The sequence below is a fragment of the Papaver somniferum genome, chromosome 1, assembly GCF_003573695.1.
Source record: "Papaver somniferum cultivar HN1 chromosome 1, ASM357369v1, whole genome shotgun sequence".
Taxonomy (NCBI): Eukaryota; Viridiplantae; Streptophyta; class Magnoliopsida; order Ranunculales; family Papaveraceae; genus Papaver; species Papaver somniferum.
This window is the reverse complement of record NC_039358.1, coordinates 18,096,655-18,168,743: the sequence shown is the minus strand read 5'-3', so window position 1 is coordinate 18,168,743 and position 72,089 is coordinate 18,096,655. Positions and strand designations below refer to the sequence as shown.

Below are 72,089 nucleotides of genomic sequence, written 5' to 3'. Positions count from 1 at the left end.
GAGTGGGTAACTTCACCTCAGCAATATTACACTCAATGGTTGGGTTCAGAACTTCTTCAAATCGGTCACTCCATCGAGAGGTTTATTGCTGAAGACTTAGCTAAGCATGATCAACACTATGCTGGATACTCTCTTCCGCGCGAGTGTCCTTATGGGCCACAATCGTGGAATTCCATCAAACAGGGAATTCCGAATCAACGGAAGATATTCAAGGCACGATCGACCAAGCCTAACAAGTTTCATGAAGGGGACCTGGTTCTCAAAGAAGTTCAGCACGGTCTTCATTCTACAAGGAACTCTAATTGGGAAGGACCATTCATGGTCGCCGAGTCCGTGGCCGGAGGATACTACAAATTGACCAACACATATGGCAGAACCCTACCAGTAATTCACGAAAATTGGCTCAAGGCGTTTATATGAAATTATTGGACATTTAAGGTATTGGGCGTTTGAAGCACTCATGGCGTTGGGATTTAACATTTAGGATTTTCTTTCATTTGTATTTCAATTCCTCCAAAACATTTGCAATACTTGCAATTAGTATTTGAATTCAGCAATTTATCAAAATTCAGTTCATATTTCGTAAAAGAAAATCTCTATCAAATCTACAAGAAAATCCTTAACCATCAGTCAATCCAAAACCATCTAAATATCAAAACCCAAGTATAAACCTCACATCTCTCAGAAGTTCAGAAGTTCAAGAGATCGGCAAGAAAAGGCTTTCGCTCATCAGCATCCTTCAAGATTTGCAAAGCCTCCCTCTCCTTTTTCAACTCCTCGGTCAGCTTGGCAATCTTTTCCTCCTTCTCCTTCACAGCATCATTGGGAAAGGGTATGTTCTTCTCACATGAATCCTTGATAACGTTTATTTGCTTACGAAGCCATTTCACGTTGAGCCCAAGTATTTCTGAATTCTCCAAGTTAAACTCCCAATCAAAGAGTATATTTGGAGTCATGGTATTCCTGGGTCTCGTATGCATATCACTCACGACACGTAAGATAATGCCTACTTGCATGGTTAAATCATAAGCACGCCCAGGGTTCCTGTCAACGGTCATGTGGCCAAACTTCTTCCATATCGTCTCGTACAAGCGTGCATATCCAATGGGAACGCTGAATCCACCGACCAGTTCATGATACGGGAGTGAAGTGTTAAAGGGAGGATCGAAAGCAACCCCTACGGTTGGATATTCATACACTATTATACGGTTCTCAATCACTGGAGAGGCTTCCACGACCAAAGCAACAGTTCCTTCGGTATTCTCCGCTGCTATCTCGGTTTTTTCTATCACTGCGGAAACAACCATCTGGTTTTCCATAACATCAGCAGCGACCTTCTCATGGCCTCGAAGTGCAGGGATGACTTTCTCTTCATCAATAACTTCGGAAGGGTTAGAGTTGTCATCATTGGCTCCAGTATCCTCAACTTCGGTATTTATCACCTAATACGAAGATTACATGAGGTTAGAGTCACGAAACCAAAGGATATTATGAAACACAGTATACTAGCAAGGAAATATCATCAAAGTTCATCATACTACATTCAAGGCACGAGCGAATAACATGAAAGTCATGAAAACACATTTTACGATGAGTCCGTCTGAAGAAACTGAACTCTGCCCTGTACTAAGAGACGAACTGGGAGCAATCTACAAGGAATATGAAAAATGGGTCATATGCCATTCTCTTCGTATGGATGTCCTTTATGACATGTCAAAATTTAATTACAATACGATGAACGAGCGAGTATATGTGGCCAAAATATCAAGTGACGCGCAATATGAAAAAGTTCTGGAAGTCTCCTGGAAGTTTACTATTTCGCCTTTTTCAGGCTCTGAACGTGCTCAAAACTTAAAAATCTTCATTGTTAAAGCTTGAAAATTTTCCGGGCTTGAATTTGCACATGCAGATCATCAAAATCTGACTCCGGACAAAGATTCTACAGCGTTTTTACTAAAAGCTGGGTTCTGAATTTTCTGACGACGAAGTTCGACTAAGTTTTCATATATTCACATGGGTTCTCATTAATTCATTCACAAGTCAGCACTTTTATACTTCTATGAAGAATATACAAGATGAATACTTACTTGAGGATTCTCCAAAGTGTCCAAGGGTTTGGAATTGTCCATATCAACGACAAGAGGAACATCACTTCCATCCGGATCCGAATCTTGGGAATTACCTCCATTCCCATTCCCAGAGGATGATTGAGTTCCAGAATTCTCCATTTCTATGACGACATCCCCCTGTACACGTCCTTTACAATCAATATTTTCATCTATGAAGCACCACATTTGAACATGTGAAGAAATACTTACAGTTTCTTCGTCACTCAAATCAGCGATTGCTTGTTCAGTAGCAGAAAATTGAAGACCTTCAAGACTCGATGGAGTAAAATTCTGCAACAAAATTAACAACATTGGCTTCATGATTCTAATGTTAATAGCAATGAAAGTCACGGTGAGAAATATTGGGAACTCACCAAAGCACCAACTGGAGACTTTACGGTATTGGGTAACAGCTTATAACCTTTATGCTTGCTTTCTCCGCCATGAATAACCGCCTCAGTCTCTGAGAAATATACACCGATCGAGGTCGTATATTACGACCATCCTGTGGTGAAATCCAGTAATGTAATCAGAATGCATTTCTTATAATTTCGTGAAGATTATATGAAGAAACTTACCTGAGAGCATCCTGGAGACGACTTTCGTTTATCACCAGAAAGATACTTCAATCTTGGTCGACTGTAAACCATCTCAGCCGAAGGAAGATCCTTGAATGGAGGTCTGGGAAATCTTACAAAGCCAACGCAAACGCCCAAGTTGCTGATCCCAGAATTCTACATAACCTGGGGTTACATAGGCAAATCTATCAGAACCAGAAAACCAGTAGCTACTCCCATCCACGTGAGTATGATCCAAATGAGTCCTGAGTTGCTCAACTGATGGCTTCCTTCTCTGTATGGTTGGAACACAATGATCCATACCCATTTGTCGAGCTGCTCTATCAATGTTATACTCCTCCACTGAAAGCTCTCCAAACGTAGCTGATAGCAAATGACCAGGGGTGCAACTCAACATGAAAGATCTTTCGCCATCACTCAGATGCGCACCAGACGTCAAAATCGTGTTTTCTCTCCAGTATTGAAAGTCATCGGCTGAGAAACATAATCAGGGACTGACACCCACGGGCGAAAATTGAACTCAGATTTTTCATCTAACACATCAATGAAGCATATTTTAGAACGAAGCTGCTTTGTGGACCAACGCATAATCCTAGCATTATATTTCTCATGGAAAGTATGGCGCGCATCAGTATTCGGTCCTTGCAGAACATTACGTGGAGTAGGTGCATAATTCTTAAAATGCTCCCACATCAAAGCTTGAAGAAACATCGTGTTGGCATAACACTCAATCTTCATAGAGCCGTTCGACACACTGGAGTCTATAATCAAGGAGTCCAGGTTGTAATACAAGGAGCCTAAGAATAAACTACCTATCGGAATTTGCTCACCTTGAGCCATCTTAATAGCAAAGGGGATCACAAAAGGCTTCAACAAGTTTCCACTGTCTTCAAAAACGTCTCTGGACAACCATAAACATAAGAAAGCAGCAATGGGTAACATACCGTCGATGGGTTTATCAGAAACCTCGTCTCTGGGCCACCAGTGTGTCAACCAACAAGCATAGCATCCTTTACTACCAGTCTTATTCACTTTCTCCATTGCAGCTGTCAAGACATGAGAAACGGGGGTCTCCTCATCTGAAAGATCCCCAGGAAGATTGCCCGTGATTGGGAGATGCATCAGAGCCGCCACGTCTTCCAAGGTAATGGTAAACTCTCCCCATCTACATATGAAAGAAAAAATATTTTCCTTCGTATCGTCATTATTTGTCTTTAAAACGAAGGTTTATTTCAAAAAATATTGTGAAAGCTCACATCTCATACATATGATAAAGTTTTGTATTTACATGAAAGCTCATAAGAAAATTTTATCACTGGACACAAGTTCATCGTACATATTTTCCTTCGTGTCATCGTTATTTGTCTTTAAAACGAAGGATTATACCGATTTCATGAAAATTCACTTCTTTTATGATAGAACCTTGGTACACAGGAAATCTCATAAACTAAGTTTTACCACTGAACCTAGGTTCATATGATAAAAAAAAATCTCTCCTAAATCAGGGATTATAGTTAGTTTACAAAACTAAGATCGAACGAACATACGTTTTCAAAAACGAGGGTTTTTCATAAAACTCGCACTAATATACACACATGTATATAACTTCATCATGATCAAAACATGAAAAACTCATGAAGGTCACAACATCAGCAAACAAAAAAAAAATAAAAAAATATTGCACCTGGTCGATTTGGTCGGACGACGGTCGGACGGCGCCGGCGATCGGTGGCGGCTGGCGGCTCCGGCGGAAAAACCCTCCTTCCCTGGCGTGAAGGTGATGAAGGTTCTGGTCGTGTGTGAGGAAAATAAAATAAAAAAAGAGATTAATCCCTTTTATATCAGTTTTATTTCCAAAACCTAATTTTCTAAGGATTTCCTTATTGGGCCCGACCCGCGAATCCTAACCGACCACGGACTCGTCGTCCAAACCAACAGTTCAACACCAATTTATGCTCATCAAACGACGCTCCAATCATGACATTGAAGCCTTCATCAAGTCGTGGTTTTCTCATGCTCCCTAAATCCGGTAACGTCTCAACTTACAACTAAGTTCAATTACTGGTATTATTATTTATGGCCGGAAAATCACCATTTAATGCTGACTGAGGAACAAAGCTTTCCTCAGTAAGCAGGGGACTTAATGTAGATGGTGGATTTTCGACAAAGGCTAAAATCGTAAACTCATAATTATACGAAGCTCTGATTCAGCAATCAGACGTGAGTATCGAGACACGGGTCTCTCATCGAATTCTCAACGGAGAGTACTTTCTCTCAGAGTACATGTAGATATGTAGTCTCACGACTGGACAACGACATATCTCATGAATACTGAATACTTTCAGTGATTATTTCTATATAGTATCACAAGATGGACGGCTCCTCGACAGCTTGCTCTGCTAGTATAGAGCGATAACGTCTTCAAGAGCAAACAACGAGTTTACCCTGACTATATAAAGGATATGACTTACCGACAAGCTCATATCGGGATAATTAATGCTCCTAGATAGCTTGCTCTGCTAGTATAGAGCCTAAAAGTTAATTATTTATAATTAAGATTAATTCTGTCGTGACATTCACTACTGAATTCCCAGAATAATCTATTATTGCTCTTATTCCATGGTCGAATCCACGACTGGTCCCATGGAATGGAAATAACAATTTCTCCTATTCCATGGTCGAATCCACGACTGGTCTCATGGAATGGTAATAAACAATTATTCTGATTCTATGATCGAATCCACGGCTTGATCTCATAGAATATCAATAACTATATTATCTCATTACTCCGATTTCATGATTGAATCCACAACTGGTCTCATAAATGGTAATAGATACATCTTAATTACTCTGATTCTATGGTCGAATCTACGATCCCATGGAATGGTAATGCTCACTTTATTATTCTGAATTCGTAGTTGAATCCTCAGCTGATCTTATGAATTAATAATAAACATCTTATTACTCAGTTTTGTGAATTATTCTCCACCGAATTCCATAATTAGTAATAAATAATCAACAACTAGGCGTATGAGATACCTCTAAGTAAGCCCCGATTCAAATGGTGAAGGTGTATTCAACGACGATACACTAACAGTCACCGCACGAACGAGTATTTCAAAAATACAACAAAACGATGAACCTATGCAAAATAGAGAAGAAAATAATAAATAATTAAAAATATTGACCAGGGTGCTGGGAGCACGGACACACGACCGACCGACCGTGTCGTGGTCAATCCCACGCCAGTTTTATATTTTTAATGCATTTTTATTATTTTCCATGATTTGATGAAAATTCTCTCATTTTATCAAATCTCCTTCGTCTCGAGGAAACTCCTCGGTTTCATGGTAATTCCATAAATCCATAAAAATAATATAAAATTAAGGAAAGGAGTGTGGGGCATGACCGTTGGCCAACCGTCCATGCCTTGGTCCCAACCGGCCCCACACCCCACGATTCCTTATTATTTTATTATTATTATTATTATTATTATTATTATTTCTCTAATTTCATGAAAAAACTCCTTGATTTCATGGTAATTTTGCACAAATCATCAAATAATAATAAATAAAAAAATTATGAAAACTTGTGGGACCAGGCCTTGGCCGGCCGACATGCCTTCCACGGTCCCACACGCCCTTGTTTTTATTATTTTAATATTTTTTGCTTCCTTGAACTCATGAAAACTCCTTCGATTCATGGAAACTCCCTAAATTCATCAAATTTCTCAAAATTCATGAACTTTTCATAAAATCATCAAAATATTATAAAATTAAGGAAAAGGCACCACGGGACCGTGGTCACGACCGGCCGACCATGCCTTGACCACGGCGGTCCCACGCCTCCTTTTTCCTTATTTTATAATTATTTTTCATCATCTCATGGTGTTTTCCTCAGTTTCGTCGAAATCCTAATTTTGGCATATTTTCTCGAATGGATGCTCAATTGCATGCCAGAAAATATCAAAATTCTCAGGACTGAGACGCGGACGCCTTGGGGACACGAGAACGCTATCTTGACCGACCAAGATTGGCTCTTTGGCTCACGGAATCCGATCCCATCAATTTTCACAGTTTTGACCTAATTTGCACAATTGCTCGTATTAGGTCCAAAACTCTTCCAAACACTTTGGATTTTCATGAAGTGATCGTAAGGCGATCACATGACAACCCACGGACGGTTTCATGACTCCATGGTCGGTCCCTCGCCTCGTCATAATTAATTAGGTTTTCTCACCTAAGGCTCAGACGAGCATTTTCCAATAAATGATTAAACCAGCATTTAATCATTTTTTCATCAACAAATCGTCAACTCTTCAGGAGTTCTTTTTGTTTGCTCACATGAGCATATGGACACTACATGGTTGATCCACGGTCCCATGTAGTCGCTCCCTTCCTCATCCCATGGTTAAACTTGTGACGAACCATGAATTGATCATCAATTGATCAAATTAAGGTTTCTGAATTCAAAGATCATCATTCCAGATTCCAACCTTTAATAATTTTACGACGGCCTCATGGTCATTAATTTTATTAATTATGCTCGGTTCAACGACCAGTGTTCTAATTAATATTTTCGGTACACTGCCAATAATCCATCAGATGAGCAACACATGCTCAGACGATCAAATATTCAACAATTCATCACATGAGCAACACTTGCTCAGATGATAAATATTTTCTCAAACCAAGGAATATTGGTTCAACAATCAATATTCAACGATTCATCGAATGAGCAATACTTGCTCACATCATCGTAAGAACTATACCTCTGTCTCATGACATGTTCAATTCATGAGTTTCAGAACATCATGTTCAACTCAGCAACTACATGGACTCATCGTCCCATCAAACCACGAAGTCATCAATTGACTAACATACCACGAGACGTCAATCGTGTCAGTTTGGGGGGATATCACTCTGGTCTTGCGGTCTACGGCACGTGCGTTCAAACACACGATGGAATGTGACCAAGTCGTGCAATCAGTTGAAGGAATTCACGAGGTAGTGTGTGGAAAATCGACCAAGTCTCCACACATTGAGAAACTGGTTTCAAACACGATCTCCACTTCCCCACTCCTTGATTTCATCAACTGTCACACTTCATGGGGTCATGGTGTCTAAAATTCCAGCAATATAAATAAGTCTCTGAATCATGATTGAATCATCAGCATCATCAGTATCATCAATCTCACGTCAAACTGACAACACGAGATCATCAACTCATCAATTGAGCAACTACTCTCAATTGAGCAATTTCAATCACTCAGAGCTTATCGTATTCAGAATTCACACACCCACAATCTTTGATTACCATTGATTCCACACATTTCTCAGCTTCTCTTCTACAGATCAACCCATCCTCTCTTGTGACCGAATTTACTCTGGAACGGTCATTGTCTTGATTTAGGCCGAAGTACTACAGATTGATCTCTCGAATCTAAAGCACCCCCTTTGCAGCGGTGCATCTGTGTGAGGTTTAACATTTCGCTCGGTTCGAGGAGTCTCTTCCGTACGGTCGTCTCCTCAATTCCTTAAAAACCAGCAAATCGTTTTTTCCCATCTACATGTCGGTATGAAAGTATTGATAAAATATAGAATGAACTTTTGACTTACAAAAGTTAAAGCCTTTTATGTCATTATTTAATGGAAGAAAGGATAAAAGTTTTGTTTATAAGGATTATGTCTATTGTATGTCATTGTGAAAATAGTGATGGAAAATAGAATGAATCCTTGTGTATTCCGCAGTATTGGTCGATCTTCAATCCACATTTTTGTGCACATACTGTGTTGCTTCGTAAGTTCTCTTATGTCGAGCATGGCCAATTGAATTGATCACCTTCTTGTGGTTAATTTAGTTGTGTATTCCAATTGAACTAACCATGGGTTCTCTTGTGGTTATTTCAATTGAAATTTTTGGATACACATTCATGTTTTCATGTTATTTGGTTATGTCCAAAGAAATACTTCTTTTCTTGTAAAAGCAAGGTCGCCTTTGTTGTTCTTTCGGGAATGGCATTTTATGGGGGAGAGTTCTTTTTGAACTTGTGCTTAATTGCTAAATCTTTGTGGAGAGTGCGGCTGTGGAATATTATAGGGGTTATCTTATATCTTTATTAACTCCTTGATGAATGCATTTAGCTTCGGCTTTATGATTCCATCTAAATTAGTTGGTATGCCATTCTCTTTTGGTCATGAAGTATCTCTATGAAAATTTCATGAGGATCCCACTAGTTTGTGTACCTTTGCCAATTTATATTGACAAAAAGAGGGAGCATTAATGTGTAGTTTCAAACTACAAATACATATGGTTTACGGATCATTATGTAAGGCGGAGTGGTTTTCATGTTGAGATGAAGTATTTACTAAGGGGGAGTGATACATATCACCATAGTATTGTTGTCAAAGTTGTGATACAATTTAACTTTGATGTTGTGTAATAATACTATGGCACTGTATAACAATGATTGAGAGCATTTGTTTACTCATTACTATCGCTACGGATCCTCCACAACTATGATGTTGAGTTGAACACGTTTATGATCATGGAGTACTTGGAAATGACGAAGTTTTCGAGTCGTGTTGAAGATGCCAAGGAGATCAAGTATTTGGATGAGAAGCTACAAATTTTTATTTAATTTGTAATCCATATGTATTGATATATTTGTCACTAAAATTGACAAAGAGGGACATTGTTAGAGCACTGCTCGGTCGAACTCGCATGCGTTGCTATCTCAAGCATATTTGTCAATGTTAGTGATTTCTAGCCTATTTATAGATGTCTCAGACTAGGGCATACTTTGTGAAGTTGAGCTTAGACTTCATGACGTTTATCACTTGAAGACGAAGAACTACTAAGGAGAGCTTGTGGAACTTCATCGACAAAAGGTATGTGGAGACTTAAACTCATCTATCACTTAGAAAGTCTATTTCTACTCTATCTCCTATATTGAGATATAAGTCGTGTTAAGATATAGTTTTCTCTATACATATTTGAGATTTCGAGATGAGTATATCTCGCTTACATATTTCTCGAAATATGTGTTGGTAAGCTTTCGCTTCGACCAAGTTCATCTTATATCATGAGAAAATTTCCGAGTAACATGTTACATGGTTTGTGTGATACAATCATTTGGTGTAAGACTTGGAATGTTTCGATAATGATTATTTCAATATCTTGAAAATTGCTTTGATGCTAATAGTGTGTGAAAACGGCTATTGTCATTATAGAAGAATGTTTCAATGATTGAAATAAAGAGTTTAGAATCTTGTAACCATCTTTGGATATAAGCATAGTGTGTTCGCACATTAGTGTATAAGTCCAAAACCGGGAGCCTAAAGTATGCATACTTGTGTGTATACAAAAAGGTTGTAGGAGACTGGGTAACTATGCGTACACGTATGTATACTGGCGTAAGTTCACGTCCGTGAATTTCTGTTGATTTTAAAAACCAAAACCAAACTCATTCGGTTACCTAAAGTACGCGTACCCGTACGCATACGGGCCGAAAGTTCACGTCCGTGAATTTCTGCCGAGTTTGAAAACTAAAATAAACTCAAATCCGGTTACTTAAGTACGCATACCCGTACGCATACTTAAGTAGGTTACTTTCTAAAAGCAGTTGTACATGAACCTAAAACATTTATCAATAAGGAATGCAATCTTTGCAAACCGTGGCTATAATGTTCATGTATACACATTCAAGTGAATCAAGCCGATTTTGCTTCAATTGTGTTCTTGTATAAATCCATGAGAATATAGCAATTGAACAACTCTTTAACTAGTTTCATTTCAGTCATGTGAACTAGTTATATGGTTAAGATGAATAAGGTTGATATGAGAGTAATGATATGGTTAACCTCGGTTAACTATTTGTGAACCAATATGGTGTACACGTTTGGGTACGGTTACATAAACCTAAATGAGGGTACATTTCATTTGTGTGTAACAAGCTAAGTTCGATCTAACAGTTGAAAGATATTAGCTTGGTTGAATCAGGTTTTTCATCTAACGGTGAATATTGAATGCTTTGTTACCAAGGTAACTTGGATTACAAACCCTGATATGTAAACTATAAAGGAGAACTTTAGCAACTGGGAAACCTAATCCCCACACCTATTGTGTGCTACTAGTTGAATAACTAGAGTCGATTCTCCTTTAACCTTAGGTTTCTTCTCGAGACCCTGTAGGTTAACGACTTGAAGACTTCATTGGGATTGTGAAGCCAGACCCAACTATTCTCTTTGTAGTTGCGTGATCTGATCTTGCTGTTTCTATCGTGATTAAGTGCAATTGTAAAATTGGCTTGAAATTTATATCTCTGATAGGCAAGATAGAAAAGTAATCACAAACACCTTCGTCTCATCGTTTGTGATTCCACAATAACTTGTTTCGCTAGTCGATTAAGTTTATTGTGAGGTGATTGATAATTCTAGGTTTTTCTTCGGGAATATAAGTCTGGTTTATCAATTGGTTCCTGTTCACCTTGATTTATCAAAAGACGGAACAAAAACTCTTGGGTATTTATGTGTGAGACATATTTATTCAATCCTATAGACTTTTCTGTGTGAGACAGATTTGTTTAGCAAGTCTTTGACTTTGGGTCGTAGCTACTATTGGTTGTGGGTGAGATCATCTAAGGGAATCAAGTGCGTAGTATCCTGCTGGGATCAGAGACGTAAGGAGCGGAACTGTACCTTGAATCGGTGTGAGATTGATTAGGGTTCAACTACAGTCCAGTCCGAAGTTAATTGTTAGTAGGCTAGTGTTTGTAGCGGCTTAATACAATATGATGTTCAATGTGGATTAGGTCCCGGGGTTTTTCTGCATTTGCGGTTTGCTCGTTAACAAAATTCTGGTGTCTCTGTTATTTCTTTTCCGCCTTGTATTTTGTTATATAATTTAAACATCACAGGTTGTGCGTTAAGATCAATTAATTAGAATATCCAACCTTTGGTTGTTGATTTACATTGATTGAAGCTTGAAAATTGGTCTTTGGTACCGTTCAAGTAATTCCTCTTATATTCAATCGGTCTCGCAGATTTCTATTTGCTGCTTGCGGATTGAATTAGGAGTTAGAGATATTAAACTCTTTGATATACTTTATTCTAGATTGAGTCTGACTGTTTAGTTGATTCTCTAGAAAGTGTATTGGAGTAAGTCCTCTCAGATTTCCAAACGAATTGTTTGGTGTGGTTGTTAGACCCCCACATTTTCAATTGGTATCAGAGCAGGCAAACACATGAAAGACCTTACAAGTCTGTGTTTGTAGCGCTCTGTGTTCTGAGGAACTAAGAAGTATCTCACAAGATAACGCATATTGATATGTCTTCCAAAGATTTTGATTACAAAAAACTTGGATTTGCCTCAAAGGATAGCTCCTTAGTAGATTCTTCCGAATCCCGAGGGAAAAACAAGTTATGTTATTTAATGTCAGAATCTGAAATGGAACTCACTAGATCATTAAAAAACTGTGCTGATCTCAAGCTTCTAAAATTAAGATTCTTGAAGAAAATAATGATCAGCTTATGGATGAATTTGAGAAATCTCTTGAAAGGGAATGTGAACTCTACATCTTCATTGAATATCTCTCTAACGACATCGAACAACTGGTTCAAGAAACTACTCTACAGCGTGAAAAGATTAGTACTCTTGAAGATACTGTTAGAGAAGACTCAATTAGAGAAAAGCGTTTGGTCAAGGCTCATTCATCAGAAATAAACAACTATCGTGTTGAAAAAGAAAAACTGGTTGCATCTCGTCAACTTGCCCGAGAACAGTGTAGCACCTTGAAAAAGGAAAACTCTGTATTGATTATTAAGTCATCCTCCACACCTTCTCCTGACACTCACAAGGTTTTACCTAGCGTAAAGAAAAATTCCTCCAAGGAATTACCTATGGTGAAGCACTTGCAAAAGTTGCATGTGCAGGGAGAAGTTTCTGGTCAAGGAAATCATGTCTCTAATACACGATGATGTTCCTTCTGTGGTAAAAAGAAACACTATGCTCTTCATTGTTTTTCCAGAAAAAAACAAATTTATGTTTTGCATAAATTACTTCTTTCTACTGTCAATGGAGTAGATCGTCGGAGGACATCTACAGAGAGGTTCTTACCTACAGAAAACCAGAACTCTTATAAAAATGATTTCCTTTCGGGAAATCGTCACAGGATACATGTTCATCTCAATGGTATAAATTCTTGTTCCACTAATAGACACATTCCCTGTGTGTATAAAAATAAGTCTGGTAAATCAAAGACTATCAAATGGATTTCTCTAAATCCTGATCCTCTTGAACCAATATCAAGAGGTCCTAGATTTTGTCCTCAGAGAGATCCTTCTGACGGATATGTTAAATAGGTTGTGTCCTACTCGTTTGGGATGAAAGTCAACCGAAGAAAGGCAAGGAACACAAAGGTCAAACATTCTAATGTTGTTTACAACTCTTTCCTCAATGATTGTAGTGAGATTATTTCTCACTCTACCACCTGATTCCAGGTATTTTCATCCTTATATCTAGCTTGGGAGCTGCAAGGATGATTGATACATGTGTATCTTTCTCTCTCTGGGAACTAGTGATCCTCAAGCCGGATTGAGGATAGATTTCTACTTTATGAAGGAATACTGTTTTTTAGGTAGTATTCTTAGATAAGGAAATATTCTTAGACAAGGTAATACTCCTAGATAAGGAAATATACCTAGAAAATGAATATTTCCTAGATGAGGTAATATTCCTAGATAAGGAAATATACCTAGACAAGGAATTCTTTCTAGAAAAGGAATTATTCCTAGATAAGGAAATATTCCTAAGACAAAATATTATTCCTAGATAAGGAAATACCTAGAAAAGGAATCATTCCTAGATAAGGAATTAGATTCCTAGAAGGTTTGGGAAACCGTTAAACCTATAAATAGAGATGTTTAGCTCATAGCTAAGACATCTAGAGTGTGGTTTGTGATACAGACTCACCTAGATCAAAGAAAGGAGGTTTGTGAGACAAATCCCTAGAGATAAGTTTGTGAGGAAATTAATTATTGTAAAAGCAAGCTTAGCAAAACAGTTTAAGGTTATTCACTGTTTAGAGAAGATTGTGAGCGTAACAAAGAGAGAATTGTAATCGTTTTCGTGTTCATAATCTAGAGAAGATATTTTCTTCGAAATTACTACTTGTGTTCTGTTTTCTAAGTTTCTCGTCTATTATTGTTTTGAATTCCGCTTTTATAGTAATAGTTACCAAGGTACAGAGATCATACGTATCAAGTTGGTATCAGAGCAAGGTTCGTTTCTTTTAGGGAATATGGTCTTTAATAGATCTCTCTACAAACAGCTTGGTGAGTTACTCGAGAAGCAAGAAAATGTTTAAAGAACAAGAGAACCAAAGATGGGAAAGTCAGTTGATAATACTAAGCAAAGTGAACCATTAACTACGAAAGAGAATGTGGATGCGCTACAAACAAGCATGAAGTCTTATACACCTAAGCCGAAGACGAAGAAAAAGACTATGTTTTCATCTGGTGTTTTTGAAGAAAAGAATGAGGAAGAAGAAGAAGAACCACTCGAACAAGATTGCGTTATGGAGTGAAGATTGACTAAGACAAGAAGAGGAGTTATGTGTGTTTTTAAAATTAGACGTCAAGGTCAAGTTTCCAGCAAGGAGAGATGGTTCAGCAGGGTGAAAGGAACTCTCGGGTTCCCTAACTTCCAAATATAACTTTCACAGGAATTCAAGTTCTTGAGTGGAGGCGCATGATACATGTGTATCTTTCTCTCTATGGGAACTAGTGATCCTCAAGCCGGATTGAGGATAGATTTCTACTTTGGGAAGTAATAGTGATTTTTAGGCAGTATTCTTAGATAAGGAAATATTCTTAGACAAGGTAATACTCCTAGATAAGGAAATATACCTAGAAAAGGAATATTTCCTAGATAAGGTAATATTCCTAGATAAGGAAATATACCTAGACAAGGAATTCTTTCTAGAAAATGAATTACTCCTAGATAAGGAAATATTCCTAAGACAAGATATTATTCCTAGATAAGGAAATATCTAGAAAAGGAATTATTCCTAGATAAGGAATTAGATTCCTAGAAGGTTTGGGAAACCGTTAAACCTATAAATAGAGATGTTTAGCTCATAGCTAAGACATCTAGAGTGTGGTTTGTGATATAGACTCACCTAGATCAAATAAAGGAGGCTTGTGAGACACATCCCTAGAGATAAGTTTGTGAGGCAATTAATTATTGTAAAAGCAAGCTTAGCAAAACAGTTTAAGGTTATTTACTATTTAGAGAAGATTGTGAGCGTAACAAAGAGAGAATTGTAATCGTTTTCTTGTTCATAATCTAGAGAAGATATTTTCTTCGAAATTACTAGTTGTGTTATGTTTTATAAGTTTCTCGTCTATTATTATTCTGAATTCCGCCTTTATAGTAATAACTACCAAGGTACAGAGATCATAGGTACCAATGATAATCGAGGAATGCTCAAGTATGGTTGTACAATATTTTTTATTTTTGTGTTCTTTCTGCTGACCGGTCCACTAATATTAGTGTCCTCCTCTAGTGAGTTCATAGGGTTTCTATAACAGGAGTTTCCTTCTCCTGCTTACAAACACATATGTATATATATTCTATATATTGTGTTTTCTCCATCCCTAACAAAAATTATATGGAGAACTCTGCAAAATCTCAAGAGATTGTGCATCTTGACATGGAGGAAGACACTCAAGAACGCAATTCGTTTCAAGAGCTGGTTCTGAAGAAGATGCTTGCAAGTAAGGAGCACAACTCCTGGATTGATGATCCTGTCAAGGATTTAACTTGTTTTCAGAACGATTCAAAGGGCGAGTTTGCAAATCTTCAACTGAAAATAAACCAACTCTTAGATGGTCAGGCCAAAATCCTTGCAAATCCAAGTATTCCGATATGAAATCAGAAGAAGGTCATCATGGACTGTGTCAAAGCTAGACAACTTGCTCGGGTTGTTGATCGTAAAGTTTGTGTGCTTACTCACGAACATGGAGTTTCTACGGTCATAAGAGTGAAGGAAATCAGTGACACCTTCTATGATGGATTCATTGAAAGGTATGAGGCTCAATGTCTAGTAAAAATTTTTTTATGTATTTAGAAGAATAACTAGGGTTTGAAATATCCATTATTGTGAGTACACATAGCTTTATCTAACGATTTTCATCTTCAATGTTTTTAGATTTATTTATTTATTTAAATTCTAAGTTATTTGGAAGATGATTTTTGCAATTTTAATCTTTATGATTTTATATATTGCAAAGTGTTATGGGATATGTTGTTTACGTCCGTGAACCTTTGACTATCCCATACTTGTTCAAAAGTTATCTCTATTATGTCGGTATGAAAGTATTGATGGAAGATAGAATGAACTTTTGACTTTATAAAAGTTAAATCCTTTTATGTCATTGTTTTGATGGAAGAAAGGATAAAACTTTTGTTTACAAGGATTAAGTCTATTGTATGACATTGTGCAAATAGTGATGGAAAATAGAATGAATCCTTGTCTATTCCGTAGTATTGGTCGATCTCTGATCCACATTTTTGTGCATGTACTGTGTTGCTCCATAAGTTTTCTTATGTTTGAGCATGACCAATTGAATTGATCATTCTCTTGTGGTCAGTTTAGTTGTTGCTCCGTAAGTTATTTTATGACGAGCATGTCCAATTGAATTGATCACTTATGTGGTTAATTAAGTTGTGAAATTCCGATTGAATTAATCATGGGGTTTTCTTGTGGTTAATTTAGTTGTGCACTTCGATTGGATTAATGATGAATTCTTTTGTGGATAATTTAGTTGAATACTTTGGATTCAAATTCATGTTTTCATGTGATTTAGTTATGTCCAAAGAAATCCTTCTTTTCTTGTGAAAGTAAGGTCGCCTTTGTTGTTCTTTCGGGAATAACATTTTATGGGGGAGAGTTTTTTTTAAACTTGTGCTTAATTGCCAAATCTTTGTGGGGAGTGCGGATGTGGAATATATTAGGGGTTATCTGGTATCTTTATAAACTCCTTGATGAATGCATTTAGCTTCGGATTTATGATGCCATCTAAATAAGTTGATATGGTATTCTCTTTTGGTCATGAAAAATATCTATGAAAATTTCATGAGGATCCCACTAGTTTTTTCGTACCTTTGTCAATTTATATTGACAAAAAAGGGGAGATATAATGTGTAGTGTGATACTACAAATACATATGGTTTACGGATCATTATGTAAGGGGGAGTGGTTTTCATGTCGATATGAAGTATTGACTTAGGGGGAGTGATACATATCACCATAGTATTGTTGTCAAAGTTGTGTAGTGTGATACTACAAATACATATGGTTTATGGATCATTATGTAAGGGGGAGTGGTTTTCATGTCGAGATGAAATATTGACTAAGGGGGAGTGATACATATCACCATAGTATTGTTGTCAAAGTTGTGATACAATTGAACTTTGATGCTGTGTAATAATACTATGTCACTGTATAACAATGATTGAGAGCATTTGTTTTCTCATTGTTATCGCTACGGATCTTTAACAACTATGATGATGAACTTACAACCTTTAGAATCATAGAGTACTTGGAAGTGATGAAGATTTCGAGTCACGTTTAAGATGCCAAGGAGATCAAGCATTTGGATGAGAAGCTACAATTTTTATTTATTTTGTAATCCATATATATTGATAGTTTTGTTACTAAAATTGATAAAGGGGGAGATTGTTAGAGCACTACTCAATCGAACTCGCATGCGTTTCAATCTCAAGCATGTTTGTCAATGTTAGTGATCAAAACTATAAGTCTTGATTTATAGCCTATTTATAGATGTCTCGGACTAGGACATAGTTTGTGTAGTTGAGCTTAGACTTCACGGCGTTTATCACTTGAAGACGAAGAACTACTAAGGAGAGCTTGTGGAACTTAATCGACAAAAGGTATGTGGAGACTTAAACTCAACTATCACTTGGAGATTCTATTTCTACTCTATCTCCTATATTGAGACATAAGTCGTGTTACGATATAGTTTTCTCTATACACATTTGAGATTTCGAGCTGAGTATATCTCACTTACATATTTCTCGAAATATGTGTTGGTAAGCTTTCGCTTCGACCAAGTTCATCTTATATTATGATAAAATTGTCGCGTAACATCTTACATGGTTTGTGTGACACAATCATTTGGTGTAAGACTTGGAATGTTTCGATAATGATTATTTCCATATTTTGAAAATTGCATTGATGCTGATAGTGTGTGAAAACAACTATTGTCATTATAGAAGAATGTTTCAATGATTGAAATAAAGAGTTTAGAATCTTGTAACCATCTTTGGATATAAGCATAGTGTGTTTGCACATTAGTGTATAAGTCCAAAACCGGAAGCCTAAAGTATATACAAAAAGGTTGTAGGAGACTGGGTAAGTATGCGTACCCATACATATACTGGCGGAAGTTCACGTCCGTGAATTTCTGCTGAGTTTGAAAACCAAAACCAAACTCATTCGGTTACCTAAAGTACGCGTACCCGTACGCATACTGGCGGAAAGTTCACGTCCGTGAATTTCTGCTGAGTTTGAAAACTAAAACAAACTCAAATCCGGTTAATTAAGTACGCATACCCGTACGCATACTTAAGTAGGTTACTTTCTAAAATCGGTTGTACATGAACCAAAAACATTTATCAATAAGGAATGCAATCTTTGCAAACCATGGCTAGAATGTTCATGTATCGATTCAAGTGAATCAAACCGATTTTGCTTCAATTGTGTTCTTGTATAAATCCGTGAGAATATAGCAATTGAACAACTCTTTAACTAGTTTCATTTGAGTCATTTGAACTAGTTATGGCTAAGATGAATATGGTTGATATGAAAGTAATCATATGGCTAACCTCGGTTAATATTTGTGAACCAACATGGTGTACACGTTTGGGTACGGTTACATAAACCTAAATGAGGGTACATTTCATTTGTGTGTAACAAGATAAGTTCGGTCTAACGGTTGAAAGATATTATCTTGATTGAATCAGGTTTTTCATCTAACAGTGAATATTGAATGCTTTGTTACCAAGGTAACATGGATTGCAAACCCTGATTTGAAAACTATATACAGGAGAAATCTAGCAACTGGGAAACCTAATCCCCACACCTCATGTGTGCTACTAGTTGCATAACTAGAGTCGATTCTCCTTTAACCTTAGGTTTCTTCTCGAGACCCTGTAGGGTAACGACTTGAAGACTTCATTAGGATTGTGAAGCCAGGCCCAACTATTCTTTTTGTAGTTACGTGATCTTCTCTTGCTGTTTCTATCGTGATTGAGTGCAATTATAAAATTGGCTTGAAATTTGTATCTCTGATAAGAAAGATATAAAAGTAATCATAAACACCTTCGTCCCATCGTTTGTGATTCCACAATAACTTGTTTCGCTAGTCGATTAAGTTTATTGTGAGGTGATTATTAATAATAGGCAGTTCTTCGGGAATAAAAGTCCGGTTTATCAATTGGTTCATGTTCACCTTGATTAATCAAAAGACGGAACAAAAACTCTTGGGTATTTCTGTGGGAGACATATTTATTCAATCCTATAGACTTTTCTATGTGAGACATATTTGTTTATGAATTCTCCGACTTTGGGTCGTAGCAACTCTTAGTTGTAGGTGTGATCAGATAAGCGAATCAAGTGTGTAGTATCCTGCTGGGATCAGAAAAGTAAGGAGCGGAACTGTACCTTGAATCAGTGTGAGATTGATTAGGGTTCAACTACAGTCCAGTATGAAGTTAATTGGTAGTAGGCTAGTGTCTGTAGCGGGTTAATACAATATGGTGTTCAACCTGGACTAGGTCCCGGGGTTTTTCTGTATTTGCGGTTTTCTCGTTAACAAAATTCTGGTGTCTGTGTTGTTTCTTTTCCGCATTATATTTTGTTATATAATTGAAATATCACAGGTTGTGTGTTAAGATCAATCAACTAGAATATCCAACCTTTGGTTGTTTATTTACATTGATTGACACTTGAACATTGGTCTTTGGTACCGTTCAAGTAATTCCTCTTATATTCAATCGGGCTCGCAGATTTCTATTTGCTGATTGTGGATTGAATTAAGAGTTAGAGATATTAAACTCTTCGATATATTTTATTCTAGATTGAGTCTCACAGTCTAGTTGATTCTCTAGAAAGTGTAATTGAGTAAGTCCTCTCAGATTGTCAAACGAGTTGTTGGGTGTGGTTGTTAGACCCTCGCATTTTCAGTAATCCCCACACCTCATGTGTGATACTAGTTGCGTACTAGAGTCGATTCTCTTTTAACCTAGGTTTTTCCTAAAACCATTATAGGTTAACGACTTAAAGACTTCATTGGAATTATGAACCCAGATCCAACTATTTTCCCTATATTTGCGTATTTTGATCTTACCTTTTCAATCGTATTGAATACTATATTCTCTAAGATTGGCTCGAGATTTATCTCCGATAGGTAAGATATAAAAAGTAATCACAAAGCTCTTCTTCTCATTCTTTGTGATTCCACAATAACTTGTTCTACTACCGTATAGTTAAGTTATTGTGAGGTGATTGATATTTTTAGGCTGTTCTTCGGGAATATAAGAACGGAATATCAATTGGTTCTTGTTCACCTTGATTTATCAGAATACAGAACAAAAACTTGGTAGGCATTTTCGTGGGAGAAAGATTTATCTATCAAAATAGATTTTTCTGTGGGAGACAGATTTGTTTATCAAATCTTCGACTTTGAGTCGTAGCAACTCTTAGTTGTGGGTGAGATCAGCTAAGGGAATCAAGTGCGTAGAGTCCTGCTGGGATTCAGAGGCGTAAGGAACGCGACTGTACCTTAACCGGTGTTAACATGTAGTAGGCTAGTGTCTGTAGCGGCTTAATACAGCGTGGTGCTCAAAACTAGACTAGGTCCCGGGGTTTTTCTGCATCTGCGGTTTCCTCGTTAACAAAACTTCTGGTGTCTGTGTTATTTCTTTTCCGCATTATTTTTTTTTTATATAATTGATTGTGCGTAGTTCAATCAATTGGTAAATCCGACCTATGGTTGCTGATTTAAATTGATTGACACATTGGCTTTTGATACCGTTCAAGTTATTTCTAATATCAATCAGGCTCACAGATTTATATCTGTGTGGTTGCAGATTATATTGAGAAACTGAGATATAACTCTTGGATTTTTTTCCTTGATTGAGTCTGACTGTCTAGTTGATTCTCTTGGAATTATATTGGAGTTAGTCCATACAGATTTTCGAATGAAATATTGGGTGTGGTTGTTAGACCCCTGCTTTTTCAAGTATTATGTCCTACTAATTCATCTAAGAAATCAATAATAGTATCATCCCGGATTGTTGGCAAACCTCCAGAGAGACCTTGAGATTGAATGTTTCTCAATTGATGTTGTTCATTTCCAACATAGTTGTTTGACCCACCAATTAGTCATTTTCATCATATGTGCCTCTTGGATCAAACACACTGCTTGATTTGTTTTCTTGATTAAATCTTCTTGAGAATCCATTTTATCCATTGTTGTCAGCCCTCTCATATTCCATGCTGATATTTTAATATCCATTGAGACCATCGGAATCCAGATAAACAACATCTTCAAAAAAATTCAACCTCTCCCACTCCATCTGCTGAAGAGTTTTGATTTGTATCTTTAATTGCAATAATGGTTTCCTTTGGGGTAGTTCATTACTTCTTAGTTATTTCATTATTCAAATCAGCATGCTCGGCCACAACTTTTTGAACAATTCTCTTATCTGATCCTCTTGACCACCAAAATTTGCTCATACATTTAGTGTTGCTTCCATAATTCAATCTACTAATTGTTGCTTCCATAATTCAATCTACTATATTGAGAATCCATTTTATCCGCTGCTGTCAGCCCTCTCATATTCCACGCTAATATTTTAATATCCATTGAGACCATCGGAATCCAGATAAACAACATCTTCAAAAAAATTTAACCTCTCCCACTCCATCTGTTGAAGAGTTTTGATTTTAATTGCAATAATGATTTCCTTTGGGGTAGTCCAGTACTTCTTGGTTATTTCATTATTCAAATCAGCATGCTCGGCCACAACTTTTTAAATAATTCTCTTATTTGATCTTCTTGACCACCAAAATTTGATCATACATTTAGTGTTGCTTCCATAATTCAATCTACTATATTGTGGATTGAGTTGATTTTCATAATTTTATTGTTCAAATTTATCAGAAATGTTTCCTCCACCAACTCTCTTGCTTGAGATTGTTCTTCGTTTAAAAGTTGATTATTCACCATCTGACTAAGAGAAGGATGCGGATATTCTATTGTTAATTAACTATTTCAATTTTTTCCTGGTGAAATATTGGCTGAAGAAATCTTGAACGGGTTTCGGTTTTTGAACTTCCATTTTTTTTTGGCCGTTACCTGCTTGACCCTGAATAGACAGTTTCGACTTTCAAAGACTTTCTTCTGAAATTAGTAGTGACCTGCTGTCCCATCTTCATGTTTCTTACTCTTCTCCGTGTATTTTTCCTCTCTCCTGAGTCACTATTTGTACCAGTGTCATAATATCCAAAACGAGAATTTGAATTTGAATTTTGAAACTTCATCGAATCCTGACTTTTCTCCAGTTGTACCGGGGTTTGCCGGTAAGATTTTACGGTTGATATTTTCTCCAGCTTGTATGCAAAGTCCCACTATAATGCTAGCACCCATGTGATTTCGTTCAACTCTGTTTGTAATGCTGTCTGGATGTCTTGTGCAATACATTTAACTCTCAGACGTCAGCATGCCAGATTTCAATGCATTGTTGAATGATGTACCTTTGCTAATCCACCCATTTAAGAACCTATTTTATCAAATTGTTCTTTAGACTATAACTGAACCGGTAAGCCTTTAATCCTTATCCAGTTTTGAGCGAAAGAGAGAGATATCTAGCATTTATTGTAACATCATTTTTAATCCATCTCTTTACTTTCATTCTTGTGTCTTTAAAGCTCCACTTGATATGCCTCCAGCAACTTTCCATTCCTTATCATTATTTAGTTGAAAAATATCCAAATTATTATTGAGGACATTGATTTTCAGAAATCCACCCCATTTAAGCTTAGCCGTAATTTCTCTATCTACTAGACTCCATGAGATAGTACCATAAGATACGCAATGAAATGTACAACCAGGTCAATGATTGATTTTAGAGATATGATTGTCCAGAAAATCTATACACGATGGAATCTGTTGATGATGTACTTCAGATTTTCCTAACAATTTATTTAAGAACTCGAGAAATCTCAATTCGTTGTAGCTGAGATAGAGGCTCATCGAAACTTGGTCGTACAATTACTAGGGATAGTTCATCATCTTTATGGTAGAACGTGTGTCGAGGTAACATATCTATTAGAAGCTTTGATTCTTCATATACGGATGATCTTTGGTTGAGATTTTTTTGGTATCTAATCTTGTCTTATCCTTTTCTTATTCTGGTTGTAACCCTTTAGGGCTTTAGCTCCTTCAAGAAGAGTGGCAATCTTATCCTGACTGGATGTGATGGTCTATAATGGTGGGTAACCCTGCAATGTTTTTGATTGAGTCACGAATTCATTTGAGGTGTTCCAAGTGTTTGTTAAATTCATATTGTCGACGATGAAGAGTCGAACCCAATGGAAAAATAACGAGGTCAATCGGATAAATAATGAAGAGTTATGAGTGAAATAGTGAAGTGTAATAAATTTCATGAGTCTCATGTGTTCGGGTTGAGGGGTCCTTGACCTAAACAAATTCTGGAGCAAATATTCGTTAGAATTTTTCAAGTTTAAAGTGTCCTCTGGTCCTTGAGAGTGATGAGACCGGTTAGATGGTTGGGCGGTTGATCCTTTGTTTTGTCGTGTTCGTCATGAGCTCCATCTTCTCCAGTGATGCCAATTGCATAGTGGAACCCGTATGTGATATTCTCAGCAGTTTTAGTACTCGTTCTTCAGAAAACATGTACTCGATCTATATTTGCTTGAACTATCCCACTATTCATTCTAAAAGTGTCTTCAGATAAGTTAGGATGTCAATCCGAGTTATTGCAAGATTCTATTGAGTCACCGGGAGTTCGCCTAGGTCCTCGGCTATCATTTTCGAGATATAATAATGGATTATAAAGTAAGGGGCACACTGGGAATTTTTGCACGAAAGGAAAATATTAGAGTGAGCTCGGACACTAAACTAACGGCTTTACGAAGGCGACACTGATGAGGATTCACCATTTTGGGTGCGTCTGTGACCAAACCTTATGTTGACTAGGTGGCCCCTCTTGGATTTCGTCTTTAATATTCTGGAAGTATTCTGCAAATCAATGAAACCCTTCCTTTGACGTAAACTTTAGATCTAGACTTATGGGATTGTTTTTGTTATGGATTATTGGAATAAATTTTCTTCCTAATGGTGACCGTGATTGAGATATGTAACTGAGTGAACAACCTCCCACTGTGGTTGCCAAAATGTAGTTACCTAAAATCAGTGAGAGGATAAAAGTAGAATTTTAGGATTTTAAAAGTGAGCTACGGGAGGTTGAGCACGTACAGTTTTTGCCTAAACCGCGCACAATGGTCGTCTAAATGATGCTTTAACCACAAGGAATGAGACTTACGGTCGGTTTTAGGGAAGCAAATGAAGAAAGAGATCAGAGAATTATAATGTTTGAAGAAGAATTGCTCTGAGAGCTTATGAGAAAGTCTATCTATTAGCTTTGATAAATAAAAGACTATTTATAGATTAACTCTCTAATATCAGGTCGGTGAAGATATGGATAACTTGCCGTGTGGAGAACTTTTCCCGTCTCTTGAGGAATAGATAGAGATAAACAAGGCTTAACTTATTTCTTTATTCCACCATTTTTACTCTCTTTTGTAGTAAGAAATAATCAGGTTACTTCCCATACGTGTCGAAGATCACCAGACCAAAACCTCAATTGATAACCCCTCATGATTTTTGTGTGGCTGAGCCAGCGATGATTTGTTGAGAGAGATAAATATTCTTTATAGCCGAGTTGGCCAAGATAAAGAAGTATTCTCTTGATTTGTGAGCATGACTAGAATGACGTGAAAAGGTATGAAACACCTCAGAAATCGTGTGTAGAGTGTGAGATGAGCTGAGATTAGACTCTTGAAATATGAGCGTACCAAGTACACCACAATCTTCTATATAAGTTTGATACCTTGTGTTATTTAATATAGACGGAGACAGTCAAGAAGATGATGACAACAAAGTATACAATTGGTATATAATATAAATCTTAAACCGAACCTTAACTATAAGTATCAACCTAAGTGTTTGGATTAACGTACAACATATTTATTTATTTGTTTTTAAAACTACAACAATAATTATAATTGCAGAAAGTAGAAGTAAAGACACAATAAGATTTTGTTAACGAGGAATCTGTAAATGGAGAAAAACCTCCGGACCTAGTCCAGTTTTGAATACTCTCAGAATTAAGCCACTATACAAATACTACTACCAACTTCGTATAGCTGAGACCAAGTAAACTACCCCTAGTTACCTAGTTTCCTTCGCCTACAACCAATCTGGACAATGCACGCAAATCCTAAGATAAAGCTGATAGACACATTTTTGTGTCTAATTTGTCCTCAATGTCCGTATTGTTGGAACTCTATTTTTGTACTAATATTGTGTTTTTATGTATTTTTAGGAAATAAACATTTTTGGAAAATTCGGCTCGAAAAGTTGATTTTGGCACCCCCGGAGGAAAAGTGTTATTCGGACTCTCGCTTTTGGATAAGGGGTAACCTAATTACTAAGGGGCACCCCCAGGTCACCCCCAAGGCAGGTGCTATTCGCACCCCAGTTCTGGTTAGGGGGAGGACATCTTCTTCCCAAATTCAAAAACCAAAAATTGGCGGGAAAAATTGTTCTTGAACTGCCGTGACTAGGGTTGAGGATTTGAAGGTGTTCCAGTGAGATTCAATGGCCCAAATTAAATGGGTTTGTTCCTAGGGCCTAGATAGAGCTGGTATGGGTGTTGGATTCGGTCAAAATTGGTTAGATAACCGGTGGGAATCAAATCAGGGAAGATATTCTAAAATAGGAAAAATATTCTATTCTTGGAATTCTTGGATGGAAGAGACGTGCATGGGTTGATGCTATTGGCTGGAAACAATCCCTACAGCTCAAGGATGACGCGTGAGAAGAGATAAAACAAGGAACAATCCGTAACAAATCAGAGAATTAAAGAAAAAATATTTCGGAATATTTTCTTTAATGGCCGGATATTCTTGGAATTATTACGAGGATTTGAGTGACCTGTTGTGTATAAATAGGTCCCTAATGTCGAGAAGGAGAGGCTAGCAAGTTTAGAGAGAATTGGGAGAGGTTTAGAGCACTACAGAGCAAGAAAATTGAAGTTGCAGAGATTCTGGTTCTGCTGCTGCTGCTGCACGAGGAGGAAGAAGAAGAGGAAGAACAGACTACCAAAGGCAGTCGTTTACCAACAAAGACAACGACTGTCGTTCGTGGGTCATAGTTTTTCAACGACAACATCACTTTATCTCTATCGTTGATTCTGGACGCCTTCTGTAGGTCGCAGAATCCTGTTTTATATCATTTTCTTGTCTTTCTCTTCATTGTAAAACACTTTTGAGCATCAATGAAATATTTTGAGAGGTTTTCCAACATGATGAGCGGCTAAAATACCTGGTGACTGAGGCGACGGAGGAGCTATTTATTCATGTTTGATTGGTAAATTCTTTTTATAATTTCTTAATTATTTATTTTATTTAATTCACTTGGATCAATAAAAAAAACAGATAAAAATGGTTTTACTAATTAGTTGTGAATCAGTTTGATGTTTTATGCTTAGAATTAATTCTTTGATAAATCATGCTTAAGGATTACAATTTAATATTTGGACACCTTATAGATTAGTAAGTGATTTAATGGAAAAAGAGCTAGATAATAATTATGAAATATTTTTGTAACCAATCAACTTGAAGTAATAGTGAATCGGGAGCCTTAGTCCATTTTAAATCTTGACATCACTCTTTGAAAAATTAATTTGCTTTATTTTTATTAAATCTAAAAATTATTTCCTTCATAAATCTGAAATGAATCTTTTTACCACTATCACTACAACGACCATTTGAAAATACATCAAATTTTTGGCGCCGCCGACGCGGATTTGTGCTTAGGTAGAATTTTTAGGTTTTTATTATTTTTTATTATTTTCATTTGTTCCTCTTTACGTTTCTTTGTTTGTGTCTTTGATTTGCAGGTTTGAAGATTGGACACTAAGGACTTGGAACAAAGCTCAAAGCTAAAAGAAAAGAAAAAAAAGAAGACAAATAATTTTTTAGGATTTAGTTTTATTATTATTTTTTTTAATTTTTAATTTTTTTTAGAATTGTATTAGGAAATTTTTGTAATATTTTTGCACTTTACTTTGGACTTTGGACTTGGACTGTGACGTTGGACATTTTTAAGTTATTTTTACCCTACGGAAGGGTACCTTAAATACAAACTGTGTGCAGGGAAGGACGACGATTACGATATCGTCTCGGCCCCTCGGGTTCGTACATGACATAGGAGTCGTGGCCCGAGTCGACTTCAACGGTTCATCCCCCTTCTGGTACGGGAGGTAAGTCCATCGAAACACTCGCGAATCTCCTGTAAGCGAGTTACTGTATTCCTTAAGGTGATTCATTGATTGAGGACGAATTTGGACTGTTTTTAAATTCCTAGTAAAGGGCAAGGCCTGGCCAATACAAGATAAGGGTTCGGATTTCATCATCGCTCCCTTCTTGCCCGCCTTAGGAAAACGAAACCTAATGCAAACCTAAGCCTAAAATTTTGACTAGAACGAGATCTATAAGGTAACGAGCTTAATTGGACAGTCATTCGAAAAATATTGGTTACTCTTTTGAGCATACTTCGAAGTTCAGGATTGTTTCTGTGAGTTGAATGCGTGACTGCGCCGCCTTGAATACCGGTGAGGCCTTGGGTATCAAAGCTCCACTGAGCTTCCCTCGCCTCTATTCAACTCACTTTGACTCGTACTGATTCCAGAGAATTTGCTCAGGTTATAACGAATTCCTTTTCGAAGGATTAGAAGCTGGTCTAGAAACAATCTAAGTGGAGCCATCATGCTTTTTGTTTGCTAGAATTTTTTAGGTTTGATTTGGTGGAGTCGGCCTGCTGTGTGTTTGCTTAGAACCTCCCTTCCTAAGGGTTTTTGTTTGTGTATGCCAAGAGCGCTCGAGTCCTTTACATAGCGTGCTTGGAAAAGAGATAATTTTGGCCGTTTGATTAGTGACGAGCCTAAAAGATCTTCTTGTGGAAGTAGGGAGCTCGAAGACTCTTCTTTTGAGAGCCCCGTTTTTGGAAACTTCAGTTTTGAGAATCTGTCTCTTCGTGAGGAAAGTACCCCTAGTATTTCTGCTGTGCCACCGATGGCAACTTTGAAAGATTACATGTTCCCAACTAGGTCCAACCGAGCTTCGTGCATTAAATTTCCAGCCACTACGGATAATTTCGAGATAAAACCTAGTATTCTTCAGATGATCCCTATATTCTTAGGAAAAGATGATGAGAACCCTTATTTCCATATTAGGGACTTTGAGGAAATTTGTGGGACAATTAGAATAAAAGACCTTACTGATGAAGTTTTGAAACTTAAGATGAAGTCTTGAAACTTAAGATGTTTCCCTTTTCCTTGAGAGATAAAGCCAAGACCTCGTTGAACAACCTACCATCTGAATCCATAGAAACATGGCAGGAACTTATCGCTGCCTTCTATATGAAGTTCTACCCTAAGCATAAAACTGCAGCTGTTGGGAAGAACATTAGTACTAGTGTGCAACAAGAGGGAGAGTCTCTTTATAGGTTTTTAGAGAGATTCAATGATCTCCTATCCCAGTGTCCTCACCATGGATTTGATAAGATGAAACTTGTAGAGATTATTTATAATGGTTTAGACTATTCGACCAAAGCCATGGTCGAGTCTATGTGCGCTGGTGAGTTCACTAGTAAAAATGTTGATGATGCTTTTACCTTCTTAGGATCTATCGCTGAAAAATCCCAACAGTGGGAGTCTTGTGTGGAACCTCCTAAAAGACTCTTGGTCAATAGAAGTAGCACCAATATGGTAGATACAAGTTTTGCATCAGATGCCAAGTTTGTTGCTTTATCTAGAAGGTTAGAAGCGTTAGAAATGGTTCAACCTAAAAATAAGTCCCTTATTGAACCTAATAGAGCCTCTCAAATCTCTAGTTGTGGAATAGAGCCCGATAACTTATTTTGGGAAGGTCAGGTTAGTGAAGAGCAAGCTCATGCTGTCTATAACAATGCTAGGTTTGAGAACCGTCAGAAGTTTGACCCCTACTCAGAGACCTACAACCCTGGTTGGAGAAACTATCCTAATTTCTCTTGGTCTAAGGGCCAGAATCAAGGCCAGTCTAGTAATTCTCAGCCTCACCCAGGTTTTGGTTATACTAAGAACCCTTCAGGACAGACCCAGAACCCATCTGAGAATAGAATAACTAGATTAGAGGAAACCCTTAGTATATTAAGGAAGATCTAGGAAATGCTATCACAAAGCCAGGAAATGTTAGTAAAAAGCCAGGGTAATTTTCAAGAGGGAACCAAACAGAATTTTAAGAATAGTGCCCAGTTTTTTGCTAAATTAGAACTTCAAGTCGGCCAAATAGCTAAGTATATTAATGAGAGAGAGTAAGGAAGGTTCCCTAGTCATACTGATCCTTACCCTAGAGGAGAGAAATCGTACAGTCATGTTAACTCTGTTACGACCCTTAGGAGTGGAAGGAAAGTTGATAATAAGGTCGACATACCTGAAAGTGAACATGCTGTAGTCACCCTTATGAGCCAAAAAATGAGGAGACTGATAGAGTCTCCAAAGAGACCAATGAGGGTCCTGATGAGCCCGGCTTTGTTCCCAGAGCCCCGTTCCCCCAGCTTCTATTTCCGACTAAGAGGGAGTCCAACTTTAATGATATATTGGAGGTTTTTAAGCAGGTTAATATCAACCTTCCATTATTAGATGCAATTAGGCAGATTCCCTCTTATTCCAAGTTCCTCAAGGACTTGTGTACGCGAAAGCGTAAGCTCAGTGTCCAGAAGAAATCCTTCATAGCTAGTCATGTGAGTTCTATTATTCAGAATACCACTGCTCCTAAGTATAAAGACCCAGGGTCCCCTACCATTGCTTGTACAATATGTAAGTACCATGTTGAGAAAGCATTGCTTGACTTAGGAGCCAGTGTGAACTTACTGCCATACCATGTGTACCTTAAGCTAGGACTTCGTGAGATGAAACCTACCCAGATGACACTTCAGTTAGCTGATAGGTCCGTTAAAATTCCTCGTGGTGTGATCGAGGACGTTCTTATTGAGGTCGACAAGTTTATTTATCCAGTGGATTTTGTTATTCTAGATACCCAACCTGTCCCTGACCCAGAGAACCAAATACCAGTGATTTTAGGTCGCCCGTTTTTAGCTACATCCAATGCGATCATTAACTGTCGACATGGTATTATGAATTTGTCTTTTGGTAATATGACTATTGAACTGAACATTTTTAATATTATTAAGCTACCCTCTGAACTAAATGACTCGAATATAGAAGAGGTGAACATGATAGGAACATTAGTCGAGGAGTCATTACCAAACACTTTGTTAGAAGATCCATTAGAGAAATGCCTAACTCACTTTGGGATTGATTTTGATGATGATAAGGTGATTAATGAGGTGAATGCTTTGTTAGATTCAACCCCTTTGTTAGATACTAGTAATGGATGGAAACCTAAGTTCGAACCACTACCAATTTCTAAGTCTACCCTAGTTCCTTCTTTAGAAGAGCCTCCTAAGTTGGACCAAAAACCATTGCCAGATACCCTGAAGTATGTATTTTTAGGCCTGTCTGAGACTTTACCTGTGATTGTTTCTTCCGACTTGGATAGAGATCAGGAAAGTAGGCTAGTAACCGTCCTTCAAAACAACAAGGAAGCTTTAGGGCGGACCATAGCAGACATTAAGGGTATAAGTCCTACTATTTGTATGCATCAGATCTATTTAGAGGAAGACACCAAACCTTCTAGGGAGATGCAACGTCGACTAAACCTCAATATGAAAGAAGTAGTTCGAACTGAGGTTCTTAAGCTACCCTATCTCAGACAGTAAGTGTGTCAGCCCCGTTCAGGTTGTTCCCAAGAAATCTGGTATTACTGTAGTCCAGAATGATAACAATGAGTTAATCCCGACCCGAGTGACCACGGTTTGGCGTGTTTGTATTGACTATAAAAAATTGAACAAGGTCACTAGGAAGGACCACTTTCCCCTTCCCTTCATCGACCAGATGCTAGAGAGATTAGCTGGACATAGTCACTACTGCTTTTTAGATGGCTACTCTGGATATAATCAGATCGTTATTGCCCCAGAAGACCAGGAGAAAACCACTTTTACCTGTCCCTTTGGTACCTTTGTGTATAGACGCATGCCTTTCGGGCTATGTAATTCCCCTGCGACTTTTCAGCGTTGCATGATGAGCATTTTTTTTTTTGACATGGTAGAACGGTTCTTAGAGGTCTTTATGGATGATTTTTCAGTGTTTGGTTCGTTTTTCGATGAGTGCTTGCATCATTTGTCATTAGTTTTGACTAGGTGTAAGGAAAAGAATTTAGTGCTTAATTGGGAGAAATGTCACTTTATGGTTCGTTCAGGAATTGTTCTAGGGCATATTGTATCTTCAAAGGGTATAGAGGTAGATAGATCCAAAGTTGACCTTATTAAAACTTTACAGGTCCCAAAAACCGTAAGAGATATTAGGTCATTCTTAGGGCATGCTGGTTTTTATCGTCGTTTCATTAAGGATTTTAGCTTGATGTCTAGACCTCTTTGCAATTTGCTTACAAAAGATGTTAAGTTTGTCTTTGATGATGCTTGTTTAGAGGCTTTCGAGAAGCTTAAGTCATTACTCACTACCGCCCCCATAGTCCAGGCACCCAACTGGAACCTACCCTTTGAGATCATGTGTGATGCTTCAGATTATGCTATTGGTGTTGTGCTAGGTCAGCGAGAAAATAAGTTACTTCATGTGATTTACTATGCTAGCAAAACTCTGAATGATGCCCAGTTGAACTATACCACTACCGAGAAGGAGCTATTAGCCATTGTGTTTGCCTTAGACAAGTTTAGACCCTATCTCTTAGGTTCTAAGATCATCATATATACTGATCATGCTGCTTTAAAATATCTTTTGTCTAAGAAGGATACTAAACCTAGATTGATTAGGTGGATTCTGTTGTTTCAAGAGTTTTCTCCAGACATTAGAGACAAAAAGGGTGCCGAAAATGTTGCAGCAGATCACTTGTCTAGGCTAGTTGTTAGTTCCCCAGATGATTCCCTTCCTATAAGGGATAGCTTTCCTGATGAACAATTGTTCTTTGTTACCCAATTACCTTGGTATGCGAATATAGTGAACTATCTTGTTACTAGTCGAATGCCCCAACATTGGGGTAAACAAGATCGTTCTAGATTTTTAGATGAGGTTAAGTACTTCTTTTGGGATGATCCTTATTTGTTTAAGTATTGTCCAGACCAGATTATTAGGAGATGTATACCTGAGAGTGAACAGTCCAGTATTATTTCCTTTTGTCATGATCATGCTTGTGGGGGTCACTTTAGTGCTAAGAAAACTGCTGCTAAGATATTGTAGTGTGGATTCTATTGGCCTTTGTTGTTTAAAGACTCTCACAGTTACTGCGTTACTTGTGAACGATGCAAGAAATTAGGAACCATTTCCCGTAGGAACATGATGCCCTTGAACCCTATTTTAATTGTTGAGGTCTTTGATGTGTGGGGTATTGACTTTATGGGTCCGTTTCCTAATTCTTTTGGTAACCTATACATCCTTGTCGCCGTAGACTATGTCTCCAAGTGGATTGAGGCGGTTGCATGTAAAACCAATGACCATAGGGTTGTGACTGAGTTCTTGAAAAATAATATACTTACACGTTTTGGTACACCGCGAGCTATAATTAGTGATGGAGGGTCGCACTTTTGTAATGGGCCTTTTAGGCTTCTGATGAAGAAATATGGTATTACACATAAGGTAGCTACCCCGTATCATCCACAGACTAGTGGTCAGGTAGAGGTTTCCAATAGGTAGATAAAACGTATATTAGAGAAAACAGTTAATCCTAATCGGAAAGACTGGTCGTCTAGGCTTATTGATGCCTTATGGGCTTACCGTACTGCGTTTAAGACCCCTATTGGAATGTCGCCTTATCGGCTTGTTTATGGCAAGGCATGTCACTTACCTGTTGAGCTAGAACATAGAGCTTATTGGGCTGTTAAGCAGCTAAATTTTTCACTTGATGAGGCATGAGCCCATAGGAAACTCCAGCTCAATGAGTTGGACGAGATTCGTATAGATGCTTATGATAGTGCGAAGGAGTATAAGAACAAAATGAAACTTGTGCATGATAGAAAATTTTTACGAAAGTCATTTTCTCCAGGTCAAAAAGTTCTTCTGTATGATACCCACTTGCATCTTTTCCCTGGGAAGTTACGTTCTCGGTAGACGGGTCCTTTTATTGTTCGCACTGTCTTTCCTCATGGAGTTGTTGAGATCGAGACACCGGATGGTTGTAGTTCTTCAAAGGTTAACGGTCAGAGATTGAAACCCTTTTTAGAGCCCTTTCCTACAGATGATATTGAGGAGGTCCCTATGGAGGACCATGTTTACCCTTGATTGACCATCGAGGCGATTGTATGTTGTTGTATATTAGTTTTTTATTTCTCTCTTCACCCAGGTACTATCTTTCCGACTTCTCTCTTTACTAATTCCTCATGTTACTTTACTGTTTGGTATTGCTCTTTCATTAGAAACATTGAGGAAAATGTTAGATTTAAGTTTGGGGGTAGGGAAGAAACTTTTTGTTAGCTTTTATTTGCAATAAATAAACTCCAGAGCCTAGAAATTTATGCCTATTAAGGATGTCACTAACCAATCTAAGTGGATGGAAGCATTTTGGTTATAGGAGTTGAGGAACCAATCTGACTAGATGGCAACATATAAAGAGTCTATTCATAAAAGCACAGAGCTCAGGTGTTAGAAAAAACATGATAGTTTCACCATATCTCGTTGAGTCCTTTTCACTTCTGTTTTTATTTTGTTTTGTTTTTAAACTATGTTTCTCTAAGTGATTAGGTGGGGCTCACGATTCAAGTTGTTACCAATGATAGGGTGAATTAGAGTGATTGAGATACAAAAAAAAAAAAAAAAAAAAACCAGACCATTTGACCAAAAGGAATAAATTCAATAAAGTCGACCACTGGAACCCTTGTATATGCCAGTTGTGTTGACCTAGAGTTAGGATTATCGACCACTAGTACCCTTGTATATGCTAGTGTGCTGATATTAGTCAGACCGGTATCTCAGTCCATTAGGATAGGTTCATTTTGGCGGAGGCCTTCAGATAGATATGAGAAACACCGTTCACCTAGTAAACATCAAAACCATCTATGTTTTTCTATATCCATCTTCTTGATCTATCCATGTGATTAGTTTTGACTCCGGATATTGATGTCCATAGTGCGACTATCTGAGTAGAGCTCTATCACTTCATATGAATTTTAGTATGCTTGAGTGCAAACTCGTGTACAACAATTGGAATTTCGCATCAGGGTACTTCCTCCTGTAGTCAATAAGTATGCCAACCAAGGAGATTATTTAGTTCCTTCCAAGGTTCTGCGTAGATAGCTAGGGTATGGAGTAAAGGTTTTGTGGGTACACCTCTGGTAAACCCTCCGGAGACAACACTCCGCCGCTAGGGCCACCTAGCGGTTTAACGACTTGTTGCACATGCTAAGTGTAGTCATTTTTATTTTGTAGTTTTGATTTGCTCGAGGACTAGCAAATAATAAGTTTGGGGGTGTTGATAGACGCATTTATGTGTCTAATATGTCTCAATTGTATGTATTGTTAGTGCTCGATTTTGTATTTATTTTATTATTTTATGTCTTTGTAGGTATTTATAGAGAAATAAGCTCTTGCAGTAAAAATTGGCTCGAAAAGTGGTGTTTTACACCCCAGGATAAAGTACTAAAGGCACCCCAGAAATGCACCGGAAGCACCCCAAAAATGTGCGGAGAAACCCCAGAAAAAATACTATTTACGCCCAAAAATTACTATTTGCACCCCATAAGGCAAGTGCTAAAGGGAAACCCGTACAAGATTAGGGGGAGGACATCTTCTTCTCAAATTCAAAACCAATTTTGGAGGGAAAACATTTCACTTCACTGGAAGAATTTCGATCGAATGTTTGGAGGAGTTTTTGTATGATTCAATCGCTGAAACTTCATGGGTAGTTGTGATATGTCCTAACAGAGCTAGTATGGGTGTTTGTTTCGATCAAATTTGGCTGGATAACTTGGTTTAATCCAAACAGGGAGTTGGAGGAAAAACATGATCTTGCACGAGTTGTGAGGAATTTAAACGTGTACTGCACGTGTTTGGAAGAGTTGATCGATATTCTGGAGCGTGAAGAAGGTATAGAAGGAAAGAAATACAGCTGCAGATGCGTAGGAAAACGACTTTTGGAAACAATATATTTTCGAGAATAAAAGAAATAATGGGATTAAATAAATAGATTTTGGGAGATTCAATGTCGCAATGATGTGTAAATAGGTTCCTACGATCACATAGAAGGGGAGGGGAGAGTTTGGGGTCGAGAGGAGAGCCCAGGAAGCGTGAATCAAGAGTTTTCAGAACTCTGTTGCTGCTGCTAGTGAAGAACAGGGAAACAACGACGGTTTCTTCATCCGTCGTAACGGTTTCTTCAAATGCTTGTCACAGTTTCTTCAACTGGTTTGCAACATTTATCTTCATATTTGTAACGGTTATCTTCATCATAACTGTTGAGATTTGAAACAGTCGGTCTGCAACGCGCATGTGCTGTTGCAGATTTCATGTTTCACTATTTTCTCTTCTTGTAACGGTTATCTTTTATTGTTCGCACTGTTTTTCCTCATGGAGCTGTTGAGATCGAGACACCGGATGGTAGTAGTTCTTCGAAGGTTAACGGTCAGAGATTGAAACCCTTTTTAGAGCCCTTTCCTACAGGTGATGTTGAGGAGGTACCTCTGTAGGACCCTGTTTACCCTTGATTGACCATCGAGGCAGTTGTATGTTGTATATTAGTTTTTGATTTTCTTCACCCAGGTACTATCTTTCCAACTTCTCCTCGTGTTATTTTACTTTTGGTACTGCTCTTTAATTAGAAACATTGAGGACAATGTTAGATTTAAGTTTGGGGGTGGGGAAGAAACTTTTTGTTAGCTTTTAGTTGCAATAAATAAACTCCAGAGCCTAGAAATTTATGCGTATTCAGGATGGAACTAACTAATCTAAGTGGATGGAAGCATCTTGGTTGTAGGAGTTGAGGAACCAATCTGAATAGATGGAAACATCTAAAGAGTCTATTCATAAAAGCACAAAGCTCAGGTGTTAGAAATAACATGATAGTTTCACCATATTTCGTTGAGTCCTTTTCACTTCTATTTTTATTTTATTTTTTTCATTTTAAACTATGTTTCTCTAAGTGATTAGGTGGGGCACACGATTCAAGTTGTTAAGCAAGCGTGGAATGCAGGACCCGTGGGAACTATCGTGTAATCTACTGACAAGAAGCATGCGCTTGGATCAAAAATATCTATTCATGCCGTTAAGTTAAAAAAATATATATATATATGGTTATTGTTCTGTGTAGTCAACTGTTGGTTCCCTTGTATTTGCCAGTTTGTTGATCCAGATTTAAGTTATTGACCATTGGTTCCTTTGTATATGCCAGTCGTGTTGATATTAGTCATACCGGTATCTCAGTCCATTAGGATAGGTTCATTCTGGCAGTGGCCTTCAGACAGATATGTGAAACATCGATCATTTGGTTAACATCAAAACCATCTACATTTTTCTATTTCCATCTCCTTTTTCTATCCATATGATTAGTTTGACTCCGAATATGATGTCCATAGTGCAACTATCTGAGTAGAGCTCTGTCACTTTATATGAATTTTAGTATGCTTGAGTGTAAACTCGTGTACAACAATTGGAATTTCGCATCAGGGTACTCCTCCTGTAGTCAGTGATTGTAAGCCAACCAAGGAGATTCTTTAGTGCCTTCCAAGGTTCGTTGTAGATAGCTAGGGTCTGGAGTAAAGGTTTTGTGGGTACACCTCTGGTAAACCCTCCGGAGACAACAGTCCGCCACTAGGGCCACCTAGTGGTTTAACGGCTTGCTGCACGTGCTAAGTGTAGTCATTTTACTTTCTAGATTAGATTTTCTCGAGGACAAGCAAATAATAAGTTTGGGGGTATTTGATAGACACATTTTTGTGTCTAATTTGTACTCAATGTCCGTATTGTTGGAACTCTATTTTTGTACTAATATTGTGTTTTTATGTATTTTTAGGAAATAAACATTTTTGGAAAATTCGGCTCGAAAAGTTGATTTTGGCACCCCCGGAGGAAAAGTGTTATTCGGACTCTCGCTTTTGGATAAGGGGTAACCTAATTACTAAGGGGCACCCCCAGGTCACCCCCAAGGCAGCTGCTATTCGCACCCCAGTTCTGGTTAGGGGGAGGACATCTTCTTCCCAAATTCAAAAACCAAAAATTGGCGGGAAAAATTGTTCTTGAACTGTCGTGACTAGGGTTGAGGATTTGAAGGTGTTCCAGTGAGATTCAATGGCCCAAATTAAATGGGTTTGTTCCTAGGGCCTAGATAGAGCTGGTATGGGTGTTGGATTCGGTCAAAATTGGTTAGATAACCGGTGGGAATCAAATCAGGGAAGATATTCTAAAATAGGAAAAATATTCTATTCTTGGAATTCTTGGATGGAAGAGACGTGCATGGGTTGATGCTATTGGCTGGAAACAATCCCTACAGCTCAAGGATGACGCGTGAGAAAAGATAAAACAAGGAACAATCCGTAACAAATCAGAGAATTAAAGAAAAAATATTTCGGAATATTTTCTTTAATGGCCGGATATTCTTGGAATTATTACGAGGATTTGAGTGACCTGTATAAATAGGTCCCTAATGTCGAGAAGGAGAGGCTAGCAAGTTTAGAGAGAATTGGGATAGTTTTAGAGCACTACAGAGCAAGAAAATTGAAGTTGCAGAGATTCTGGTTTTGATGCTGCTGCTGCTCAAGGAGGAAGAAGAAGAGGAAGAACAGACTACCAAAGGCAGTCGTTTACCAACAAAGACAACGACTGTCGTTCGTGGGTCATAGTTTTTCAACGACAACAACACTTTATCTCTATCGTTGATTCTGGACACCTTCTGTGAGTCGCAGAATCCTGTTTTATATCATTTTCTTGTCTTTCTCTTCATTGTAAAACACTTTTGAGCATCAATGAAATATTTTGAGAGGTTTTCCAACATGATGAGCGGCTAAAATACCTGGTGACTGAGGAGACAGAGGAGCTATTTATTCATGTTTGATTGGTAAATTCTTTTAATAATTTCTTAATTATTTATTTTATTTAATTCACTTGGATCAATAAAAAAAAGAGATAAAAATGGTTTTCCTAATTAGTTGTGAATCAGTTTGATGTTTTATGCTTAGAATTAATTCTTTGATAAATCATGCTTAAGGATTACAATTTAATATTTGGACACCTTATAGATTAATAAGTGATTTAATGGAAAAAGAGCTAGATAATAATTATGAAATATTTTTGTAACCAATCAACTTGAAGTAATAGTGAATCCGGAGCCTTAGTCCATTTAAAATCTTGACATCACTCTTTGAAAAATTAATTTGCTTTATTTTTATTAAATCTAAAAATTATTTCCTTCATAAATCTGAAACGAATCTTTTTACCACTATCACTACAACGACCATTTGAAAATACATCAAAAGCCCACTATCTTAAGTTTTTTCATTCGCTCTGAAGACTTTAAGAATTTAAGTCATTTGGATCGTCTTCCGAAACTGTAAAGGACTAATCTTTTCGGTAGCCACTCTTTCAATCTTAGAAGTAAATTAGAGATTATAGTTGAGTTCAACGAAGGCTCTTCCGTTTAATCTAATAAACTCCTTCGCTGGGTAAGATCCGCCCAGATTTAGATTATCAAGATAACCGGATCTAGGTATACAAACTATCAGATTCGTATACTGAAGAATACTGCCAAGTGATAGTATGATGATCTATTACGACTAGCAAATATGGTGTTTATCAAAAGATAAACAACGGTTAGTCGGATCCCAGCCGATCAAGTGTGTGCACGAAGTATATCATAAAGATTATAATCCAATAAGAAATCTTCTTGTCTTCAAAATCTTTGATGTATTCAAAGTACTTGCACAAACAAACTTGATTCCGACTTATGATCGATCAAACAAAAAACGAAGTCTATTAACAATGGATGATCACAAGTCACTGTCATATCTAAAAACATATATGAACTACCGTTAATCCCTTGATCTAGTTTGAGTGACCTTATGTTAGAGGAGAAAGCTCTCAAATAATCAAACCAGGTGCAATAAAGGTTTAACAATCGTTAGTCAATTAATTAATAATCAAAAACTAAAATAACAATACAAGTTTTAGTTTCTCACCAACGGTACTATCTAGACGCTTCTTGATCCCATATAAGTCTTTATACCAGCGGACGTAAGAGATTTCGTCTAATTAGGTTACCCTCCTCTCCAACATAGTATTACGAGTAATACTATTAGTCGTGTACAACAATGACTAGAAAATGAAGGTTTCAGCCTGCCTCAGGATAAATTTTTAAGGTGAAAAAACTTCACTATTTATAAACCAAGGTAGTTTAGACACCAATAAATTTCCATAACCGAAAATATATTCAAGATATGCGATAAACACCCATTTTCGATTTTCTCTAATACCAACCAATATCCAACTGTAATACCGAAATCCCTCTTGGATGACAACTCAATATTAGCTAGCATACAAGATACTTAAGTAATATATCTTCCAGAGATATGTTTTGCTTTCTGGAAAAACAAGACATATATATTCTAAAATTTTAACAAAAAGATTATCAAACGTTTTGGTTTGGGATCTCATATTGAGTATCAAGGAATACCTTTGAACAATAAAATATATGAATAATACACATGTTCAAATTACTCATAATATTTCCTATTTTGCAACAACTTCCAAAATCACATAAACCCTAAAGTTTAAGTGAGATCAAAAATAGGTTTTTCCATGGGGATCGGTTCTGTTAGAGATCTTCAATAGGGATCGGTCCTGCTAGAAATCCCCAAAGCATATGGATTGGTCCTGCTAAAGATATCCAATAGGAACCGGACCACCAATCTATTGATTTCTTTCAACTCATGTAATCAAACATAGTTTTTTAAGCATGAAATCTTTCCAAAGTTCATTACACAATCTAGTAACAAGTTACAAAAATTATTCCTATATGTCGCAATTACGAAGTTCAAAAGATAAACATTATACTTTGTAATTCAATATACATAAGTTGTGAAACACCTTGTATATTCTTTCCTCGACATTTGATCATAATAAGATGATCAAGTCTCTAATACTAGAGTTTCATATATATAACTTCGCATGTTATGTTTTCGATCTTAAACGACTCGGAAATAACGTAGATAGAAATGGAAACAAGCCAAGTCTTGTATTACTAACCTCAAGTAGAAGGATGATGTGTTCGTTGATGTTGATACGTTTTCAAAATCTCCAGGTCTTCAGAGTAACACTTGTATGTCTCAACATTTCTAGACTTCCTAGTCTAACCTAACGAAGTTGACTCTAGTTTTCTAATCAAGCGACTTTGAGTTCTCATATTAAAATATGAAAACCAACTTTGACATACCAACACTTGGTGAGTTCAACCGAGTAACGCTATAACAACTCTATATCTTTTTCTCCGGTCCCACATGTCATATGGAGGCCAAATTCTTATCTTTGGGTCTCCTTGTTGAGCGTGGAACTTAAGGGAGTTATCCATATTTTTGGATAGACATGTGTATTTTAGGCCAATCTACTAGTCGTAAGTGTGTTTGAGACGTTGAGGAATAGGCTTGAACCCTAGGTAAGGTTTGTGCCCATTTAGGAATGCAAGCCTCCTTTTCTCTCAAACATGTCCTAACTTATATACCAATAAGTGTAGATTTTAGTTTTATCTCTTTGAACCGATAGTAAATGCATTAGTTCCTCAAGCAATTTATTTCCGTTTTCTCAAAATATATAAAAAAAAATTGAAAAATTTGTTTATTTAAAAAAATAATAATTTTTATTTTTTTAATTTTCTTTAAATTTTTTTGGTCCAAGAAAAATTGGCCAATGTAGGCATACATTACGACTGATTGTTCTTAAAGTTCTTCGTGGTCGAAGAACATTAACACGTAATCGACAAATATGAAGATTTATATTTGTCGATTTTAACTTTCAACAAATATTCATTTTTGTAGTTGGTTTTTTTATGCATAATCGACGGATATGCAGATAAACTTTCGTCGATTATCCATGTTTTTGTGGATATACCAAGTCAGTTAATTAATATGATCTTAGTCATGTATGGATCATACAAAATGATCATGATTTCGTACTAAACTCTCAATATGATCCATAACTCGAGTATGGATTGGAATATGTAGATCAAAAGGTGGCTAACTAGAGAATCGACCAACATGGACATAGAGGACAACTAATTGTGTTTGATGTTCTTCAACATCAACACAAAGAGATAGATGTGGAAATTCATTTTAATCGGTAGATGCTGAAAGAATCATTTTCTTCTGTAGGTTTTTTAAGTTAAGTCGTCTATATGGATATCACCTGATTCTGTTATGAAAAAATACCCAATTTTTGTATGTTTTTTCTCTAGAATCAGATTATGTGGTATGTGAGTGTTCACATAAACCGGTTATATAATCTTTGATTTGTTAATTGCTAGCCCCATAATCAGTTCATGTAAATGTTCACAAAACTGATTCTTAATGGGAAGATGTGCAACCTTTTTGTATAATTTTAACCTTGAATCGGTTTTTTATGAGCATTTGTATGGACTGATTCTTCTAGTGCAGTGTTAGGAGCCGCTCTATGTGCGTGCATCGTGCTTACAAATTCTTGTAATCGGGCTATGTAGTACGGAATGTGTACGATTATGGGTGTTCTTTGCGAATTAAAGCACCAACCAGAATTGGTCTGCGAGTGCATAAACATCGCATAAACATCCACCGATTCTGAGTTGTTTTTTTCAAAAAAAAGAAAAAAATTCTTCATGTTTTCGATGATGAATTAAGATTAGTTAATTTTTAGACTAACAAAACTAAACATCTTTTAATTAACCAAATTAACATTAATTAATTAGGATTTAGGAATAGATTGGGCATTATGTAAAATATTGGGCAAAAAGGATTTTCTATTTTCCATTTTTACCTTTTTCTCTTTTCGTGATAGGTTATATATAAAAAAGGCATAGGCCCAAATTAGGAAGGATTAAAAAGAATATGCCCTTATATAGAACCAGAGAAAATGAAAACAAAAATACTATATTGGCCATGCCTAAGAGCAACTGCAGTGGTGCGATCAAAACCAAAGATCAAAGATAAAAAAAAAACCAAAATTTGGGTTTAGTCCGTGTTGTGACGCAACGGTACATGATTAAAATTTCATCAGGCGGACTTTAAAAGTCCGCCCCATTTTTTTTTTGTAAAATTTCATCATGCGGACTTTAAAAGTCCGCCCAATTTTTTGTAAATTTCATCAGGCGGACTTTAAAAGTCCGCCCCATTAAAATTTCATCAGGCGGACTTTAAAAGTCTACCTCATTCTTTTTTTTTTTATTTAATTAAAATTTCATCGGGCGTAATTTAAATCTCCGCCCGTTAACAAGCGTACTTTAAATTTACGCCCAGCAACAAGCGTACTTTAAATTTACGCCCGACTATATTAGAATTTGGGATTTGGTCGCGACCATATTTGGTCTGGAATTTGATTTTTGGTTGGGATTTGATCTTTACTCCGTCCCACTGTGTTACGATCTCATCCCAAATTTTTGGTTATACTCGCCCACCGTGGATGCTCTAAGCCGATCAAACTCAGAATCAGACTAGCTCAATTAGTAAGACCATAGGGAGGTTTGGCGGCCAAACTCAGCCGGGAATGGAACATTGTTTTTGGTCAAGGTCTTCATACGAACACTGACAACAAATCAATTTTTTTTTTTTAATAATAAAAACCTGACTGACAACAAACTAATGAGGAATCTTTTTTAATCTTATCATTTAAATAATTGATTATGGATTACTCCAAGTCTCCAACTAACAATTATTATTGGTTATTATTGTTTAAGAGAAAAACAAAATAAATAAATAATTAAATTAAGAAAGAAAGAATGCCAGCAGTGCAAGTAAGAACTTAATTCTTCCTTTCTCTTTACTCCACAGAGTCACTAAACAACACACTCTCCTTTCTATCTTCCTCTTCCTCTCCCTCTCTCTAAATCATTAATGAAGATGAAGAAGCTTCTTTTATTATTATAGCAAATAAACTCCTTTCTCTTTCTTAGGGTTTATCCATTTCATCAACAGCGACAAGAATCAATGAAATGAAAACCAGAAGAAGGAAAAGAAGAACCCTTAATTTCATTTGAAGGACGTTTATCGATCTGTCCCCAATTATCAATTCTTTGGCGAGTCTTTCATTTTTTTCATTTCTTTTGAAATGGTTATTTTTTTTTTTGATAATTTGTTGTTAATTTTGGTCTAATTGGGTGTCAGAAAAGCAGGGCTTTTTTTTAGGATCGATTAGTGAGAAATGATTCGTTCAATCTCATTTTGATGGAGAAGAAACTAATTGGGTTGTGACAAAAAAAAGGTTGGATTAGTGTAATATAATGGAGGATCCAAGTGGGTTTGGATTTGGGTCTGAAGTAGAGATTGTGAATGAAGAGAGATTGGAGGAAGACTATGAAGATGAAGAAGAATTCTGTAGCTGTTGTGCAGAGGAAGAAGAAGAAGAAGAAGAATGGACAACTAAGGAGGAGGAGGAGGAGGAGGAGGAGAAAGAATCTGTGGTATTAGACAGTGAGGGTTTGAAAGATGATGATGAATTTTCTTTGAAAATGTACTTCAAAGGGGTCTCTATCTCTGAGGCAGGTGATTTGGGGTCTGGGTTTTCAGGAATTGGTGTTGTAATGGAAAGATCTCCTCATTTTTCTGTTATTCGAGTTCAGAAAAAGCTCGATTTTTATGTAGACGAACCAGTGGCTCACTATTTGGCTTTGATGGATGGTCTGGTGGAGGCATTGCAGAACAAGATTCGTCGTGTTGCTGCTTTTACAGATTCCGAGATTCTTTACAATCAAGTGGGTTATTCTTCCTTATTTTGCACTTTACCATTTTATACAGGATAGTCTTCGTCTGTGTTCATCAGTGAAACCGAGTTACTTGATCAGCATTTGACATTATAGGGTGCAGCCAAAATTATCCTCAGATTTATTAGCTTTCTGACATTGTGTTTCTTGTCTAACATTAAAGCTCATTTTGACAGATTGTTCGCGAGGAAAGACTTGAGAATCCACTTCTGACCGCGCTCAAGGATAGGATTTTAGAACTTTGCGAAAATTTGGAATTTTTCTCTCTGAAACTTGGGACTGCTTTTGAGCTCGAGAGGCCGCTGCAGATAGCGCAGGTAGCAATTGGAATTGTCTCCTCCTCTGCTAGTGAAGATGGATTAACCGAAGATTGTCCTATCTGTTGTGAAGAAAAGCCACCATCTATGATGATTACAATGAAATGCTCACATAAATTTTGTTCTCAATGTATGAGAAAATACGTGGAGGGAAAACTACAAGCGTCTCAAGTACCCATAAGATGTCCTCAGTTGAGATGTAAGCATTACATTTCAGCCAGTGAGTGCAAATCCTTTCTTCCAGTCATTTGCTACGAGTCATTAGAAAGAGCTCTTATAGAAGCCAATATTCTTTACTCGGACAAAATGTACTGCCCTTTTCCAAACTGTTCGGTGCTGCTTAATCCTCTTGAGTGTCTCTCATCGACAAGAGCAAGCAGTTCATCAAGTCACGCTAGTATCAGCTGTACAGAGTGTCCTGACTGCAAGAGATATATCTGTGTCGATTGTGGAGTGCCATGGCATTCTTCAATGAGCTGTGAAGAGTTCCAAAGTCTACCTGTAGAAGAAAGGGATGCTGGGGATCTCACTCTGCATCGCCTAGCACAAAATAACAACTGGAGACGTTGTCAACAATGTCGCAGGATGATTGAGCTCACACAAGGTTGCTACCATATGACCTGCTGGTAAGAAGATCAATCCTATATATCATGCTGGAAATGACGTCATTTAAAATTTATATATCGAACCCTGGCTCTCAACAAGAATTATTTATTGTTTATATGTATATGCTGATTTTTTTTTTTTTTTAAAAAAACAGCTTCTGGTGGGTATTCTTTTGGTAGTATAACTCTCAACGTAAGTGGTGGTGATGACATAGGATTAATGTGCCTTCACAAAAGTATGTAAGAGTGATGCACGGATATATCGCCTAGTGCAACAGTTAACATAGTTTATCCTTTACAAAATTTAAGTCTGTAGACAATCATCACAAAAGCAACTCAGCGATAGTGTATCTTATTGAACAGAGCAAAAGGAATGTATGAGTCACCATTCACATAGCTCTATCATTACAGGTTAGGATGCGATCTCTTCCCTCTACAATAGGTAGGATAGCAAGAAATTCGAAATTCACTTCGACGAGGAAGCATTTTCTACCTACCCTCCTCTAGTGTTAGGCTATGACAATAAACATCTTTAGGAACAATATCATTGCAAAAATCAAGTTTCTGGGATAGCATACATATAGGACTTATCACTGTCAGCTTTTGCATAGCCGTACTTTTATGTTCATGTGTTTCTACCCCGTTGGATATTTAATGATTATTCTTCACCTTTTTGTTTGATCATAGTTAGATAATATGCCATAATACATCTCTATGTACTTTAACTGCGGTTGGTGTTAGAGTATAACCCATAATCAGAAACATTAACTGTTATAGTGCTTTTGTTCTCGTTTTGGATGCTGTGATGTTTTTCCTATTATGCAAATTATAAAGGCGAATCAGGAATACTCAGAAAAAGTCATTGTTCAACTGTTTTTGTTGGCATAATATTGTTATGGCCGTCAGTGACATGGGTGCAAAAGGGGTACGTGCAGTACTTTTAAATCATTATAATTGAAGTGTCATAAAAGTAGGAGTACATGCAAGTCAAGCATTTTTATCTATTTGTCCTTCTGTTTGGCTTCTTAAAGCATCTTGGAGCTTTTTGAGATCTTTCCTTATGTTTTTTAGTGCCTCATGTTTTCTTGAAGTTCTTTGTATTGTGACATTTTCTTGAAGTTCTTTGTATTGTGAATTTTGCTAGAGCATACTGGAATGGGATCCTCAGCGTAACATAAATAGACCCAAATATGTCGTATGTGATTCTTACTGTGTTTGCTCAACAACCGCCATGTATGAGAATGCATTTGATCTGAATGCTCCTTCTCGCGATGGCTGCATTTGAGTTCATAATTGTGAGAAACTAGTGTTTGTCTGTGTTTTCCTATTGATAGAGCTTTGCAGTGTGTTATATAGGCATATCGAAGCAACTTAAGCAGTTAGCTTAAACAGTTAGTTTAGAGACTGGGTACAGTAACCCACTTGAATATGAATCTCTTCTGTTGGGTGTTGAGACCGGTGACCGTGTTACAACATCTTTTAGCTTAGTAGTAACATTTTATCAATTGGAAGTCATTAACATACAATTGACAAGTATGAAAGATATTGAGTTTCCATAATTGCTCGTGTTGAAACTTCATACTGAACAAGAATTTCTTCCTTGCAGGTGTGGGCATGAGTTCTGTTATTCATGTGGTGCTGAGTACAGAGATGGGTTGCAGAGCTGTCAATGTGCCTTTTGGGATGACGAGAGTTTTGAGATTCACAACACCCAGCATCCCCATGTCACCACCACCACCCACTCTGACCAGCATCATTTGGAACAGTGGGGATGGGATTCTTCTTTTGATTCTCTTCCCAGTGTTACGAACGATGCCTACTCTGATCAGGAACGGTCTCAATTGGCACTGATCCAGAGGTTTCTTGCTGGAGGTTTTAGTCTAAGTGATCATCAGCCATACCGATCTCCACCACGATGTTCAGACTCCTATGTTGATACCATTAAGGATCTCCGTCAGCTTCCGTGGCTTGAAAGATTTGTCTCTGTTATTAGTGATAACTACTATGAAGAATACACACAGTGAATCAATGCATCAAGTAGTGAACTAGCTTATGGACACAAGCATTCCCATTGTGGCGATGGTGATTTTGAAGATAAAGTCCTCTTGTATGGAGGTAAGGGCACATCTCCATTACTTTCTACATGGCTGTTAGAGTTGTACATTGAATTTAAACCTTTCAACTTATATCAGGACATGTTCTAGGAAAAGTATCAACCCAGTTGAAATCTCTGTAGGTGGAAGTCTGATACATTTCCTTTGAAGAAAAGAATTTTTCGTGTAAGATGAAATTATTGCTTTCTTCTTGAAAGAAAATGTTTATGCATTCACAAAGGAAACAGTCTGGATGATATAAATATAGTTTTCATTTAGAAGTTTGTGGATTAGTTTTCATTCTCTGGCTATAGTTTCGTAAAAGTTGGATGCTGAGCATGGTAATATAGAGACTCCGCTCCCACCAGCTGAAAATAATTTCTCAGTTCTGACAGTCCCGCATAGGCCAGGAGCAGTTGACGCAATGGATGCTGCTCACCAAGCCTGCTGTCATATACCTGGACAGCCTTTAGCCATCAGATCGAGTGCCTCAGCATAATTACTTTCAGACACGTTAATTAGGTTTTGCATGATAATTTATTACGTTTAAAGTTAAGTTAATGATTAGCATGAAACGGTTTGGATAACCCCACGTGTAGGGTTGTAACAACGAGCACGCTTTAGGGTTTTGATATCTGTTGCCTTAAAAGCAACCGAGTTGTATCGTCACTTTCATTAAGAAAAGAAATAGAAAAGAAACTGAGCCCAGTGCGGCTGCAGTGAAGAGTAGTTATCTCATATCAATCTTCTAACAATCTGATCCCTAGTTTATGTACCTGAAACTATTACAATTGGTATCAGCCAGTGTCCTTCATCTTCATCATGACAGGCGGTCCTACGATTAAAGATGTCGATAGTCACACTAAAGAACTGAACGAATTATTGAGGGCTTTGAATGAGAACCACAATCGTGACTCTGCTAGTCGTACTGCTGATGCTACTTCACATGGTGAGAAGTTAGATAATATCTGTATCAGTCTTCAAAATCTTACTTCTGTAACTACAGCCAGACAAACAAAGTTAGATAAACTTATTGGTATTTTGGCTGAAAAACATGACCCTCAACAACACTCTTCTCACATCACCCCACCACCATTCTCTGGATCCTTCCATCCATCTCATCCTTCTTCTTCAGGAGATACTGCTTCTACATCCCATCTTAAACCACCCAAAGTAGATCTACCAAAGTTCAGCGGTGATAACCCCTGAAGCTGGATTCGAAAATGTGAAAGATACTTCCAGATCCGGTTTATTGAAGAATCTCAGAAAGTGGGTTTTGCTTCTATGTCTCTTGAAGGTAAAGCAGACTCTTGGTTTTTTGACTATTCTGCTGGTAAGCCATTTATCCTTTGGCCTTATTTTGTAGAGAGTCTTTGTGGTAGATTTGAGGATCTGGCTAATGATAACTATGTGGGTTGCTTTAACAAACTTACACAAATAACCACAGTAGATGAATATTTTGAACAATTTGAGTTATTGAAAAGTTTGATGATTAACAAAAATCCTTCCCTCTCTGAGGAATATTTTGTCATGAGCTTTATTAGTGGTCTTAAGGAGGAGATTAAAAGTTTTGTTCAAATGCATAAACCCACCACACTGTCACTAGCTTTCTACTTAGCTAGATTACAGGAAAATGCACTCTCTTCTCAACAACCCTCCACCAAAAACCCTATGTTTAAACCACCAACAACATCATCTTATTTCCCCAGAAATTCAAACCCACCTCCTAAAACACCACCACCTTTATTACCTGTACTTTCACAATCTAGACCACCAATTACACCTACTCCTCCAAACCCACCAGCTAGATCTGTGTATGTTCCACCCATCAGAAGGCTCACTCAGGAACAAATGAATCAAAGGAGCAACTTTGCTATAACTGTGATGAGAAATATGTGACTGGTCATAAGTCCAAATCCCAAAACCTATATATGGTAGTTATGGAAGAAGAAGAACCCTCTACTTCTGAGGAACCTATAAATGCAGAACCATTGCAGTACACTTCATTTGCAATTGCTTTCATTGAGTAATTGAGAAAGGCAATGTAAGCTAATCCTGCTTCTAAGTTTATCAAATCCGCTTCACCTTTCTTTATCGATTCTAAACATGCTTCAGTTGTTTCTCTTTTAACACTACACATTGCAAACAACAACAACAACAAAAGAAAATGAATCAATTAAGATTCAAACTAAATGAAATTTCAAGGTAAAAATTGAGAGACATTTACCATTCCCAAGTATAATTCTCTTTCTGCCCCAAGAGGTTCAAATAGTTCTGACGGTCCACAAACTCATCTCTCACCAGCACACCACTTCACCGTCCACGGATCAGACTTCACTGGCGGCGGAGAAGACAAATCACCAGAACTTTCCTCTCCCAAACCCGGCGAAGGAGCTCCATTTATTCCAAGTGCCGGAGACAATACCGGTGGTTCCGACATTGTGTCATACTCCGGAGACAAAGCAACACTATCACCAGATTCCGGTGCCGGAGCTGGTCCATTACCTGAAATTAAAATATCCCAACAAGATTTCAATTAAAAAATCAGAAAACCAACTTGGGTTTTGTTTAAATTTTACAGATCCGATATGGGTTTTGCTTAAAAGACATTGATCATACCTGTAATGGTGAGAGAAACCCATGAAAGAAGAAGAATGTAAAGAAAGAATATACTTGTGATCTCCATTTGGGCAGTGAAAACCAGAGAAGAAGAACATAGTAATACCAAAACTTATGATAATAGTTATTAACTTAGATTATTACTATTGCTTTAGAGTGAAGTTTAATCAATAAAGAAAACTGACAATGTAAGCAAAGTTCTGATTTTTCTTTTCATTTCATCACCGAATTCCCACGTAAATTTGAAAAAAGTAATCCATTATTACTATGATTGATGGAATGATTAGTTTTAGATTAGAATCACTTAACTTAAAATAAGTATGATTAAATTAAGAACACCATAACCTATAAATGCAAGCCATTGAAATGGAAATTTCCTTACATGCCCTCACTGGACATGTTAGTGGTGATACTATACGCATTGAAGGGTTACTCAAGCAGCACCCTATCACTATCCTAGTGGACACAGGGAGTACCCATAGTTTTTTGGATACTGAAGTGGCTAGAAGACTCCGTTGTGCAGTTCAACCTACAACCAACATGCTTGTTACAGTAGCTAATGGAGAGAAGACCACTAGTTCTGGCACGTGTCACCAACTCAGTTGGCAAATGCAAGACCACCAATTTGAAGGAAACTTACACCTACTTCCCTTAGGAGGTTGTGATATAGTCCTCGGGGCAGACTGGTTGAGAACTAAAGGTGATGTGGTATTCAATCTAGCAAAATTGTGCATTTCCTTCCTTCACCACGGTGAACAGATAACATTACAAGGTATATCATCTAAACCCTCTCTTAAGATGATGACTGGTAGGGCTGTTAATTTTTTTTCCAGAAAAAAAACTCATGGTTTGATTGGCCAACTTTTTTCTATCTCAGTCCAACCATTGGCCAACCCTATTCCACCACCTATTGAAAACTTATTAACTGAATATCAAGATGTCTTCTCAACACGTTCCTCATTATCCCTATCCAAAGCTTTAGACCATAAAATCCCCCTCAAACCAAATGCTCAACCAGTAAATTTGAGGCCATATAAATTCCCTTACATTCATAAATCTGTAGTGGAGGCATTAGTTCAGGAAATGCTGGATACATGTATCATTCAACTCAGCAATAACCCATTTGCTTCCCCTATCCTACTTGTGAAAAAGAAAGACAATTCTTGGCGCTTTTGTGTTGATTATAGGAAACTAAATGACTTAACTATCAAGGATAAGTTTCCCATACCTGTGATTGATGAGTTATTAAATGAGCTACATGGTTCAATTTTTTTTACCAAGATAGATTTGAGATCAGGGTATCATCAAATCAAATTATATACCCATGATATTCCAAAAACTGCATTTAGAACACATCAAGGGCATTATGAGTTCAAGGTAATGCCATTTGGCTTAACCAATGCCCCTGCAACCTTTCAGGCACTAATGAACTCTATTTTTGCTAATTATTTAAGGAAGTTTGTCCTAGTCTTCTTTGATGACATTTTAGTATACAGTGCCACACTTGAGGAGCATGTGCAACACTTATCTATAGTGGTTTCACTTCTTAGACAACATCAACTATATGCCAAGTACTCCAAATGTTGTTTTGCTCAATCTTATCTAGAGTACTTGGGTCACATTATTACAACTGAAGGTGTAGCAGCTGATCCATCCAAAATTGAAGCCGTGACAAACTGGCCAGTTCCAACTAATATCAAGCAGCTCAGAGGATTCTTGGGGCTTACTGGATATTATAGGAAGTTTGTAAGAGGTTATGGGATTATCAGCAAACCACTCACTGACTTGCTCAGGAAAAATGCCTTCGCTTGGTCAGAGACATCTCTAGAAGCCTTTGAAGCCCTCAAAGCTGCAATGTGCTCCACTCCAGTCTTGGCTTTACCTGATTTTTCAAAGACTTTTGTGGTGGAAGCTGATGCTTGCTCTACTGGTATTGGTGCACTACTTATGCAGGATGGTAGGATCATTGCTTGTTTCAGCAAGCCCTTGGGTCCCAAAAACATGGCACTCTCTACTTATGAGAAAGAATTATTGGTTGTAGTCAGGGCAGTCACTAAATGGAGACATTATCTATTGGTACATAAGTTCATCATCCACACAGACCAGCAGAGCATTAAATATTTTATGGATCAAAAGCCGACAACTGTTCTTCAACAAAAATGGTTAATGAAGCTACTTGGCTTTGATTACACCATCCACTACAAGCAAGGAAAGGACAACACAGCTGCTGATGCACTTCCTAGACTGCCACCTGATTCATCTAGCAGTTGCAGTGCACTAGCCCTATCAACACCAACTTGGTCTATTGATGTACTCCAAATCTATATTGATGATCCAGTAGCTACTCAACTCCTCCCCAAACTCTTGGTCAATGCTGCTGCTTGTCCAAATTACACTTTGCATGAAAGCATTCTAAGATACAAAGGCAGGCTTTACATTGGCAGTGGCAATACTTTGAGAGATTAAGTGCTTCACTCAGTTCATTCTTCTGCTCTAGGAGGCCACTCTGGCATCCAAGGCACTTATGTCAGAGCAAAGGCATACTTTTATTTGCCTGGACTCAAGAAAGATGTGCTGTTTTTTGTCAGCCACTGTGACATTTGTCAAAGGAATAAGGTGGAACTTATCATCCAGCTAGCTTACTGCAACCTCTACCCATTCCTTCTCAGCCTTGGCAACATATCACAATGGACTTCATTGAGGGTTTTCCAAAATCCAACAAGAAAGATGTCATATTTGTGGTGGCCGATAGACTCAAAAAGTATGCTCATTTATCAGTATGAACCATCCATTCACTGCCTCTACTGTAGCTCAAGCATTCACTGCTCATGTGTTCAAGCTTCATGGTCTTCCTGCCACAATTATTTCAGATAGGGATAAAGTTTTTACCAGCAACTTTTGGCAGGAGCTCTTCAAAGCAATGGGCACTACACTTCATCTCAATACAGCCTACCACCCTCAAACAGATGGCCAAACTGAAAGGGTCAACTCATGTGCAGAGGCCTATCTTAGATGTATGATTGGGCATAAACCAAGAAACTGGTCTTCCTGGTTGCCACTTGCTGAATGGTGATATAATACCAATCACCATACAAGCCTGAAGTTGACTCCATTCAAGGCACTGAATGGCTACACTTCTCCACACCTTGCCTTCCCATCTGAAGTCACTAAATATGTGCAAGCAATGAAAACATGCTTAAATCAAAGAGATGATATGCTAGACATCTTGAAGGAAGCACTAACAACAGCTCAGGAGAGATGAAGTGGTTTGCTGACAAGAAGAGAACTGAAAGTTTTTTTCGAAGTAGGGGACTGGGTATATCTCAAGCTCCAACCATACAGGCGGTCCTCACTACAGGTTAGAAGAAATTTCAGACTCTCTGCCAGGTATTTTTGCTCATACCTCATCTTGGAAAGAATTGGAGAGGTAGCCTACAAGCTCGACTTGCCTTCTCAATGCCGTATACACCCTGTCTTTCACGTCTCACCAACTCTCTCACATGTTGGTTCTGAAGGTGAAATTTTACTCACTCCTGTGGATGTTCTAGACTCGCGCCTGATCACCAGGCATGGCCATGAGGTACCACAGCTGCTCATCCAATGGTCACACTCTTCAACAGACAATGCAACATGGGAAGATAAGGCTCACGTTCGCGCTCACTTTCCAAAATTTCATCCTTGAGGGCAAGGATGGCCTGAAGAAGAGGGTATTGTCATATACCTGGACAACCTTTAGCCATCAGATCGAGTGCCTCATCATAATTACTTTCGGCATGTTAATTAGGTTTTGCATGATAATTTATTACGTTTAAAGTTAAGTTAATGATTAGCATGAAACGGTTTGGATAAGCCCACGTGTAGGGCTGTAACAGCGAGAACGCTTTAGGGTTTTGATATATGTTTCCTTAAAAGCAACTGAGTTGTATCTATCGTCACTTTCATTAAGAAAATAAATAGAAAATAAACTGAGCCCAGTGCGGCTGCAGTGAAGAGTAGTTATCTCATATCAATCTTCTATCACTCTCATCCCTAGTTTATGTACCTAAAACTATTAGACCTGCGTGTTTGCTCAGTCCTTGTAGCATACCCTGCAAATTTTGGAGCTTCATTCTAATTATTGTTTGCAAACAGAACTTGTCGAGGAGTCTGAGTAAACTTGGCTTTGATTGTCTCTTATACCTCTAGAAAGGGAATGGAAGGAGATCAAGCTTTCTGAAGAAGCACCTTCCGGAGAACTGATTTTGGATTCGACGAGCTAGTATTGATATCAACTCCTGAGGTTAGGTTCTGGTTCCTGGCACTGCAACTGTGCATTGTTAGGGTCCTTCATCAACGGTATTATTCAGTGTGAGACCAACACGGATAGTTACATGAGTGAGAACTTCAGGAGAATGAGGTCTATACCAATGCTCAGTGGAATGCTGATTAGTGACTGCTAGTCTTCTTTTATTTTCGCACTTCACAGAAGCCAGTTCATAAGAAGGAAAAAGTCCTTAACAACAACTTCAAACATTCTCGCAAAGACCCATGATAAGATTTGTGTAGATAACATCATTTCGCTTCAATCCCTTCCTTACCATTCCACCAAACACCACTAGCTTTGAGTTATATAACACAAGCTGAAAAGGCGAGGGTACCCAAATATACCTCAAGCTAAAACTTTTCCTACCTATAAGTCCTTTCTCCGAAAACGATTGTTTATGGACTGAGTCGAGACAATACAACTAATCGGTTCACACTTCATCTGATCGTCTATGGATCGAGACAGTACAACAACGAAGTATGTTTACTTGATACAAAGGTTCGGACTTAACCAAACACAATAGGATTGCTTATCAAGTAAATAGGAATTAACATTTGTATAATTTACTTTAATTATAATAAAATAATTATAATGCGGAAAATAAAAGTAAATGACACAACAAGATTTTGTTAACGAGGAAACCGCAAATGCAGAAAAATCCCGGGACCTAGTCCAGAATTGAATACTCTCAGGATTAAGCCGCTACACAAAATTACACCTAACTTCGTATAGTTGGACCAAGTAACTAACCCTATAGTTCACTTAGTTCCGTCTGTATTCCCATGCCTCCGACCTATGAATAAGTCACGTACTTGGAACAATCCCTTTGGTTCATATTCCAAACAGTAAAGGAACAAGAAATCTGTTTGGTATCAACTATATTCAACCAACTGATATGACTCGGACAAAGGCTCTTCCATTTATCTTAACATAAACTCCTTCGTCGGGTCTAGATCTATCTTATGTTTAATCACCCTAAGGTAATCGTTTAAGATTTAGACAACAACACCTTTAATCCGAAGAACCATGTTGATGCCGATCTACTCAATTAATCAATCCAATCTACCACAAGGATAAACCGATTATTAATTGGATCCTCTTTTACCGAAACAAGTATTGTGCACACCAAAGATTATATAACCCAAGTCAGATCTTCAGTATCTTCTTTGTCTTCAAATCTTCTTAAATCTTCAATAAAAACCTACACACAATCACTTGAATCTCTTGTGATGAATCACGCACAGAACGGAGTTTGTTATCAATGGATTATCATAAGATCGTCTGTAGAACTAACAACAGTCTAAAGATCCCTGTCGAAACTCTGAACTAGTTTGAGTGAATCTTATATCAGAAGAGAATATTCTCAAGAATAAAAAAACTAGGTGCAATCAGATTTCAACCACCGTTAGTCAACCAAATCAATCGAAAACAAAGATAAACCGCAATTATCTAAATTCCCACCAACTGGTCGCACTAGAGCTTCTCAATCCCAAAGAATACTTTAAAACGAGCGTCCGTAAGAGATTTCACCTAATTAGATTACTCTGCTCTCTGATAGGCGGCTACACCAGTAACAAAGACATAAGAGGAAGTCTATTGTTACGAAGGATTAGTTTGCTAGAAAGACAAACTTCGTGTATTTATAGATAAGGAAGTTTGGACACCAAGAAATTTCCAAAACCGAAAATATTCTCAAGATATTTATAAATTTACAGATTCGGTTTTCATAATTCCTACAAATGCTCTGTCCAAAAATAACAATCGAAATCTCTTGGAAAATATAATTAGTAAATGCACATTACTAATTCTGTAATTTCCATACAAATGAAATTAATAACCTTAATTAAAAGATTCTTAACTTATTTGTGTTTTGATCCTGGGTTTCTCTTCCCTTAGACGTTAAGGAATATCTTTGAACAATTATAGAAATAAACATTCTCTGCACGTGTTCAAAGTTTGTCGACATCTTAACTTTGTAATTTCTCTTTCACACTTACAACCTTGAAACCGATTTGCCACACTTCCAAACAAGTTTAGAATTGGTTCATCTGACTTTCAAGTACTATGTGATTGATCAAACCAACATTCAATCATAATCATGGGTTTACGGTTATACCAAAACAAGTTTCGGTTCTACCTCCATGTGAGTACTACACATAGTCACACTAGCTTCCCAAAAGATTCGGTTGACTAGGTACTAGGATCGGTTCCCCATATATATATGGTATCTAACTTATATGTGTTGCACATGTTCATAGGATCGGTTCCCCTTTCTGCTGTAAACCTTGTTGCACCCCATACAAGGATCGGTTCCCCTTGATGTACTGCACCCCTTACAAGGATCGGTTCCCCCTTTCCCATATTAGGATCGGTTCCTCTTTCCCTTATAAGAATCGGTTCCCTTTCCCTTACAGGGATCGGTTCCCTTTCCCAAGGCAGACATAATCCGATCATACCAAGGTGATTACTTAAGATTGGTTTTACTAATAAAAGTTCTACCAATACAAAAGTCGGGCCTTTGTGAATAGTTCTACCAAAAACACAATAAGTTGTGAGCGGTTCTACTTCATCACACAAATTGGTTGTTCATAAGATATGCAATGAATAACAAAACCAATAACACCTTGCAATTTCTTTTTCGGTTCACAAAACAAGTTTATGAACTTACTTCCTTAGAACACATGTAAACATTGTTCCCTAGGATGAAATCCTCACCTCATACCCATACATAATCACAATAGCATTCTAATGATTATGGCGATGTCTTATCTACAAAGTTTAATGGTTAAGCAATAAACCTCGTATGTATTCCTTAATACTATGTCTATCTAAAGTTCAAATATGTTTCGCAGTTATGTTTTCAATATGCACGAATTGAAAGATACGTTAGGGAATGAAACAGTTCAAGTCAAATATCACTAACCTCAAGTGGAAGGATGATTGTTGTCGTTGTAGCTCCTTGCTTCTTCACATCTTCAAGTCTTCGCAATACTTGTAATGTCTCATATCCTAATACTTTCAAGCTAACCTATACGAAGTTTAACTCTAGTACATAATCAAGCGACTCTTAATATGAATTTTGATTCACTAAAGTATGACAACCAAACTTGACATACCACCGCTTGGTGGGTTCAACCGAGCCATGATCTAACAGTCTCCCCCTTTGTCAATTTTAGTGACAAAACTCTTACATCATATGGATAAACAAATTACAACAATTCATTACAATCCGCTTGATTCCCGTTCAACAGCACAGTGAAACTGCTTACATTCAATCCTTGAAAATATCGTTGTTGACATTATAATAACAAAGAAAAAGAGTATTAGCTTTGTTAAACCTTACGTCTTTGTTATACCAATCTATATGACATGTTACTCCCCCTTAGTCTGTGCTTTCACTCTTTCGTTAGATAAAACACTCAAGTACCAATGTTTTTTTCCTTAGTGATACCAATTAATATAAAATCAATGCCAGTATCACTTGTTTACTCCATATATTTCTCCCCATTTTTGTCACAAAAATGACAAAGAAACGAAAAAATAAAGGACAACACGAAAAGAATCTTACAAATCTCAGAATATACTTGCAAACCTGTAGAGTTAGGCACGAGGGTTCCACACATCATGTTCTGATAACCAATATCAAAACCGAAACTACAAGTAGTCTTATTTTGATATGTTACCAAGGAAACAATTGCCCGAAACAACTTTTTTCCATTTAGTTTAGCAAACCAAAAACAACTAATCACATTAGTTCCTTTGCTAAACCGATTGTTCAAAAACAACCGCTTAATTCGATAAGACCAAAATAAAGAATAAACTCCATTTTTCTCATCAGGTTCTAATTATCCATAAACTTAGACCTTTCAATTTTAAACAAACCAAATACTAGGTTAGTTAACTAGCATTTCTTTGTTTAGCATTCAATTAGACTTGAATAACCGAAACCTCACTTTGATAAGACAAACTAAGATCAGAATTAACTTAGTTTCTTATCCGGGATCGAATTGGATTAAACAACTCATCCCGTACACATATTATTTCGTTAAGCCATAAATAATTCATACAAACCAAAATAAATAAACTTGCATAATTATTCACCTCAATCGGAAGCAATTGAAACAATAATAGACATTATAAGCACCACAATTGCACCGTAATTTGGTAAGCCTAAACGATTGATACCATACAAAAGTAAGATAACAATAGTTTTTCTTAACCGGAACCAATTGAATCACACACATATCAATTGTACCGAAATTTTGTAAGTCTAAACGATTGATATCACACAATAAAGCAAGATAACAATAGTTTTTCTTAACAGGAACCAATTGACACACACATCCACACACACATCATGGAATAAATATCAATTGAACCCAATTTTCGCTAAGCAAAAGCAACAAAATATATAATCTAAACTCAGGCTTTTCTTAAACAGGAAAACAATTAACTAACAAGATTGTTACCTCAATTTCGCATCCACTTCTCCAATATGATTGCATCTTCGTCCAGGGAGAATTGATATCGAAATATTACCACGTTGTCATTCTTATGCGTGAACAAAAGAATAACAACATACCTCAACCTTTACCATAGAAAGATTGAAAACCGGTTTTAACTATTGCAAGCAAAAGTTGAAAACCGTCGAAACACATATGCTTTTATGCTAAACCAAAACCGATTCAATATATTGTGACTTTTTCACATATTGTTTCTATCAGAGCCCCTCATAATCCTTTGATAAAGCCTACCTACTAGGGTTAGAACTTAATCCCGCTAAATCAAAAAGTCACCCAAACTATGAGGGTTCACAATATATGAGATCGAATATTAAGGTAGTAAAACCGAAATCAAACATCCCATAAACCAATTTGCAATACACCATAAATATTCAACATAAAACAATTATTGCAATTACCTCAATCTTTTAGGAAATTGAATTATCAAAACAACGCAAAAAGAATGAGGTCATTCCGAGTTCGGACGAAGAAATTATGTGCAAAACAGTTTTTACACTTCTTCCTAAGGGGACCTCTCACTAGGATCGGTTCCCTAGGGGATACTAGGATCGGTTCCCATGTGTTACTTGTGACAGATCACAATACTAAACTGTTTTCGACATAACTTTTGCATACGATATCCGAATTCAGTGATTTTTGGCTAGTTTTAACCATAAAAACAAGAGCTACACATATATGATCAGTAGATATCAACATCATAAACTCAAAATTACTGAAAACCTCAAATAGAGATAGAGAGAGTATGAGTATAGAAGAAAAGAAATCTCCTAAAGATGTTAATTAGTCATATAATAACCGAGAGATCATGTGCTTAGTTTTTCATGTGCTTCCTCACCTTTTAAAAATATTGAGCATTAATGGTGAGCATGCACATCCTAACACAACTAGGTTGTGTTGAGTTGATCCTTTTCTTGTTCGTCACGAGTGACTAAGACGGAATCATCATTCTTGACCTCTTACTTGGTTTATTTTCTCTTGTTCCATCTCTTGTTTTTCTTCTTTGACTTGTGATGTAGAGTGTCACTATCACAACCTTTACTAGTACAAGAGGTTTCAGACATAATGTCTTTCTTTAGCCTTTCAAGAAGACTCTTGTAATTATTGTCACCAACAATTAACAGCTGAGAGTCATTCTTGTGACTAACTTTTGGTCCCTTCTTGGCTATGGAGGACTTAGGTACCCATTTAGAGTTTGGTTTCGCAGGAGCATCTTTCTCCTTTACAATACCATTAGGATCATTGTCCTTTTGAATATTTTGCGAAACATCCTTTCTCCAATTTGGAACATCAGATCTTGTTTTTGCATTTAAAAAGTCATCTCTCATTCTATAATTGGGTCCTTTATGAAATGACCTTATCGAGTGATATGCAAAATTTGAACTATCATTATAATAATTCTTTTGCCTAAACTTAGGACAATACCGATCTGATTTCTTATGAGGAGAAAACTTAGCCAATCCGTTTGATACACAAGAAAGTGCATCTTGCATCTTACGAACTTTGCATCCCCATTGCAAGTGTCCTTTATTACCACAATAATAACAATGCTTAGTATAAATATACGAAGTATGAGTTTTAGTGTTACCTTTTTGTGGATCCTCTTGCATTGGAGCTTGACGAGTTTTCTTCTTCTTATTCTTCTTCTTCTTATCCTTGTTCAACGTTGTTGCCTTCTTGACAGACTTCTCTTCTTTACAAGAAATATGAGCATGTTTGTCATCAGTGGAAGCCTCTGATTGAGAAGAATTTGTAGCTTTAACAAATTTTACCTCTTTGCTAATATTTGAAGCATCTATTCCCTTATAGCCCAATCCTCGTGTTTCACGATGTTTTCTACTTGCTTCTAACATTGAGGTTAAATTGTTTGAGCTAGAATTAAACTTTTTAAGGTCCAAATTTTCTTCTTCCAACATCTTGACTTTATCAAGAGTACTAGCTAGATCAGCCTCAAGGAATTTTTCTCGTGAGAGATATACACCTTCTTTCTCTTCGAAACTCTTTTGTTGAGAGTTAATCCTTGCATCAGATTCAACAAGTTTTTCTTCAAGACCTTGTATTTGTTGAGAAGTATCCTCCATACACTTCTTGTGATTTCGATTCACCCTTTCACTTTCAATTTTAAATGCTTTAAAAACATCCTGATTTTCCTCAAATACCTTCTTGTAAATAAACATTTGTTGTGAGTATTCTTCTTTCAGCAAGTTATGCTCTTCATTGAGATTTTCAAACTTTAAAGTTAACTCTCGTTCTCTTTCAAGTGTTGAAAGAAGATCATTATAACAAATAACAAATTGGTTGCTCAATTCCTTTAGTTCAGATGTTTTTACACTTGATCTTTCATCAGAAATCTCCAGTATAGAACTCAAAGATATCTTGTTATCAAAAAGACATTTTTCAAAGTCTGAATCATTGATTTCGAGTACAGGGCTTAACTTAGTCTCATCTAGAGAACATTCAAACTTATTCTCAGAAGAGTAAGTAGAACTTGATGAAGAAAATCCTTTTAAGCATTTCTTAAAGTCAAAATTTTCAACGTCTTGCGATACGTTAAATGAGCCTTTCTTAAGTCTTCGCTCTCGCTTAACTTTTCCTTGGACCATATCTTATATAGGTTGGATCGCATCAAACACATATTGTTAGAACTTTTCGTGTTTGCCTTCTCTGATACCAATTGAAAAGGCGAGGGTGCCCAAATATACCTCAAGCTAAAACATTTCCTACCTATAAGTTCTTTCTCCGAAAGTGATTGTCTATGGACTGAGTCGAGACAATACAACTAATCGGTTCACACTTCGTGTGATCGTCTATGGATACGAGATCGAGACAATACAACAACGAAGTATGTTTACTTGATACAAAGGTTCGGACTTAACCAAACACAATAGGATTGCTTATCAATTAAATAGGAATTAACGTTTGTGTAATTTACTTTAATTATAATAAAACAATTATAATGCGGAAAATAAAAGTAAATGATACAACAAGATTTTGTTAACGAAGAAACCGCAAATGCAGAAAAATCCCGGGACCTAGTCCAGAATTGAATACTCTCAGGATTAAGCCGCTACACAAAATTACACCTAACTTCGTATAGTTGAGACCAAGTAACTAACTCAATAGTTCACTTAGTTCCGTCTGTATTCCCACGCCTCCGACCTATGAATAAGTCACGTACTTGGAACAATCCCTTTGGTTCGTATTCTAAACAGTAAAGGAACAAGAAATCTGTTTGGTATCAACTCTATTCAACCAAGTGATGTGAGTCGGACAAAGTCTCTTCCGTTTATCTTAACACAAACTCCTTCGTCGGGTCTAGATCTATCTTATGTTTAATCACCCTAAGGTAATCGTTTAAGATTAAGCCAACAACACCTTTAATCCGAAGAACCGTGTTGATGCCGATCTACTCAATTAATCAATCCAATCTACCACAAGGATAAACCGATTATTAATTGGATTCTCTTTTACCGAAACAAATATTGTGCACACCAAAGACTATAAAACCCAAGTCAGATCTTCAATATCTTCTTTATCTTCAAATCTTCTTAAATCTTCAATAAAAACCTGCACACAATCACTTGAATCTCTTGTGATGAATCACGCACAGAACGGAGTCTGTTAACAATGGATTATCATAAGATCGTCTGTAGAACTAACAACAGTCTAAAGATCCCTGTCGAAACTCTGAACTAGTTTGAGTGAATCTTATATCAGAAGAGAAGATTCTCAAGAATAAAAAAACTAGGTGCAATCAGATTTCAACCACCGTTAGTCAACCAAATCAATCGAAAACAAAGATAAACCGGAATTATCTAGTTTCCCTCCAGCGGGTCGCGGTAGAGCTTCTCAATCCCAAAGAAGACTTTAAAACGAGCGGCCATAAGAGATTTCACCTAATTAGATTACTCTCCTCTCCAATAGGTGGCTATACCAGTAACAAAGACAAAAGAGGAAGTCTGTTGTTACGAAGGATTAGTTTTCTAGAAAGGCAAACTTCGTGTATTTATAGACAAGGAAGTTTGGACACCAAGGAATTTCCAAAACCGAAAATATTCTCAAGATATTCATAAATGCTCAGATTCGGTTTTCATAATTCCTGCAAATGCTCTGTCCAAAAATAACAATCGAAATCTCTTGGAAAATATAATTAGTAAATGCACATTACTAATTCTGTAATTTCCATACAAATGAAATTAATAACCTTAATTAAAAGATTCTTAACTTATTTGTGTTTCGATCCTGGGATTCTCTTCCCTTAGCCGTTAAGGAATATCTTTTAACAATTATAGAAATAAACATTCTCAGCACATGCTCAAAGTTTGTCGACATCTTAACTTTGTAAGTTCTCTTTCACACTTACAACCTTGAAACCGATTTGCCACACTTCCAAACAAGTTTAGAATTGGTTCATCTAACTTTCAAGTACTATGTGATTGATCAAACCAACATTCAATCACAATCATGGATTTACGGTTCTACCAAAACAAGTTTCGGTTCTACCTCCATGTGAGTACTACGCATAGTCACACTAGCTTCCCAAAAGATTCGGTTGACTAGGTACTAGGATCGGTTCCCCACATATATATGGTATCTAACTTATATGTGTTGCACATGTTCATAGGATCGGTTCCCCTTTCTGCTGTAAACCTTGTTGGACCCCATACAAGGATCGGTTCCCCTTGATGTACTGCACCCCTTACAAGGATCGGTTCCCCCTTTCTCATACTAGGATCAGTTCCCCTTTCCCTTACAAGGATCGGTTCACTTTCCCCAAGGCAGACATAATCCGATCATACCAAGGTGATTACTTAAGATTGGTTTTACTAATAAAAGTTACACCAATACAAAAGTCAGGCCTTTGTGAATAGTTCTACCAAAAACACAACAAGTTGTGGGCGGTTCTACTTTATCACACATATTTGTTGTTCATAAGATATGCAATGAATAACAAAACCAATAACACCTGGCAATTTCTTTTTCAGTTCACAAAAACAAGTTTATGAACTTACTTCCTTAGAACACATGTAAACATTGTTCCCTAGGATGCAATCCTCACCTCATACCCATACATAATCACAATAGCATTCAAATGATTATGGCGATGTCTTATTTACAAAGTTTAATGGTTAAGCAATAAACCTCGTATTGTATTCCTTAATACTATGTCTATCTAGAGTTAAATATGCTTCGCAGTTATGTTTTTAATATGCACGACTTGAAAGATACGTTAGGGAATGAAACAGTTCAAGTCAAATATCACTAACCTCAAGTGGAAGGATGATTGTTGTCATTGTAGCTCCTTGCTTCTTCACATCTTCATGTCTTCGCAATACTTGTAATGTCTCATATCCTAATACTTTCAAGCTTACCTATACGAAGTTTAACTCTAGTACATAATCAAGCGACTCTTAACATGATTTTTGATTCACTAAAATATGACAACCAAACTTGACATACATCGCTTGGTGGGTTCAACCGAGCCATGCTCTAACACAAGCCATTGGAATTATACTGCTTGTAGCAAAGTTCCTGGTATTTCTTCCATTTTCATCTCATTATATACCTTAAAAGTTTGAGAATTTACATGGTACTTGATTAATAACTTAATATCGTTCCACAAGGAGCTGTGGAGGTGGTTTACAATGGAGGTAGGTAGCTTCTCAATTTCCCGAAACTCACTAAAAAATACTATCCCAAGACTAGTAAAATCCCCAATCTAAACTGGAGCCCGACAAAAGCTACAGATACCAGAAAAACAACAATATAATTTTTGCTGCTGAGTTTTGCTTATAATTTGACATCGATCAGTAGTCTTATATTGAAAATCACAATAAAGCAATTGAAGATCAGCGACGGAACCAGGAATTTGTGCACGGGTGGGCTTATTATTTTTTTTCCATGCACCCAGATTGTAGCAATCTAAATGCCTCAAGATTATGTACAATGAAAAACACACTGCGTGCTGCTTGTCATTTTATGTATATTAAGGTTCAGCTCAGTGATAAGATTTTAAATTACACAGAAACATGTATAATAAAAATTAGTATTATTATATAAAATTGCGGCCGAATTTTTTGAATGTTATTTCTATGTGTATGGTTTTCAAATCTGATCATCAAAGCATGAACTAATACATCAGAACAATTTAAACATCAAATTTTTGTCGAAAAAAAACATTATGTTGATAAAATTTGATATTTGGGCTAATTTTTTAGTTTACGCGTGGGCTAAGTTTTAGTAAATATCTGAAACAACACGAGCTAAATAGATCAAATTGTGGTGGAGTGGGGGGTAATTCCATCGTTGGTTCTAATTTTTAAGCATTAACCGAAACAGAAGATGACGCAAAATTTCTAAAGAAGAAAATAACACAACATAATAATGAAAATAGTAAGAAGTCATGTGAATATGTCATACTAATGGGCTAATTAGAATTTTTGTCATTGACTAATCTAAAATTTGTTGGCAATTAGGCTACCCTAGATAAGCTTTTCCACATTATTTTTTGGGGGGGCCACTTCCGTCACCCCTAAAGATACATTTTAGTTTACGTTACATATCAAGATAATATCTTAGAAATCTTTGTTTACTTGAATAACTAATTCTTTTTGTTTTTTTAAGTCAAACGCCTTCAAAAAGGTTAAATCGCTCCTCAACAATTGGCTAATCCAAATTGGAGGTACAGACCAGAACATAATATAGCGTTAACTTTAGCCCATTGAGTTAGTGCATGGGTTATATAATTGCATAACCGAGGTTAAAAATAAAAATATATGCCACCAGGCATGAAGAGAAAAATAAATTTGTTCTTTGATCTCTATCGAAATTCCTAATAGGAAATTGGTCGACCAAAACCTTCGCGTCGTTTTCAATGAGTAAGCTTTTGCTCAAAAACTTTCTTTAAAACAACCCACATAGCTCTAACTTCAGCTTCGGCAGCAGATTCAACATCAAATATGATTGATGCACGAAAGGAGGCTTTGTTAATGAAATCCCACATCACATACTCTGCACCATTGTTCATGGATGTGTTATCAAAAGATCCATCAGTGTTACATCAGCAAGCCACTAAGTTTCTCCCTATTGAGTCGAAAATTTTGATCTAGACCAATATGTCAATGGAAGTCCCTTGATTTTGTTTCACGTTATGTTTTCTTTGACGGAAAGGGAGTACACTCAGTCGTGACAACCCATCTTCTGATATGAATTTTGGTCCCTTCAATTATCCATTCTGGTTTCCATGTTGCCATCCATAATTATAGTTACTTAGAGTGAAGGTAACCTTATCCTAATTTGCAACATTCAATTTCAGAAACGTGTTCAAAATTCTAGAATATGAGATTTAACCACTTTATATTGCCATTAATGGTGACAACTACCACCCTTGAGGTTTTATCCTTGGAGGAGCCTTTGATACCCTTAGTATGAAATTCATTACTACGAGGAAGTAATTGTGGTTGTACTTGCTTCTCTATTAAAATCTTAAGATATTCCCCAAAATGGAGATGAGAATTGTTGAATTTGGATGAGTTAATATTGGTCTTTGTCCTGTCTCTTGTTTTTTAGTGTTTGCTCCGTTTCTTTGCACTTGTTCTATTGGACTTGGGCACTGGGATTCTTGGAGAAATCCTATTCTAAGCTATTTTGTGGCTGTTACAAGAGTGATGTTGGTGAATCACAAAGAAGGAAGTTTGAGAATGGGTAGTAGTTCACATTGCTATGTATTCTTGAGAGTAACAATCATCTCATGTGAACTATGGTGCATAGTCGTCAATGACTTTGTATGTTCTTCTTTGTTAAGGAAATCTTTTTATACGCTTTTGGTAACCACTCTTGGTATAAATCCGTGCGAAAAAGATTGATTATACCTTCTAAGGGAAAAGATTGTTATTGCAGTATTAATCTTTATGATCTTGTGATATTGTAATTGTTTATGGGATATGTATTGTTTGCATCCGTGAACTTGAAGGTCCCATATGTTGTCAAAAGTAAAGTCGTTCATAAATTGATATTCGTATTGATGAAAGGACGAATGTACTTTTGACAATTACAAAAGTTATGCCTATGCAGTCATTTATTTGATGGAAAATAGGATGAAATCTTTTGTTTAACAAGGATAAAGTCTATTATATCGTTATGATGGAAAATAGAATAGATACTTGTATGTTATCCACGGTATTAATCTTCATTGATCCATTTTGTTACGTTTTACCGTGAAGGCTTCATTGTGTATCTTATGTTGAGCACCTTACAACTATGTCTATTAATATTGGCCTTGTTGGTTGTTCCATGAGATGCTATACGTTGAGCATTCTTGAACTAAATTAATCATCTTGATTGGTTATTTAGTTGTTTGCTCCGAAAGTCTTCTTTTGTCGAGCAAAATCTTTTGACAATTAAATTGATTGCTTCGGTGATTAGTTTGGTTGTGTATTCCAATTAGATTAATTATAGGTTCTCTTGTAATTAATCTAGTTGAGTTTTTCATATATTCCACAAGTTTTTGTGTTGAGTATATGAACGGCTATACTAATCATGTTCTATTGGTTGATGTAGTCGTATATTCCGTAAGGTTTTCCTTATGTTGAGTATTTGAACGATTAATGTAGTCATCTCCGTGTGGTTATCTTAGTCGTAGCTCCGTGAGTTTTCTTATGTTGAGCACAATCAATTAAATTGATCACTTTTGTGGCTTGAGTTAGTTGCGTATTCCAATTGAATTAATCATGGGTTTACTTGTGATTAATTTGGTTGAGCTTTGGATATAGAAAATCATTCCTATGGTTTTTGGTGTCCAATTAAAAAATCCTTCTTTTCTTTCGAAATTAAGGCCGCTCTTGTTGTTCTTTCGGGAATGACATCAAATTGGGGAGAGTTCTTTTGAACTTGTGCTTAGATGTTAATATCTTGCGGGGAGTGCGGTTGTGGAATTTTACAGGGGTTATCTTGTATCTTAAAACTCCTTGATGAATGCATTTAGCTTCGGCTTTATGATTGCATCTAAATTAAGTTGGCATGTATTTTTTCTTTTAGTCTATGAAATGTCTCTTGTGGAAATTTCATTATGATCCCGTTCTTGTACCTTTGCCAATTTTATTGTCAAAAAGAGGGAGAAATATTGTAGTTCACACTACAAATACATATGGTTTTCGGATCATTGTGTAAGGGGGAGTGGTTTCCATGATCGAGATGGAGTATTGACTAAGGGGGAGTGATGCATATCACCATAGTATTATTGTTGAAGTCGTGATACAATTGGACTTTGATGTTACATAATAGTACTATGATACTGATACTAATGATCGAGAATCTCGATTTCTCTCATTGTTATAGCTACGGATCTTCAACAACGGTGATGTTAAACTTTCAACCTTTGGGATCATTGAAGTACTTGGAAAAACAAAGATTTCAGGGAACGTTGAAGATTAGACTATGGAATAGGAGCCACTAAAGTTTATCTTTTTTATATTCCATATGTATTAATAGTTTTGTCACTAAAATTGACAAAGGGGGAGATTGTTAGAGCATAGCTCGGTCAACCTCGCATGCGTTGCTATCTCAAGCATGTTTGTCAACGTTAGTGATTAAAACTATGAGTCTTGATTTCTAGCCTACATAGCTAAGTCTCGGACTAGGATATGAAAAGTGTAGTTAAGCTCAAGGACTTCATGGCGATTCATCATACAACGACGAAGATCTATACAAGAAACCGTGGAACTTCATCAACAAAAAGGTATGTGGAGACTTGAACTTATCTATCACTCAAAAGTCTATCTATTCTATCTCCTACTTCTTATGAGAAAAAAGTCGTATGTTATATATACTAGATCATACACACTTGACATTTCGAGCTGAGCATTCATTGCTTATCTTTTATCTCGAAATCGTGTGTTGGTAAAGCGTTTCGCTTTGATCAAGTTTATCTTCACCTAGTGACGAAAGTCATGACAGTTTCAATCACTTTGAGAATTGCTCTGACGTGAATCATTCTGTGAATAACGGCTACATAGCGTCCTCTGAGAATGTCTCAATGATTGAAATGAGAGTTTAGATTTACATAACCATGTATTCCTTGAACCGAAGTTTTCGAACTTTGTTGATCAAGAGAAATCGGGAGGATTGTGGAATTGGCTTGCCAAGTACGCGAACTTCCGGAAGTTCTCGACCGAGAATTTCTGCTGGATTTTCCAAAACTCATTTGTGTGCTTAGTCCGCGAACTCAGTCCGCGAACCCAGTCCGCGAACTGGAGGAAGTTCTCTTTCCGAGAATTTCTGCTGAGTTTGGAAAACTCAACCGATTAACTTAAGTCCGCGAACTTGTTTGTGAACTTAAGAGGTTATGATCTAAAGATGTGCACTGAACATGAAACATTAAATTACTAAGGAATGCTTTATGCAAACCGTGGATATAATGTTCATGAGCCGATTCAATCGAATCGAATCATCTTTGTTTCAATTGTGTCTTGTGTAGTTACATAAGATCTCATAGCAATTGAACAACTCTTTAACTAGTTCATTTAAGTCAATTGAACTAGTTATGGTGAAGAAGAACAAGGTTGATATGAAATGCTCATATGGTTGATATTTTGGGTTACTATGTTGAACCAACATGAACGTACACGTTTGGGCATGGTTTTCACGAACAAAGTAAACGTTTACTCAAGTGTGTGTGACAAGCTAAGTTTTCGATCTAACGGTTGAGAAATATTAGCTTGAATCTAAATCAGGTTTTCATCTAACGGTGAATAAGGATTGCTTTGTAACTAAGGCAAAACCCTGATTTGAATGCTATATAAAAGAGACATCTAGCATTGAGCAAACCTAATCCGCACATGTCTGTGTGCTACTAGTGTGGTCGCTAGAGTCGATCTCCATTAACCTTTGATTTTCTTCTCTAAAATCAGGTTAACGACTTAAAGACTTCATTGGGATTGTGAAGCCAGACCGATACTACTTTATCGTAGTTGTGTGATCTGATCTTGCATCTTCTATCGTACGAGTACAATCGATTGATTAGCTTGAGATCGTGAGAGTTCTCCGATAAGCAAGATAAAGAAGTCACAAACATCTTCGTCTTACTATTTGTGATTCCTCGATAATCCGCTTGTGTAGTCAGGAAGGATTGTAGAGAGGTGATTGATTAATCTAGGCTGTTCTTCGGGAATATAAGACCGGATTATCAATTGGTTCATGTTCACCTTGATTTTATATCTTAAGACGGAACAAAACCTAGGGTTTATCTGTGGTAGACATATTTATCCTTTGATAGACTTTTCTGTGTGAGACAGATCTGTTTATTATCAAGTCTGTGATTTTGGGTTACAACAACTCTTGGTTGTGGGTGAGATCAGCTAAGGGAATCAAGTGCACAGTATCCTGCTGGGATCAGAGGCGTAGGAGTACAACTATACCTTGTATTAGTGGGAGATTGATAGGGGTTCAACTATAGTCCAGTCCGAAGTTAGCTTGGAGTAGGCTAGTGTCTGTAGCGGCTTAATACACTGTGTATTCAATCTGGACTAGGTCCCGGGGTTTTTATGCATTTGCCGTTTCCTCGTTAACAAAATTTCTTGTGTCTGTGTTATTTATTTTTCGCTTTATATTTTTTATATAATTTGAAATAATACAGGTTGTGCGTTAAAGATCATCAATTGGAAATCCGACTTTTGGTTGTTGATTGATATTGATTGATCCTTGGACATTGGTCTTTGGTACCATCCAAGTTATCTCTCTTTGATAAAGATTCGCAGATTTCCATTTGCTTGAGTAAAGATCAAATCGATAGATTGAGATATAAACTCTTTGATATATCTTTTTATTGATTGAGTCTAACTGTCTAGTTGATTCTCATAAAAAGTATATTGGAGTTTGTCCATACAAATTGCTAAGTGAAATATTGGGTGGTGTTGTTAGACCCCCGCTTTTTCAGGTTGTTGTTAATACTCAACATATATTTTTATGTATACTCCTCATGCATTAAAGATTAAAACTAAGCATGTTTTATTTAGTTCAATGATATTTATAGGCATGATGTAACGATTTAATAATCAACCATGAATCTTTGATTCACGATTTAATATACGATTCAATTCTCAAAATTGAAAAAATGATTCGCTCCGCGATTCACGATTTCACAACCTTGATTATAAGCATTATTCCTTTTATCCATACTCCCATTTTCTATGACATAATCACCAAGAACTTTAGACTCCCTTATTATTCTCTTCAATTTTGATTCTTTCTAGTTTTTCAAGTTTGATCTTAGAAAGATCAAAAGATTTTCATTTGGTTTGAAATTTTTTCCGGAAGATTGGTGACTGATTCATTAGATGAAGTCAGAAAAGGGTTCGAATGCATATTCGGACTTTTTCTTTCATCTCTCCTCACAAGCAAAGTTCTAGGATTTTGACAAGGATTGTTTATAAGGATGAGAAGTGTAATTGTTTAGATAAATACAAATCTTAATAGTTACTTAAGATAACTACAAATCTAACATGATTATGATAGTTATTAAAGATAATTACATATTCTAACAGAAAGAGAATAAGATATACATGAATCTTTGGTGGACATGCATAACAAAAAGAGGACGAGATAGACATGAATCCTCGATGTTTATTCGGGATAATTACAAATCTCAACCAAAGGGGGATAGGACAAACACATATGTAGTTGGTTACATGAGATGTATATGAATCTAGATAGGTTATTAGGATAACTACTAGTCCTAGCGCAGTTAGATAAGTTTTCTTTGAATTCTAACTCAAAGGTGAATGCACGATTTCTCTCAACAAACGTTTCTCGAATTTTTGAATTCAATTAAAATCTCATTTTTTCAGAACTTGAGCTGTAGCGCCCCAAAAGCTAGCAGCTTACTAATCCAAGAGATCATACTACAATCTGAGGCACTAAGGATATAAATCGTCTAATTAAGAATTAAATTAGAAGTTTTAAACATAATATCAGACCAAATCTAAACCGATTCCGAAATATATTACATGAACTCCTCTTAAATGATACATATTCAATAGTGAGTCGGTTTGCAAATAGATTATAAACACAAAATAAACATAGCAGAAGCTAACCAACTAATCGGACTCAACTCCTCGGAGCCTCCAAAACTTGAACGACCATTGCCACGTGCACATCTTAATATGTCTCTGAAACTGAAAGTGGGAATTGGGTGAGCACATCATCGCTAAAGGGGGTGCCCAGTAGAAATAACAACTAACTTTCAAGTAATCACTAACATGATTTGAAGATAATGCAGGTTTTGTTAAAAACCGATAAAACATGGAAAAACAGATAAATCATATTGAAAGTAATAGTTGTACTGAAATATAATGTTCTACCAACCAATCATCCGGCACACATTTAAAACAGAAATAATAGTTGATCGACGTATTTGTTAGAGCACTGCTCGGTCGAACTCGCAAGCATTGCTATCTCAAGCTTGTTGTCAAGTTTAGTTTCCAAAACTATAAGTTTTGATTTCTAGTATACTTATAGCTAAGTCTC

The 72,089-nt window shown here is 36.9% G+C and overlaps 1 protein-coding gene across 1 annotated transcript; it reads left to right on the top strand.

Annotated features, from left to right (window-relative positions):
- The first annotated feature begins 43,143 nt into the window (after positions 1 to 43,143).
- Positions 43,144 to 47,407, top strand: LOC113280418 (probable E3 ubiquitin-protein ligase ARI7). The gene is made up of 3 exons (XM_026529045.1): positions 43,144 to 44,102; positions 44,288 to 45,054; positions 46,640 to 47,407. The coding sequence occupies exons 1-3, from the start codon at positions 43,632 to 43,634 to the stop codon at positions 47,055 to 47,057; spliced, it is 1,656 nt and encodes a 551-aa protein (XP_026384830.1). The 5' UTR covers positions 43,144 to 43,631; the 3' UTR covers positions 47,058 to 47,407.
- The last annotated feature ends 24,682 nt before the right edge of the window (positions 47,408 to 72,089 follow it).

Bases quoted from the DNA above. Each gene is read 5' to 3' on its own strand.
- LOC113280418 (XM_026529045.1), top strand. From the start codon at position 43,632: ATGGAGGATCCAAGTGGGTTTGGATTTGGGTCTGAAGTAGAGATTGTG. The intron at 44,103-44,287 runs GTGGGTTATTCT...TCATTTTGACAG, and splicing joins CCGAGATTCTTTACAATCAA to ATTGTTCGCGAGGAAAGACT. The intron at 45,055-46,639 runs GTAAGAAGATCA...TCTTCCTTGCAG, and splicing joins TGCTACCATATGACCTGCTG to GTGTGGGCATGAGTTCTGTT.